Here is a 72,089-nt window from a genome sequence, read left to right as displayed (position 1 = left end):
CACAGCAAACTCAGGTGTAACTGTTGCTTCAGGTCTCTTCATTTCCTCACGAAGGCTCCTGTGTCACATGGAACTTATATTAAATAAATGTGTGTGCTTTTCTCCTGGTAATCTGTCTTTGTCAGTTTAATTTTCAGGCTCAGCCAGGGACCCTAAGAGGTTCGAGTAAAACACTCTCCTCCCCTACGCTCTCATCTAGAAGAGAAGGAAATGGAGGCTCAGAATGCTGACGTGAGGTGCCTGGGAACCCACTGCTAGTAATCACAGTACGGGACTGGAACGCTGGCGCCCTCTGGTCCCAAGTCCAGGCCAGTGTTTTATTTTTTTTTTGGTAAGGAAGATGGGCCATGAGCTAACATCTGTTGCCAATCTTCCTCTTTTTGCTTAACAAAGATGGTCCCTGAGCTAACATCTGTGCTGATCTTTCTCCACTTTGCATATGGGATGCTGCCACACTAGATGAGCAGTGTGCAGGCCCATGCCCGGGACCTGAACCTGTGAACTTGGGGCCACCAAAGAGGAGTGTGAGAACTTAACCACTACCCGACCGGGCTGGCCCCCCAGTGTTTTGTTTTGTTTTGTTTCTCCCCACTCTGGCCGTTTAGATTGAGTCTTTCCTCCAGGTAAAGATTTAAAAATACACTAGGTTGAAACAATATATTAGGATATTAGCCATTTATATTGACGTATAATGTACTTTATATTTTAAGAAGATTTTATGGCATGCTTTGCTAAGGTTTGGAAAAGGATATAGTGATGAGAAGCCCCAAAGATAAAAAACCTCTTTGCAGATTTCCTCGCTGACAGGAAGTCAGTAACTGAACGGTCAGAGACATGCAAGTGCTCATACTTGGAGAATTTCAGGCAGATAGTCAAAAGATAGCTGAAATTCTCTTCAAAATAGATGTTGTCATGGATTAAATTGTTTTAAGATAAAGACAAAGGCTCAGGAACAAAGTGGTGTTGCATTTCCTTAGTAGCTCTGGAAGGCATTGCTTAGATTCCAACTTCGAAATTAAAAAAAAAAAAATCCGGGCATAAATTACAATATGAAACTATTCAGTGCTACTCTATTTCCTGCAAAACAGGATTTCCTAGGGGTATGACTGCTTAATTTGATTGATCTGGAATTACAGATTTAGGTAATCTGGAGATGTTGTCGGTGATGTGGCATCAATTCCAACTCCTAGTGACCCTGTGTACAGCAGAGCTGAGCCTTGCCCAGTCTTTGGTGACACAGCTTTCAGCATTACGTGCAGCCACCACACTGTGACAATGGACAGACGAGTGCTGGGTGGTGTGGTTCCCTGACGCTGAAACAAACCTGGGCCAGCAGTGGTGAGAGCGCCCCGAATCTTAACCACTAGACCACCGGGGTTGACCAATGTAGAGATGAGACCTTAGTATTTCCAAACATGACGCAAATGTTGCTCTTTCTTATTGCACTAGACGGGTCGTCTTAGTTATGTTTACTGGCTTGATCAGAATCATATTGCCTCACAAAATGACAACCACTTAAACTGAAATTAGCTTCAAGAAATCACAAAAGTGTTGATTAACAAAAGGTATAAGGTATCGAGGGTTAAAAAAAAATTCTCTGCTTTTGTTTAATTTATATTGACCATGACTCATCTTCCGAGGCAAATTTTACCTGTGTAATCAACAGTCTTCCAGCTTGGGGTGAGGTGATAGGACAAGGATTTTAGAAGATTTTTTTGTCTTTAAGAAACTTCATAAGTATCCATTGCAGCTCTTTTTAGGCTAGGAACAGAGAGAATCCTGATCGTTTAAAGTATTTGTTTAAATTTTATCTAATGACTGTGGCCTGAGAACAGATCTCCAGCCTGGCTTCAGTTACCCTCCCCAACTCCACCCCAGTGGGGAAAAGAGAGAAAGATGAAAGGAAAGAAGGAAGCATAGGGGTACAAAAAATTCTGTGTTTAATTGTGGCTGTAAATGCCAGCAGGTGACTCAATATTTGATGGAAGTTTTCACTGTGAATCACAGGGAGGAATGTGGAGAAACTATTTTCAAGACTTCCATATCCTTGGAGGATTTTCCTCAGTGGTAGGCATGCCAATGGTGGCCATCAGTCTTAGATCAAGAATATATGCGCTCCGGCACACTGCTCTGTGGCCACTTCCAATCTCTTTAGAGTCTGGTGCTTTTTTGACTGTGTGGGTATCACAGACACATTTCACTGCTGCTCTGTTCTGGAATTGGTCTATCTTCTAGTCATATATTTTGCAAAGAATCCATGGAGGAGACAGAGGAATGGACCTCAAAAATCTGTAAATAAGGGAAGAAAGGTCGTTTTTTGAAAATTAAACTAAGAAATAAGTACATCATAATTTGGAGTAAAGAGAGATATATAAATTCCCATTAGAAACATGGGCAAATCTGTTTTTTTTTTGCCTGAGTTATGCATGTCTAAGCAATGACAAGAAGTGGATTTATCCAGTCTACCTGGCCAGTGTATTTGTATTGTAGAGATGGACGTGGCAGGCTGTCAGAGTCAATGCTGGCTGCGTATCCTGTTCATATAACTAATTCCCCTTGTTCTGTTTGCTTTTCCCCAAAGCAAACTTCTCGTGTATTTTGCACCGGTCAGACTGACTTGTATGTGAGATATCCTTGACAATTACACTTCTCTTTAAAATTTAATAGACTGGCATTCTGTGTTTCTACCTTATGATCTTTTTAGTTTTGCTAGCATTAAGGCACATCTCTAAGTCCAAAGAACTCTGGGTTATTGATGAGTTTCAGAGCCCACAAATCTGAGATCATACCCTAGAAAGTGGTGGATTCACTCCCTGAGATAGTCTCCTTGTGAGGACGTGTCTGGGCAGCTAGGCAGCCCTCTCCAGGCAACACCCCACCAGGCTCTTGAGTGCAGCTGCTTCACTGCCACTCAACCAGCCTCAGGAGAGATGCCATCTCCACCATGTTCTTTTCCTCAGGGAGTCCTTCAAACACTTCATTTGGCAGGCATTTGTCTTCCAGTAAGGGCTTGTGGTGCCCAATTCCACAGATGGATGATGGCCCCACCCTGCAACAGAAGAAGGAATATAACTATGTAAATCAGAGAGAGAGGAAAAAGCAACCACTCAACCCAATGGAAAATCCATTGCTCTGGTGATGTATAGGAATAAATGACTGCAACACTTTTTCCTTAAAGTTTTGTGTGCATGGACAATACGCAGACTTTCCTTCCTTTACAGAAGGCTTTATTTCAAAGAACTCATCAACCTCAAGATTTCTCACTTAACCCTCAGGCTTTCTTGGCTAACCCAATTCCATGGCTGTCACACCAACTTCATCTTTAGTGTTAAGAAATCCAACTATGCGGTGCCCTTTTTCTCAAGAAAAAATTGTGACAGGGACCTTTATGAATTTTCTTTATTTCATTCAATTTGCCATCCAAATTTAACTTTTTGTATGTGACCAGAAAATGTTTCCAAATATAAAATGCTCAAATTAGTGTCAACTTTTCAAAAGTGAAGTCAACATAAGTTTCATACCACTTGGTAACTTGTGTTAATGTCGCCTTAATAATACACAAGACTTAAAAGAGCAATATGTTTATTTAAGGTACAAGTGTATTTTTAAAATAAAGAGGACTAGATGTGTGTGTGTGTCACATGGAGCATAGTTCTCTTGTGGATTACACTCTTCAATTTGAAAATTTCAGACCATCTCCTGATCTATCAATTATTAACTGTTGTCCTTTTAGCTACTGAAAAGTATGTGTTATATAATGGATTATCCCTGACTACTGAAATGATTCATCTGGGGGTGGGAGGTGGGGAAGATATAAAAAACATAAAATTTACTGAATTGAAGTAAAGTTGCTTTGTAACACTTCAAGGTATCGTAAACCAACTAAATCTATGCAAATTCATTTAATAATCAGAGAAAAGAAATAGATGGTAACTAAATCAATGGAACTCAGGCAGCACTTCAGATCATCTGCCACGTGTCCAGCACTGTGGCATATATCAAGGAGCTTCAAGCATTTTATAGAAAGGGGCTCACAGAAGAGATGGGACGACTGGGGGCACTGACAGCTCTAGGTGCAGCAGTAGCCTGCTGCCAATTTCAATTCCAAACGAATTGCCATTGCAATTCATATTTTTGTGCATTTCTTTCCTCTAGAGATGGTAAGTGTCCTGGCAGTAGGAGTTGAATTCATTTATGTTTCTACATTCTCAGCTCCCCTCCACCTAGATTCTCCATTAGCTCTCAGTGCAGTCATGGGTGTGAATAGAGAAATAAGAGATGAAAGGGATGCATAGAGGCTGCAAACTACAGTCCTTCCATTTCCTCCTACAATGTAGATGGCAGAAATAAGTCTTCAGGAATCAGTCTTTTCCTATTTTTTCTTCAAAAAAGTGGCTGAGTAATCGAAGATTTTTAAGTTCTTGGAAGTCACAATTCAGTGGCCTCTCCATAGCTCAGCCTGATACTACTCACCTCCCCTCTCTTCTCCTTGTGCCTGTGGAGTGATCAGGTCCACTTCTATGACTGGATGGGCTGATCAATTCAAACATCTAGTTGATACAGCTTATAAAAATAGCCACACGGGGCTTCTCGGCAAAGTCTATATCTCGAGGAAATGAGTAGTGGTCTGAGTCAGCTGCTCATGAAATTCAAGCTGGCAGGCAGGATAAGAAAAGAGAATCGATGGTGACCAGAATGTCCCCAGATAACACAACACCCCACTGAGGAAATGGAGACAGAGATAAACAAGAGCAGAGAAATGTGTCAGTGGATTTTTAAAGAAAATAATTTCAGCTGATATTCTATTTTAAAAGATTATGTTGACCTGTATGTATTGCAACATAAAGAGAACAATTAATTTAATGACTTTTAAATATGAGAAGTAACATGGTGAATAGAGTAGTATAAATTGTCCTCAAAAATTGTCACTAACCAGAATTAATTAATTTTTTAATAATGAACCCCACAGGCCTTTGGGAGAGTCTGCAGTTGGACCAATGTATGGAATCTATTCTGAAGCCAGAAAAAAAGATTTTATTTTCTGTCAGTGTTTCTGTCTAGGCAGTAGATTTAATCAGAATTCATGTATGATAATTGTTAGTTATCTTCAACTATTTAATGCCTATTTGGCTTAAAGACCAGAATATTGTATCTTTAAGACATTAAAAAGAGTCAATTTTGTTGCATACTGCTGGTTATTTTTTACACAACTGAGTAGGTGTGATCATGCATAGCTGTCGAGTGTGGATACCCCTTGCATATTTTCCTTATTGGTACCCAACCAAAAAGTGTGGGAGGCAGAAGGACAAAGATCACACCAATACTTAGAACAGTGGCTCACATGAAAGTGGACTATTCATTACCAATAGGCGCTACAAACATGTTTGCCTATTCATGCCACAGGTTCTTCAGATTCACTGATTAGCTTCAGTAATTAATTGGTTGATGGGTGATGTTAACGCTTTTTTGTGCTTTTTAAATTAATACTTTAGCATTACATACTTGTAATAAATAATTTTAAAGTTCAAGAGGAGACCCCATCCCTGCTGCGCAGGAAGAAGGAGGAGTGGGGGAAGTTACCTCAACCTCTTATCATCAGAGATAGACCCCACTGCCCCAGGGCGTCCCTTCTTAGAACCCTGGATGATTAACGGAGTGCTTAGTCACCGAGAGATTTCACACACCTCAACACCGGGGTTTTACAGAGGAGGAAACCGAGGCACCCAGATCCAAAGGTCTCTCCCAGGAGAACACAGCAAGGGATTGAAACTGGGTTTAAATTCAAGTTTTCTCCAGACCCCAAGCGCTTTCCAAGGTATCACTTGACAAATTGCAGGCAGATAGCACTCATTTCTCAACAGACAGAAATAAGGCAATATGCAATCTTGGAATATAAATGAAGTCTATCTCCTAAAACTTACAGACATCTTAATTGAGGAGACCTCTTAAGATCCTCCCAAAGTTTCTTAAAACTACCAGTTATTAATCAAATAACATTTAAAAAAAAAACTGTTAGAGTTACAGATTTAAATGGGAAAATAAAATTCATCCTAGAATAACTTAAGAAATTTTCAAAATAATGTATATATATTTTTGAAAACATTCTCAAAGCTGCTTTGGGAACCAGACTGGCGTAAGAAGATTAATGAAATAAAGTATGAAAAGACAAGAGATTCTGGGAGGGAAGAGGTGATTAGATCCTTTGAAATTATACTTAGGCTAAATGACTGGAGAAATATGATGGCAATTATATTGCAGTGACACCCAGTCTGCTCACACCTGAGGACATCAGCCAGGGCCAGAGCTTTGCTCTGCATACCACAGGCTTTCGTTGGAATAGTCTTCTAAATAATTGAAAAACATTTTTATCTTCAGAGAAGCAGAACGCAAACTAATGTCAGGTTTTCATCTAGAGCACACACACACACACACACACACACACACAACCCCCACACCCTCCTACACATAGATCCTATGGGGATAAATTTGATAGACAGACCTCTCCTTCAGGTCATTCTCTTTGAAAGCCAATTCAATGGGTATTTTTTAAAGTGTTTTTTCTCTAAAGATCCCAGTGAGAGTGTTTGAAAGGTTGTAAAAAATATGCCTAGCACATAGTAGATGCTTGTTTCATATTTCTTGGCTAAGTGATTGAAACAGCACAGATTGAAGACGGGAGAGAAAGGAAACAGGGAGGCCAATTAAGTGACTATCGAAACAATCCAGCAAGAGGTGATGAGGACTTATTTGGAGGCAGTGGGAAGAAGAGGACAGACACCAGGGGCACTATACAGGTAGAATTGACTTCCTTGCTGAATATTTGGTATCTTCCCACAAGCTAGAGAAACTATTAAACTTCCTTTATCTACTTCTTTGGCCTTACTCATTCTCTGTGAAAAGGTTTGTTCTCTCCTAATCATCTGGGAAGTAAACAAAGCTAAAACACTTAGCTAAAATCAATTATATTTCAATAACATCGGAGGCAATTGTTATACTCTTCGTGATATATTTTACAGATAAAACATTCATTTAATGCAGTCATAGTCATGTCTGTAATAGTTAAAAACATAGTTTAAAAAGGTGTTGTCTTCAGGAAACAAGAAGAAGAAAAAAATAAAAGAAAATGTCAGACTACCTATCACCCATGTGAATTCTGAAGGTGTGTTTATTTGCCTATTACATTTTGCTACTTTAAGAATTTAGAGAGACTGACTCCTGAGAAGTCTGAGCCCTTTTGTTAAGACTAGTTCTTGGATGAGCCAAACTAGATTTCTCAGAAAGAGAAGTTTCTCCTATAAACAGTGTGTCAGTTTCCTTTGAACTTGGGGACAAATGTGAAACAGAGTCCTTGGTTCCCTCTGTAGACTCACTCCTGTGTACAGGATTCATGAGTGTCTGCTAGGATTTGTCCTCAAAAGTTGCATTGGTTTCATCTGTTGATGCCTATGGACTACTTTTGGTTGGAGATGCAGAAGATAAAAGGAAAAGAGGTGATTGCAATCCTAGTGCAGACTCTAAGGAGTTCAGGGAGAGTTTAAGAAATTGGAACAAATGTTAATTCAATTCAATGATTGTGTATCAAGTGCCTGCTATATGTTTATTGATGGGACTTACAAAAATTCTTACATTAAATTGTTGTCATAAGATTTTTTTAAATTTCTGCTCTGCATTTGACTTGTTTTCAGCATTCCTTCTTTTGATGCATCCTAAGTTGATAAGATACGTTGTCTCCATTCTCACAAGCAGTTAGCACAAAGAACTCTCATCCTTGTTGCTTGTTATCTCTGTCAACAAATAGGAGGCAGAAACTGCAAGAGAAGCAATAAGTTTATTTGGGGTCTCAAGAATTGCAATTAGGGGAGCATAGATTCAGATAGAAACCCAAATAGTGTCCCACTAGGGGGTAAAAGTCAGGGGCAATGAAGGGAGGTTGTATTACAAAGAATTTTAATTGGAGTTGGAGGCAGAGAGCTAGTCTTGGCTAAACATTGATTGACTATTGATTCTATTTTCAGAAAGTCCACAATCCTCAATTTTTTTGATCAGGATGTCCATTCTCTTGCTGATTTCTCAAACAATTGCTTGTAAAACAATTGCCGTTTTGGCCCAGTCCAAAGGTTTCGCCCAGTCCAGGGTTCAAGACAGCAAGGCAGTTTCTCTGGAAAGGCAGCTCTGAGTCCATTTAAAACTGCTCCACTATAGTCAATTTTGACGTCTCTTATGTGTCTTATTAGCAGCTGGTTAGGGCTGCTGAGAAAGTGTGCTATTCTAGAGATAGGATTCAGTATCAGGCAGAAGTATCTGGTAGAGAACTAAGCACGTTTGTTTGGAGTAAAGGGTTGTGGTGTGATGAAAGAAACCAAGGGACAGTTAAGGCTACACAAGGATATTTTTAAATTACGGCTCATGTGCAGCATCTGAAAAAGTATGTCAGTGTTCCTCCCTCTTACATGACCTGATACTTTTGTCATTCGCTTCAAAGTTGAAAATGACTTTATCAGTATTCTGCTTTTATTTTGAGGACTTCAACTTTTTCTTTTCCCATATGCCTACATAAATGACATGGCTGTGGGGGTTGGTGGAGGGCAGTGGAGGGAGAGATGAACTCTCCACCAGTGGAAATAAAGCATTTGAAATATGCTCCACTGTAGTACCTGGATAGGTCACGTGTGATCAAAGATGGCGAGCAATTCCTCTTAAGGGCACTAAGGACAAGCCGGAGTGACTCCCTGGTGCGTTTGAGGTCCACGTGAAATAGAAAGGGTTTCAACAAGTTCTGCCAGATGCCTTGTCTTGGCAGGTTTTCCTCTTATTATTCCCCTTGACTACCAAGGATCAACTCTCCCATTGCCGTGCGCAGGTCAGCAGTTGTGCAATCAATGAATCAATGCAATAGGCGGCAGTTGGCTTTCAGGAACTGGCTCCAGGTCCACAGGGAAGGCTCCTGTAGAAATTATGCTCAGCCAAACCTGCCAAAGGCACATTGAGAAGGACCTATACTAAGACATTTTATTGTTCTTAGCTCCCACACATTTCTCTAGGAAACTTACAGGGGTTGTTTTTGACAAGAAAGTATGAATTTGGGGTATTTGGTATGAACTCATCATGTCTACGTTCCTCAAGGTGGAAATGATTAAGGCCCATATGTAGCAACTTTTTTTCTGGACGGGAAGTCCTTAAAGCAAGGGTGGAGACACTTGGCCCTAGGGCCTCTGATTCCTCAGCTGCATCCATAGTGGCTAGTGCTCATCCACCATGAAGTTCTATCACGGAGTTCCCAGAGTTCCCGCTAAACCCGGCCACAAAGCTTTCTCAATCCAACATTCCAGGAATTCTATTGGCGTTAGTATGTGAAATGCAATTTATTTGCCTAGATTAGGGAGCTCCAGTTCAGAGTTGCCCCAGAGGGCTTATTCCAAGAAACCATTTTTTAGGACAGGGTTCCTTAGCTGACCCCTGGCTTGCCCTGGAGAGGAAACCAAATGTTGGAATGATCCAGAAACTCACCCAGGCTTTCAGGAAGTGTCAAGATAAGCAATGCCAACTGTCTTGGTCTCATCCTAGGTTGTATTAATCGTAAATCTGGATTTATTTCCAGAGTAGAAAAACGCCAATCTTAGGTTTCACTGTCTCATTTTAGACTGTGCTATAATAGAGTCCGTAATTTTTGTTTTAGTGAAAAAAAAAAAAAAAAGATTCGTTGTAACTAGTAAGACTCTTGAGTAATCAGGTGAAAATTGCTCCAGGAAGTTCCCCCTCTTCTCTGGAGGTAATCAGATTCATGCAAGCAGGAGTAGTACAAGGAGAAATTATTGTATAAAGTATTTCTGTTGAGGTAACAACCTTCATTTAACCAATACTTAAGTGCCAGGCACCGTTTCATTTGAAGGTCAACAGAGAACAGCACAAGGGTCCTGCTTTTCAGAGGATGGAGGGTGAACCCTAACCAACAGTCACACCAGTGTGTACCTCTTGTGCAATATGGACTATATGTGCAATAAGGAAGGTATGAACCAGATGCTATGAGAGCACCAAGAAGGAGGTGCTTGACCCCCAGGAGCTCAGGAAAGCTTCTCAGAGAGGGGAAGTCATTGAACATACTTTATTGTTTCACGTTACACCTTCTCTGGGGCGTGGAAAGAACATCAAACAACTCACACTCAAACAACTCAACCTGTGCATAACAAAACTGGTGGCTTTGAACGTTTGCCCTGGGTTCTATAAAAGTTCATGGCTGAAGAGCTCAGAGGAGAGTTACAAGGATTCTGCTTCCCCACTGTCACATTGTGATCCTGGTTTAATGCGACATGGAACTGTCTTGACAAAGTCTGGGTCAGGTTTGATTTTGGCTTTGGCTTTTAGCACACGGTGTATTCTCCTTCAAGTATCGTGTACTCAGGCCACGCCATGACCTGGTCCAAATATGAGGGCACCGCTGGTTTTATAAATGATTGAAGCATTACTCAGAACCTGCAGGGGATAAATCGGAATGCTGTCTGAGTTCCGAGTAAGAGCTTTACTCTCAGGATGGCTTGGCTTCTTTTGATTGCAGGCTATTGCAGCTATTTAGGATAAACCTTGGCAGTCAAATCTGGAAAGCCTCAGGAGCCATTGAGATGATCTTTGCAGAGCCTCCCCTGGTGCAGCTGGGGGAGGATCCTGATTTAGAAGTTTCTACTTTGGGTGAGGACACACCGCCTGGGTCAAGCATCCAGTGTGGCCATGCAGTGAGTTGTATGAGAAAAGTGAGTGCTGGCAGGTGCTCAGCACAAGCCCAGCTACGGCCCGAGGGATGCTACTCAGCAGCCCAGGCCGTGCCACGGCAAAGGGCAGCTGGCAGGGGATAATTTTAGGGCCTTTCACAATGGCAGAACTTTGAACCCCTTATTTTTCTCTCTTAGAACAATGCGCCAAGTTGGGGGGCTTTTTCGTTATTGCCACAGCCTTGAGGAATTTCTGTAGCCTGGCTCTTTTTGTCTGGAGGCTTCTCTTTTCTCAGAATGATCTAGTGCTGCAGTGGATTTGATGATTTTTACTTCAAGGTTGAAAGAAGACTAGTATTTGTGTGTTATCATTTGTCAAAGCCCAGCTAACGTGGGAGCTGGTCAGTAGGCCTGCTTTGTAGTAGATGCTGGAAAAGCTTTGTAATTGGAGTCCACAGACCTAGATTTAAGCCCCTAGCTCTGCCCGGTATTAACTGTGTGCCTTAGGGCAAGTGACAACTTCTGTGAAACTCACTTTCCATTTGTGGGAGTTGTCCCTCACTATAGAAAATAGCAAGATGAGTTTCATTGGTCATTGTCCCAAATTAAAAGTGGTTTCAACACCGAAGTGTTTTGTTATCTAGCTAACTAGGAGCAATTCACGGGCAACTGCTCTAAATCTCAATTGTCGTTTTTCTATGAGAAGGTCTCCAAACTATAATTGATTTTCCAACAGATACACAACAGTTTATCTCCTTTCATTTTTTTTGTGTTTGAGGAAGACCAGCCCTGAGCTAACATCTATTGCCAATCCTCCTCCTTTTTCTCCCCAAAGCCCCAGTAGATAGTTGTATGTCATAGTTGCACATCCTTCTAGTTGCTGTATGTGGGACGCTGCCTCAGCATGGCCGGAGAAGCGGTGCGTCCGTGCACGCCTGAGATCCGAACCCGGGCCACCAGTAGCGGAGCGCGTGCACTCAACCGCTAAGCCACGGGGCCAGCCCACACTCCTTTCATTTTTTAAGGGAACATTTTGCAACATTTTTCCTGGAGGAGTTGATAGAAAACTATGCTAGGTGACATGATGCTAGGAACATTACTGAGAGATTTCTTAAGCCACTGTGCCAGGCATTAAGCTAGGTGCTAAGGACACTGGCTCTGTCCTCAAGGACTTAAGTCCTGAGAGGGAGAGAGCCAAATAAACAGAAACCTGCAGTGGAGTATAATAAGGCTGTGGTAGACTCATCCATAGGGTGCCAAGACAGTGACCAGATAACATGTTCCTCCTGTTGGATGTACACAGCCCCACCTCAGAGGTAGTCTTACGAAAAATTGAACTTGAATTTGATCAAATCCTTACCAATATACAAGAAATATGGGAGACAGAGGAACGAGTTAATGATACCCCAGGAATGCCATCGACAAAATCCAGATGGTGGGAAACTCTACAGGACAAAACACTCTGTTTTTTCAACAACAGCGTTGTTTGCAGGGAGGGGAAAAAAAGATGGACAGGGCACTTATAGATTAAAGAGGTTTAAGAGATTTATTAACAGTTAAAATGTGTGGATTCTTATTTGGACCCAGATTCAAATACTGTTAAAAATAAAAAAGAATATTATAAGAAAATTGGAGAAATATGAGCACTGATGCGATAATCGATACTAACAAATTATTACTGATGCAAGATTATGATGATGATAATGTGAGTCTGTTTATAAAGGGGATCCTTGTTATTTAGAAAGACATCCTAAAATATTTACAGATGAAGTCATATGAATCTGGAATCTGCTTGAAATGATCCTGGGAAAGCGGTGAAAGTGGTTGAGAATATGGAAGAAACAAAACTGACTCTGAGTTGATCATTGTTGAAGCTGGTTGTGGGGTATATGGGGACTTAGATTATTGACCCTATGTTTTCGTATGTTGGAAATGCTGCAAACTGAAAATCTAAAGAGAAAGCAAGGCTAACTGCTTCAAAGACTGCTGAAATATCCAGTAACTTTCTGAAAGCAAGCTTGGCTTTGGTTCTCAGGCAAAGCCTCTGTGTATCAGCCCTGTGAGTTATTCACAGAGACCATAAAGGGAGTGGTTCCTCTGGGAGTCCAAGGGGCGGGTGCCATAACAGGCCCTGGACCAGGGCAGTGTCAGGGCAGTGTTTGGGGAGGAAGCCAGACTACACTGGGTTTAGCATGTGCTGGCCTGGAAGCGAAGACAATGTAGATTTCTTTTTTTAAGGAGCAAGGAGAAGATTCGAGTTGAAGGGAATTTGGATTAAAACAGATTTTCCCCCCAAGATAGAAATGATTGAAGCTGTTGCAAACGTAAACAAGAAAAGAGCCAGCAGACAGGCAGAGGCACCGCAGCAGGAGAAGGAAGGAATGGAGTGACATCCGGAGGAGACAGGAAGAAGCGAGTATGCAAGAGTTGGGAGTTTGAAAATACTGGTAAGTACTTAAAATAGTCATTGCGGGCTTTATACTGCAATAAATTAGAATTTTGTATTATATGTATCTGATTATATCAGAAATGACTTGCAATAACTTATGCAAAAGACAGTTTATTACAGGACTCCAGGACTGTTTTAGAGAAACAGGAGAAATGCACCTGACTTTGGGACCTGCATTGCCCTGTCCCTTGTCTCTATGAGTCTTTGCACACGTGCTTCATTCTCTTTAGAATTGGCATGGAATATGGCCACTCCACAGTTCTCCAGAATATAGGTTATAGCTACTCATGGCAAACTAAACGTGTTCTGATGTGTTACAAATTCCTAGCAGAGTCAATCTAATTGTACTTCCCATCTAATCAACTATAACCAGGAAGCAAGATCATAAAATAGGAAGCAGTGACCGGAGGCCCACAAATTTGAGTAGAGAGGGAAACAGTTGTGAAAGGAGACAGGCTGGGAACAAATTCCAGTAGGTTTCCACTAAAGGTTTAAATGCAAAAATAAACCATGATGACACAGCTTTGAGTTGGAAAGGGAGTAGTATTTTAATAGCCTTTCAGATAATTGTGGGTGTTCTTTGATACTATACGAAAAGCTGACAAGTGACATTTTTTAAGGATTAGTTGTAATGTGGAATATGAAATTATATTAATGAATATTTTATACATTTTAAAATCTATTGGCCTATCTTTAAAACAAAACATGAAAATACTGAAATAATATACCAATAAATACTTCACGAAGTTTAGGGAAGATCTTCCCAAGTATGACACATAAACATGGAAAGCTTTAACCATCAGGAAACACAATAAACAAGAGACAAATGATACTCTGGAAAAAGTATTTTGAGCATACATGGCAAAAGAGTTGATATTCTTAAGGTATAATGAACACAATTAATGAAATAATTATACATTAATACAGAAAAAAATGAACATTCAAATAGAAACAGATAAAGGATATGGCTAGGCAACTGACCAAAGAAGAAATTCAAATGGCAAACATGTAAAAAATTTCAAACTGAATAATATTCTTTAAAATGAAAATTAAAACTATGAGCTACCACTTTTTGCTCATCAGATTTAAAAAGGTGAACAAAGAATAATGCTGTGTTGGTGTGGATGTGGACAAATGGGCACTGTCATATACTCTTTTGGGGCTGCATTCATTTCCTACTGCTGCTGTAACAGTTTATCCCAAACTTGTGGCTTAGAGCAACACATATTTATTCTCTTACAGTTCTGATGATCAGAAGTCTAAATGGGTCGGCAGGGCTGTGTTCCTTCCGGAAGCTCTAAGGAGAATCGGTTTCCTTGCCTTTTCCAGCTTCTAGAGTCTGCCCTGATTCTTAGCTCGCAGACCCTCATCACTCCAACCTCTACTCTCTCCATCACTTCTCTGACTCTGACTATTCTGTCTGTCTCTTATAAGGACACTTATGATTACACTGGCCCACCCAGAGAGTGTAGAATAATCTGCTCGTCTCAAAATCCTTAATCACATCTGCAAAATCCCTTTTTACCAGTAAGGTAACATATTCCCAGGTTCTGGGAATTGGGCTGTGGACATCTTTAAGGGGGAGGGTCATTATTCAGACTACCAGGAGGACTGTTTTGGTATAAACTTTCTGGAGGAAAATTTGGTACTATGTATCCAAATCCTTATAAAGTACATCTCTTTGATCCAGTAATTCTACATCTAGGAATTTATCCTAAATATTAATCAAATAAGTACACAAAGCACAGGATCTGTCTGCAGGATTTTTTTAATAGAAAAACTTGGAAGCAAGATTTTTATTCTGAATAAAAAGCAAGATTTGGATTAAATATATTATACCTCATCCAAATAATAGAAAATCATATGGCCATTACTAATGATAATCTCGTTTATATTTATTGATATGGAAAGATCTCCATTAAGTGAGAACTCCAGGTAAAAAAAGAGTTGACATAGTATATTCCATTCTGCAAATATATATCATGTATATATTTATATATATATATTTAGATAATAAGTTAGCAAGGATAGGCACAAAAATTCTAGCGCAAAATATTGCTGAGTGGAAGTATTTATTTATTTTTCTTTTTGTTGCGGAAAACGGGAAGTGAGACCTGACTGGGGACATGTAAAAGGATGGGCAGGATTTAGCTGAGTTTGGAGGCCATGAGTCTTCAGGAAGGACCAGAGAAAGATCTTTGAGGATATTATCAAGTGGTTGGATCTTAGAATCCAGGTGAGAGAGGGAAACAAGAAAAGTCAGGAGGGGTCTGATCAATAGGAGAAAATGGATGGATTAATGGAATGGAAGTCTCTTTTTAGAGAATATAATCTCAAATTTTATGGGCTCAATTTTCGTAAAAATTAAGAAATAAGGGGCCGGCCCGGTGGCGCAAGCGGTAAAGTTCACGCGCTCCGCTGCAGCGGTCCGGGTTCGCCGGTTCGGATCCCCGGCGCGCACCGACACACCGCTTGTCAAGCCATGCTGTGGCGGCTTCCCATATAAAGTGGAGGAAGATGGGCATGGATGTTAGCCCAGGGCAAGTCTTCCTCAGCGAAAAAAGAGGAGGATTGGCAGATGTTAGCTCAGGGCTGATCTTCCTCACCAAAAAAAAAAAAAAATTAAGTCATAATATTCACTAAGAATTGTCAGAAGAATACAAAGCCCCTCCATTTCTCTTCTAGAAGTTTTCTCTAGATAAAGTCAAACAAGCAGCTAGAACTCTGTACTAAATCTAATTATCTAGGGCCCTTTGGAATCACTTTCATTAAAGGGCCTCAGTGTCAGAGCTTCAGCCTATAGGAGTGATGTGAACAGAGACAGCCTGCAAAATTCATGATTACCTAGGCAGTAGAGCCTACTGCTCTGCTCAGGGTTACCATTCTGGAGCCCCATCCGAGAAATTTTATTTTATTTTTAATTTTTTGTTTATTGCAGTAACATTGGTTTATAACATTGTACAAATTTCAGGTGTACATCATTGTACTTCTATTTCTGCATAGATTACATCATGTTCACCACCAAAATACTAATTACAACCCATCACCACACACATGTACCCAATTATCCCTTTCACCCTCCTCCCTCCCCCCTTCCCCTCTGGTAACCACCAATCCAATCTCTGTCCCTATGTGTTTGTTTATTGTTGTTATTATCTACTACTTAATGAAGGAAATCATACGGTATTTGACCTTCTCCCTCTGACTTATTTCACTTTGCATAATACCCTCAATGTCCATCCATGTTGTCACAAATGGCTGGATTTCATGGTTTCTTATGGCTGAGTAGTATTCCATTGTGTATATATACCACATCTTCTTTATCCGTTCGTCCCTTGATGGGCACTTAGGTTGCTTCCAAGTCTTGGCTACTGTGAATAATGCTGCAATGAACACAGGGGTGCATGTACCTTTACAAATTGGTGTTTTCAAGTTCTTTGGATAAATACCTAACAGTGGAATAGCTGGATCATATGGTAGTTCTATCTTTGATTTTTTGAGGAATGTCCATACTGTTTTCCATAGTGGCTGCACCAGTTTGCACTCTCACCAGCAGTGTATGAGAGTGCCCTTCTCTCCACATCCTCTCCAACACGTGTTGTTTCCTGCCTTGTTAATTATAGCCATTCTGATGGGCGTGAGGTGATATCTCATTGTAGTGTTGATTTGCATTTCCCTGATAGTTAGTGATTTTGAACATCTTTTCATGTGTCTGTTGGCCATCTGTATATCTTCTTTGGAGAAATGTCTGTTCAGGTCTTTTGCCCATTTTTTAATTGGGTTGGTAGTTTTTTTGTTGTTGAGATGCATGAGTTCTTTATATATTTTGGAGATTAAGCCCTTATCAGATGTATGGTTTGCAAATATCTTCTCCCAATTGTTAGGTTGTCTTTTCGTTTTGTTGATGGTTTCCTTTGCTGTGCAGAAGCTTTTTAGTTTGATGTAGTCCCATTTGTTTATTTTTTCTATTGTTTCTTTTGCCTGATCAGACATGGTGTTTGAAAAGATGTTGCTAAGACCGATGTCAAAGAGCGAGCATACTGCCTATGTTTTCTTCTAGAAGTTTCACAGTTTCAGGTCTTACATTCAAGTCTTTAATCCATTTGGAGTTAATTTTTGTGTATGGTGTAAGGTAAGGGTCTACTTGCATTTTTTTGCATGTGGCTATCCAGTTTTCCCAACACCATTTGTTGAAGAGACTTTCTTTTCCCCATTGTATGTTCTTGGCTCCTTTGTCAAAGATTAGCTGTCCATAGATGTGTGGGTTTATTTCTGGGCTTTCGGTTCTATTCCATTGATCTGTGTGTCTGTTTTTGTGCCAGTACCATGCTGTTTTGGTTACTATAGCTGTGTAGTATATTTTGCAATCAGGGAGTGTGATACCTCCAGCTTTGTTCTTTTTTCTCAGGATTCCTTTAGCTATTCGGGGTCTTTTGTTGTTCCATATAAATTTTAGGATTCTTTGTTCTATTTCTGTGAAAAATGTTGTTGGAACTTTGATAGGGATTGCATTGAATCTATAGATGGCTTTAGGAAGTATGGACATCTTAACTATGTTAATTCTTCCAATCCAAGAGCACGGAATATCTTTCCATTTCTTTGTGTCTTCTTCAATTTCTTTCAGAAATGTTTTATAGTTTTCGGTGTACAGATCTTTCACCTCTTTGGTTAAGTTTATTCCTAGGTATTTTATTCTTTTTCTTGCAATTGTAAATGGGATGGTATTCTTAATTTCTCTTTCTGCTACTTCATTGTTAGTGTATAGAAATGCAACTGATTTTTGTATGTTGATTTTGTATCCTGCAACTTTACCATATTCGTTTATTACGTCTAAAAGTTTTCTGGTGGATTCTTTAGGGTTTTCTATATATAAAATCATGTCATCTGCAAATAGTGACAGTTTCACTTCTTCTTTTCCAATTTGGATCCCTTTTATTTCTTTCTCTTGCCTGATTGCTCTGGCTAGGACTTCCAGTACTATGTTAAATAGGAGTGCTGAGAGTGGGCATCCTTGTGTGGTGCCTGTTCTTAGAGGGATAGCTTTCAGTTTTTCACCATTGAGGATGATATTAGCTGTGGGTTTGTCATATATGGTCTTTATTATGTTGAGGTACTTTCCTTCTATACCCATTTCATTCAGTTTTTATCATAAATGGATGCTGTATCTTGTCAAATGCTTTCTCTGCATCTATTGAGATGATCATGTGATTTGTATTCTTCATTTTATTAATGTGATGTATTACGTTGATTGATTTGCGAATGTTAAACCATCCCTGCATACCTGGAATGAATCCCACTTGATCATGGTGTATAATCTTTTTAACATATTGTTGTATGCGATTTGCTAGTATTTTGTTGAGGATTTTTGCATCAATGTTCATCAGTGACATTGGCCTGTCATTTTCTTTTTTTGGGTTGTCCTTGTCTGGTTTTGGTATCAGGGTAATGTCAGCTTTGTAGAATGAGTTAGGGAGCTTCCCCCCTCCTCAATTTTTTGGAAGAGTTTGAGAAGGATAGATATTAAGTCTTCTTTGAATGTTTGGTAGAATTCACCGGGGAAGCCGTCTGGTCCTGGACTTTTATTTTGGGGGAGGTTTGTGATTACTGTTTCGATCTCCTTACTGGTGATTGGTCTATTCAAATTCTCTATTTCTTCTTGATCCAGTTTTGGAAGGTTGTATGATTCTAAGAATTTATCCATTTCTTCCAGATTGTCGAATTGGTTGGCATATAGCTTTTCATAGTATTCTCTTATAATCTTTTGTATTTCTGAGGTGTCTGTTGTAACCTCTCCTCTTTCATTTCTGATTTTACGTATTTGAGCCTTCTCTCTTTTTTTTTTGGTGAGTCTAGCTAAAGGTTTGTCAATTTTGTTGATCTTTTCAAAGAACCAGCTCTTGGTTTTATTAATTTTTCTATTGTTTTTGGTCTCTATTTCATTTATTTCTGCTCTGATTTTTATTATTTCCCTTCTTCTACTGATTTGGGGCTTTGTTTGTTCTTCTTTTTCCAGTTCCTTTAGGTGTATTGTTAGATTGTTTATTTGAGATTTATCTTGTTTGTTGAGATAGGCCAGTATTGCCATAAACTTCCCTCTTAGAACAGCTTTTGCTGTATCCCATAAATTCTGGCATGTCGTATTTCATTTTCATTTCTCTCCGGGTATTTTTTTATTTCTTCTTTGACTTCTTCATTAACCCAGTCGTTGTTCAGTAGCATTTTGTTTAATCTCCACATATTTGTGGCTTTTCTGATTTTCTTCCTATAGCTGATTTCTAGTTTCATACCGTTGTGGTCAGAAAAGATGATTGGTATTATTTCAATCTTCTTAAATTTATGCAGACTTGTTTTGTGGCCTAATATGTGATCAATCCTGGAGAATGTTCCATGTGCATTTGAAAAGAACGTGTATTCTTCGGTTTTTGGATGGAATGCTCTATATATGTCTACTAGGTCCATCTGTTCTAGTGTGTTGTTTAAGGCCAATGTTTCCTTATTGATCTTCTGTTCGGATGATCTATCTGTTGGTGTAAGTGGCGTGTTCAAGTCCCCTACTATTATTGTGTTACTGTCTATTTCTGTTTTTATGTCTGTTAATAATTGCTTTATATATTTAGGTGCACCTACATTGGGTGGGTAGATATTTACAAGTGTTATATCCTCTTGTTGGATTGTTCCCTTGATCATTAGGTAATGTCCTTTGTCTCTTTTTACAGTTTTTGTTTTAAAGTCTATTTTGTCTGATATGAGTACTGCTACCCCAGCTTTCTTTTCATTGCCATTTGCTTGGAGTATCTTTTTCCATCCCTTCACTTTCAGTTTGTGAGTGTCTTTAGGTCTGAAGTGTGTCTCTTGTATGCAGCATATGTATGGGTCTTGTTTTTTTATCCAGTCAGCCACCCTATGCTTTTTAATTGGAGCCTTTAGTCCATTGACGTTTAAAGTAGCTATTGATAAGTACGTACTTACTGCCATTTTTTAACTTTTTTTTTTTCTCAGTGTTTTAGTAGTCCTTCTCTGTTCCTTTCTTCTTCTATACAGAATTGATGGTCACTTTAGTTTGACCTCTGTCTGAAAGCTGTACTCTTTAACTCCTCTCTTCCCTCCTTTTATGTTTTTGATATCATATCTAACCTCTTTTTTGTGCATTTGTAGCCATTACCCTCTTATCATGGAAAGAGATAATTGTTCCTATTTGTGGTCTTTTCTTTTCCCCTTAAATCAGTCCCTTTAACATTTCTTGTAGCACTCGTTTCTTGGTGACAAACTCCTTTAATTTTTGCTTGTCTGGGAAATTTTTGATCTCTCCTTCCATTTTGTATGATAACCTTGCTGGGTAGAGTATTCTTGGCTGTAAGTTTTTTCCTTCTAGCACTTTAAATATATCGTGCCACTCTCTTCTAGCCTGTAAGGTTTCTGCTGAGAAGTCAACTGATAGCCTTATGGGGTTTCCTTTGTATGTAACTTGACATTCTCTTGCGGCTTTTAGGATTCTCTCTTTAATTCTGGACATTTTGATTATGATTTGTCTTGGTGTGGGCCTCTTTGGGTTTATCTTGTTTGGGGCTCTCTGTGCTTCCTGTACCTGGATGTCTGTTTCCTTCCTTAGGTTAGGGAAGTTTTCATCTATTATTTCTTGAAATAGATTCTCTGCCCCCTTGTCTCGCTCTTCTCCTTCCGGGACACCTATAACACGGATGTTAGTGCGCTTGATGTTGTCCCAGAGGTCCCTTAGACTGTCCTCACTCTTTTTAATTCTTTTCTCTTTTACCTGTTCAGCTTGGGTAATTTCTTCTAGTCTTTCGTCCAGCTCACAGATCCGTTCTTCTGTATCCTCTACTCTGCTTTTGAGTCCCTCTAATGAATTTTTCATTTCCGGTATTGTATTCTTCATTTCTGATTGGTTCTTTTTTATATCTTCCATTTCTTTGTTGACATTCTCACTGAGTTCATCTATTCTTCTCCCAGATCAGTGAGCATCCTTAACACTCTTTGTTTGAACTCTCTGTCGGGTAGGTTGCTTATTTCTGTTTCACTTAGTTCCTTTTCTGGGGTTTTGTCCTGTTCCCTTACTTGGAATGTATTCTTTTGCCTCCTCATTTGCCTCTTTCCCTGTGCTTGTGTCTACGTATTAGGTAGGTCAGCTACGTCTCCTGCTCTTGGATAGGTGACCTTATGTAAGTGATGGCTTAGGAGGCCTACAGTGTGCTTCCCTCAGTTCTCAATGTTCCAGGGGTGACCTTTATGTGGGCTACGTGTGTCCTTCTGTTTTGGCCTGTTGTTCTCCCTGTAGGCACCTAGGGAGGCCGAGTTATGCTCCTGGCCAGCTGTTGTAATGCTCAGCTGCTTGTAGTTGTTGTGGGCCCTTCAGTCTCTTTATCAGGTGTGGGGAGCCCCAGCACCGTTGGCTGTAAGTTCTAATACCATATTTGTGTTGCAGTATTTCTTTTAAGTGAGTAGACCCCCAGCATGGCAGGTTGTTAGGCTCAGGGCCTTACAATTGTTGTAAGCTTCTAGCCTATTAGGTCTCTTGTCAGCTCTCTGAGGATTGCAGCTGGGTGGGGCTGGCCTCAGGCACAGGAGCACCCAATTGTTTCAGGCTTTGGAAGGTGGGGCAAACCCCCTATGTGGGTCTTTGAGAAGCACAAGTCTTCTGCATCTGACAAGCCCTGCTGCCCACAGGTCCACACACACAGTCAAGACAGTCCTGCCCCGTGTGCGCGCCCCGACCTCCCCAAGTGGACCCAGTCTCTCCACGGCAGACTGTGGGGTGGGAGCCCCACACACTCCACCACCACCCCACTCTCTCCACCCGAGTGGGGTGTGCACAGCCTGCCCCGCTAAAGTCGACTCAGTTGCCAGGCTTCAGGGAAGCCAGTCACCAATCTATGCAGGCCCACATGTTGCCTGAGGGCTTGTTGTTGGGTGGGGCCAATCTCTAGTGTGGGCTGCCTGCCCTGGCTGAGCTGGATTAAATCGGTGCGCTAGCGGGTGGGGCAGACCCTGGGCTAGCAGGCCTCAGGGAGAACTCCAATTGTGTCTGTGTCAGCCCGCCCACACCAGGCCACAACAATGGCTGCTGCCAATGTCCCAGTCCCTGGAGAGGTCTCACCCCTCACCAAGATGCACTCAGGGCCTATTAGGTGAGTCTCTTTTCACCACAGCACTGTACACCTTTCTTTCTGGTGATTTCAGGATGCTTTCTGAAACAGGTGACTTTGTGCGCGGGCCCTTTAAGAGCCTGTTTTAGTTTCTTTGTGAACTGGGTTTTCTGGGGTCCTCCCTAATGTTTTAGTAGCAGGCAAAGTCGGATATTATGCCACTTGTCTTGATTGTGCTGGGTCCACAAAATGCCCACAGCGGGGGCGCTCCCCGGCTCAGGACCCCGCGCCTCCAGGGAAGCTGCGGACCTGTGAGCTGCTCCCGGCGGCCGTGAAGCTGGCGGCTTGTGAAGGTGGCGTCTTTCCTCTCCAGAAGGGAGTCTCTGCCTCTTCTACCTCAGTTAGGATTGTCCGTTGTTGCAGGAGTTCCTCTTATCCAGTTTTCAGTTCTCTCTCAGGGGTAATTTTTCCACGAGTAGTTGTAAACTGGCTGTGTCCACGGGAGGAGGTGAGTTCCGAGTCTGCTTATGCCGCCATCTTGACTTCCCCCCTCCCATCCGAGAAATTTTAAAACGTGATTTTTACTAAACAACTGCTATCTTGTATCCAATGCGGTGACTCTGGTCACATTTCTGTCTTTAGCGGCTATAAACCTGACAGCAAAAGTTATGGCCACTTTTGTAATTGTGTCTGCCCCAACAACATAACTTCTCATTATCTTCCATGTGCTGTTCTATTTTTATTTTTCCTTCACCCTGATTTCTTTCCCTATAATTATTTTCTAGAAATTGTTTCTCTTTATTTTATTTAGCAAATTTTTATTTTGTTAAAGAAGGTATTATGGGCCTGACTCTGCTTTACAAATATTAACTCATTTAATCCTCCTAACAGCCCTATGAGATAGATAATATTGTCATCTCCATTTTATAAGTGAGGACACTGAGGCACAGGGAAGCTAAAGCTTGTCTAAAGACTCAGTGTGTTTGGTTCCAGATCCCATGCTCTCACCCACTGTTCCCTGATCCCTGCCTCTTTACAAAAGTTCATGTAAGAACAGCACAGAAGTAAAAACTTCCTTGGCTAAAAAATTAATCCAATGTCACTTACATTTTCCTTTCCTAAAAACGCAAATACATAAACTGAGTTTCTTACAGTTGGGTCACTAGATTGAAGGAAAAATAATTTAACATGCTTCTTTCACCTTTCATCTCTCATTTTTTAAAAAAAGTGTATTTGTATATTTTATAATTATAAAAATAATACAAGCTTATTGCAGAAACTCAACAAAGGCCAAATGTTTTAAAAAAAGAACTCATTGGGGCCTGGCCTGGTGGCGTAGTGGTTAAGTTTGCACTTTCCGCTTTGGCAGCCTGGGGTTTGCAGGTTCAGATCCCAGGCGCAGACTGACGCGCCGCTTATCAAGCCATGCTGTGGCGGCGTCCCATATAAAGTAGAGGAAGATGGGCACGGATGTTAGCTGAGGGCCGGTCTTCCTCAGCAAAAAGAGGAGGATTGGCGACAGATGTTAGCTCAGGGCTAATTTTCCTCACAGGAAAAAAAAAAAAAAGAACTCACTTTATTCCATTCAATGACAATTAATGATAATATTTTGGTATATTTAGATAGGTTTTTTAAATATATACAGAGATATTTAGATAATTGAGATAATACGGCGTATTCAGATCAATGCCCCTTTCTTTTTTACTGAATATTATAAGTGCATTTTTCCATAACATTAATATTTTTCAAAAGCATCATTTTAATTTAACTACATAACGTGTTTTAATGAACATGCCACAATTTGTTTACTACAGTACCTTTAAGGTAACACAGTTAATATAAATAACACTAATAAATATCACCATACATATATTTTTCCTACATTTCTCATAATTTCCTTAGAATAAAATCCTATAAATTAAATTCTTAGTGTTCTTATTGAATTGTGCTTAATTTTGTGAGTTGATTTACAATATCTACCAATATAAGATTATGTGAGAATTCAGTGAGATAATGCATCTACCTATTTTCCCGACCTAAGTTGGAATAAAAGCTGTGGTTATACAAGCACATGAAGAATAGTAAACATCTTCTTGACCATTTCTTCTCCACTAAAAATAAAGAAAGTGTTGGAAGAAAAACTGTTCATGTAGGATCCTCCCCCAGATTTAAATTATTGTTCCTTTTCTCTGATCCTCTCTGCATCCTCTGAAGCTTACGCTAATGACCAGACTTTCTCTAAAGTGGGCCTCTGAGACTCTGACCACAGAGGGAAGGTTGTCTTACAGTCTGTACATAGTTATGGAAAAGTCAGAGACCCAGGAGCCCTGATCCAGTAACTTGTGGAGAGAAATTAACTTTTAGCTTTTTTAAGGCAAAGAAGAAAAAGAAGTTTGTTTTTCTTAGAAAATGCCTGATCTTCTTTATAAAGTCTAATTCTATTCTTACATGTCACAGGCAATAATTTTTCAAAGTTCTATCTGACGCAAGGTTGAGTCACTTTACTGAGCTTGAAAAATACTGATTCATTCAATACTCGCCTACTAGTGGACCATACAGTTGTTCGTAATTGAGGAAACTGGATTGGAATGAAGCTTCACAGAATCCATGGAGAATTCATTATTTTTTGGTTGCCTCCATGTCAAATTGTGTGAGGCATAATTCTAAGATGGCCCTCACAATTCCAGACTCCTGGAATAAGGTCCCAGATAATCTATTCCCCTTTCATGTTTGTGGGACTTATGAATATGATGGGATTTCATTCCCATGATTAGGTAAGATTATGTGGCAGAGGTGAAAGGATTGCACAGACACAATTAAGGTCCCTAATCCTTGACTTTGAGTTAATCAAAGGCATAAAAACCAAACAACCCAATTAAAAAATAGGCAAAAGACTTGCATAGATATTTTTTCTAAAAAAGATACAAATGGCCAATAAGCACATGGAAAGATACTCAACCTTATTAATCGTTAGAGAAATGCAAATCAAAACCACAACGAGATACCTCTTCACACCTATTAGGATGGCTGTTATTCTAAAACTAGAAAATAGCAAGTGTTGGTGTAGATGCGTACTGTTGGTGGGGATACAAAATGGTACAGCTGCCATGGAAAACAGATGGTGCCTCAAAAAAGTAAACATTGAATTACTGTTCCATCCAGCAATTCCACTTCTGGGTATATACACAAAAGAATTGAAAGCAGAGACTCGAACAGATATTTTTATACTAATGTTCATAGCAGCATTAGTCACAAGAGCCTAAAGGTGGAAACAACCCAAAGGTCCGTTGATGAATGGATAGACAAAATGTGGCATATACATACAATGGAATATTACTCAAGCTTAAAAAGGAATAAAATTCTAATACATACTACAACATGGATGAACCTTGAAGACATTATACTAAGTGAAATAAACCAGACACAAAAGGACAAATGCCGTATGATTTCACTTATATGAGGTACTTAGAATAGTCAAATTTATAGAGATAGAAAGCAGAACAGTGGTTATCAGGGGCTGGGAAGAGGAAGAAATGGGGAGTTATTGTTTAACAGGAACAGAGTTTCAGTATAGAATGATGAAAAAGTTCTGGAGATCAATAGTGGTGATGGTTGCTCAACAATGTGAAAGTGAGAGAGAGAAGTCAAGATGGCAGTGTAGGCAGACTCTGAACTCACCTCCTCCCGTGGACACAGCCAATTTACAACTACTCATGGAAAAATTACCCCTGAGAGAGAACTGAAAACTGGATAAGAGGAACTCCTACAACAAAGAACAATCCTAATTGAGGTGGAATAGGCAGAAACTCCCTTCTGGAGAGGAAAAACGCCACCTTCACAAGCCGCAGCACTTCACGGCTGCCCGGGAGCAGCCCACAGGTCCGCAGCCCTCCCTGGAGGAGCAGGGCCCTGAGCCAGGGAGCGCCCCCGCTGTAGGCACTTTGTGGACCCAGCACAATCGAGACAAGTGGCATAATATCTGACTTTGTCTGCTACTAAAACATTGGGGAGTACCCTCAGAAAAGCTGGCTCACAAAGAAATTAAAGCCAGCTCTTAAAGGGCCCATGCACAATCTCACCCATTTCAGACAGCAACCTAAAATTACCAGAAAGAAAGGTGCACAGTGCTTTGGTGAAAAGAGACTCAACTGATAGGCTCTGAGTGCATTGCAGTGAGAGGTGAGACCTCTCCAGGGACTGGGACATTGGCAGTGCCCATTGTTGTGTCCTAGTGTGGGCGAGCTGACACAGACGCCATTGGAGTTCTCCCTGGGGCCTTCTAGCCCAGGGTCTGCCCCACCCACTAGAGCACTGATTTAATCCAGCTCAGCCAGGGCAGGCAGCCCAACCTAGAGACTGGCCCCACCCAACAACAAGCACTCAGGCAACTTGTGGGCCTGCATGGATTGGTGACTGGATTCTCTGCAGCCTGGCAACTGAGCCCACTTTGGTGGGGCAGGGTGTGTACAAGGAGCAGGTGGAGAGTGTGGGGCAGTGGTGGAGTGTGTGGGGCTCCCACCGTGGAGAGACTGGGTCCACTTCAGGAGGTTGGGGCACGCACATGGGGCAGGACTGTGTTGATTGTGTGTGTGGACTTGTGGGTGGCAGGGCTTGTCAGCTGCAGAAGACTTGTGCTTCTCAAAGACCCACATAGGGGTTTGCCCCACCTTCCAAAGCCTGAAGCAATAGGGTGCTCCCATGCCTGAGGCCAGCGCCACCCAGCTGCACTCCTCAGAGAGCTGACAAGAGACCTAAAGGCTGGAAGCTTATAGCATTTGTAAGCCCCTGAGCCTAACAACCTGCCACGCTGGGGGCCTACTCACTTAAAAGAAATACTGCAACACAAATGTGGTATTAGAACTTGCAGCCAACTGTGTTGGGGCTCCCCACTCCTGATAAAGAGACTGAAGGGCCCACAACAACTACAAGCAGCTGAGCATTACAATGGCTGGCCAGGAGCATAACTCAGCCTCCCTGGGCACCTACAGGGAGAACCAACAGGCCACAACAGAAGGACACATGTAGCACACATAGGGGTCACCCCTGGAACATTGAGAACTGAGGGAAGCACACACATCCTCCTCCTAAGGCCTCCTAAGGCATCACTTATATAAGGTCACCTATCCAAGAGCAGGAGACGTAGCTGACCTACCTAATACGTAGACACAAGCACAGGGAAAGAGGCAAAATGAGGAGGCAAAAGAATACATTCCAAGTAAGGGAACAGGACAAAACCCCAGAAAAGGAACTAAGTGAAACAGAAATGAGCAACCTACCCGACAGAGAGTTCAAACAAAGAGTGTTAAGGATGCTCACTGATCTGGGAGAAGAATAGATGAACTCAGTGAGAATGTCAACAAAGAAATGGAAGATATAAAAAAGAACCAATCAGAAATGAAGAATACAATAATGGAAATAAAAAAAAATTCACTAGAGGGACTCAAAAGCAGAGTAGAGGATACAGAAGAACGGATCTGTGAGCTGGACAAAAGACTAGAAGAAATTACCCAAGCTGAACAGGTAAAAGAGAAAAGAATTAAAAAGAGTGAGGACAGTCTAAGGCACCTCTGGGACAACATCAAGCGCACTAACATCCATGTTATAGCTGTCCTGGAAGGAGAAGAGCGAGACAAAGGAGCAGAGAATCTATTTCAAGAAATAATAGATGAAAACTTCCCTAACCTAAGGAAGGAAACAGACATCCAGGTACAGGAAGCACAGAGAGCCCCAAACAAGATAAACCCAAAGAGGCCCACACCAAGACACATCATAATCAAAATGTCCAGAATTAAAAATAAAGAGAGAATCCTAAAAGCCACAAGAGAAAGACAAGTTACATACAAAGGAAACCCCATAAGGTTATCAACTGACTTCTCAGCAGAAACCTTACAGGCTAGAAGAGAGTGGCATGATATATTTAAAGTGATAAAAGGATAAAACTTACAGCCAAGAATACTCTACCTGGCAAGATTATCATTCAAAATGGAAGGAGAGATCAAAAATTTTCCAGACAAGCAAAAATTAAAAGAGTTTGTCACCAAGAAACCAGTACTACAAGAAATGTTAAAGGGACTGATTTAAGGGGAAAAGAGAAGACCACAAATAGGAAAAATTATCTATTTCCATGATAAGAGAGTAATGGATACAAATGCACAAAAAAGAGGTTTGATATGATATCAAAAACATAAAAGGAGGGAAGAGGGGAGTTAAAGAGTACAGCTTTCAGACAGAGGTCAAACTAAAGTGACCATCAATTCTGTATAGAAGGAGAAAGGAACAGAGAAGGACTACTAAAACACTGAGAAAAAAAAGTTAAAAAATGGCAGTAAGTACATACTTATCAATAGCTACTTTAAATGTCAATGGACTAAATGCTCCAATTAAAAGGCATAGGGTGGCTGATTGGATAAAAAAACAAACCCATATATATGCTGCATACAAGAGACACACTTCAGACCTAAGAAACTCACAAACCGAAAGTGAACGGATGGAAAAAGATACTCCATGCAAATGGCAATGAAAAGAAAGCTGGGGTAGTAGTACTCATATCAGACAAAATAGACTTTAAAACAAAAACTGTAAAAAGAGACAAAGAAGGACATTACTTAATGATCAAGGGAACAATCCAACAAGAGGATACAACACTTGTAAATATCTACGCACCCAACATAGGAGCACCTAAATATATAAAGCAATTATTAACAGACATAAAAACAGAAATAGACAGTAACACAATAATAGTAGGGGACTTCTTTAACACTCCACTTACGCCAACGGATAGATCATCCAAACAGAAGATCAATAAGGAAACATTGGCCTTAAATGACACACTAGAACAGATGGACCTAGTAGATATATACAGAGCATTCCATCCAAAAACCGAAGAATACACGTTCTTTTGAACTGCACCTGGAACGTTCTCCACGATTGATCATATATTAGGCCACAAAACAAGTCTGCATAAATTGAAGAAGATTGAAATAATACCAAGCATCTTTTCTGACCACAACGGTATGAAACTAGAAATCAATTATAGGAATAAAATCAGAAAAGCCACAAATATGTGGAGATTAAACAAAATGCTACTGAACAATGATTGGGTCAACGAAGAAATCAAAGGAGAAACCAAAAATAACTGGAGACAAATGAAAATGAAAATATGACATGCCAGAATTTATGGGATACAGCAAAAGCTGTTCTAAGGGGGAAGTTTATGGCAATACTGGCCTATCTCAACAAACAAGAAAAATCTCAAATAAACAATCTAACAATGCACCTAAAGGAACTGGAAAAAGAAGAAGAAACAAAGCCCAAAATCAGTAGAAAAAGGAAAATAATAAAAATCAGAGCAGAAATAAATGAAATAGAGACCAAAAAAACAATAGAAAAAATTAATAAAACCAAGAGCTGGTTCTTTGAAAAGATAAATGTAATTGACAAACCTTTAGCTAGACTCACCAAGAAAAAAAGAGAGAAGGCACAAATACGTAAAATCAGAAATGAAAGAGGAGAAATTACAACAGATACCTCAGAAATACAAAAGATTATAAGAGAATACTATGAAAAGCTATATGCCAACCAATTCGACAATCTGGAAGAAATGGATAAATTCTTAGAATCATACAACCTTCCAAAACTGGATCAAGAAGAAATAGAGAATTTGAATAGACCAATCACCAGTAAGGAGATTGAAACAGTAATCAAAACCTCCCCCAAAATAAAAGTCCAGGACCAGACGGCTTCCCCGGTGAATTCTACCAAACATTCAAAGAAGACTTAATACCTATCCTTCTCAAACTCTTCCAAAAAATTGAGGAGGGGGGAAGCTCCCTAACTCATTCTACAAAGCTGACATTACCCTGATACCAAAACCAGACAAGGACAACACATAAAAAGAAAATTACAGGCCAATATCAATGATGAACATCAATGAAAAATCCTCAACAAAATACTAGCAAATCACATACAACAATACATTAAAAAGATTATACACCATGATCAAGTGGGATTTATTCCAGGTATGCAGGGATGGTTCAACATTCGCAAATCAATCAATGTAATACATCACATTAATAAAATGAAGAATAAAAATCACATGATCATCCCAATAGATGCAGAGAAAGCATTTGACAAGATATAGCATCCATTTGTGATAAAAACTCTGAGTAAAATGGGTATAGAAGGAAAGTACCTCAACATAATAAAGGCCATATATGACAAACCCACAGCTAATATCATCCTCAATGGTGAAAAACTGAAAGCTATCCCTCTAAGAACAGGAACCACACAAGGATGCCCACTCTCAGCACTCCTATTTAACATAGTACTGGAAGTCCTAGCCAGAGGAATCAGGCAAGAAAAAGAAATAAAAGGGATCCAAATTGGAAAGGAAGAAGTGCAACTGTCACTATTTGCAGATGACATGATTTTATATATAGAAAACCCTAAAGAATCCACAAAAAAATCTTTTAGATGTAATAAACGAATATGTTCAAGTTGCAGGATACAAAATCAACAAACAAAAATCAGTTGCATTTCTATACACTAACAATAAAGTATCAGAAAGAGAAATTACGAATACAATCCCATTTACAATTGCAACAAAAAGAATAAAATACATAGGAATAAACTTAACCAAAGAGGTGAAAGAGCTGTACACTGAAAACTATAAAACATTGCTGAAAGAAATTGAAGAAGACACAAAGAAATGGAAAGATATTCCATGCTCTTGGATTGGAAGAATTAACATAGTTAAGATGTCCATACTTCCTAAAGCCATCTATAGATTCAATGCAATCTCTATCAAAGTTCCAACAACATTTTTCACAGAAATAGAACAAAGAATCCTAAAATTTATATGGAACAACAAAAGACCCCGAATAGCTAAAGAAATCCTGAGAAAAAAGAGCAAAGGTGGAGGTATCACACTCCCTGATTGCAAAATATACTACACAGCTATAGTAACCAAAACAGCATGGTACTGGCACAAAAACAGACACACAGATCAATGGAATAGAATCGAAAGCCCAGAAATAAACCCACACATCTATGGACAGCTAATCTTTGACAAAGGAGCCAAGAACATACAATGGGGAAAAGAAAGTCTCTTCAACAAATGGTGTTGAGAAAACTGGATAACCACATGCAAAAAAATGCAAGTAGACCCTTACCTTACACCACACACAAAAATTAACTCCAAATGGATTAAAGACTTGAATGTAAGACCTGAAACTATGAAACTTCTAGAAGAAAACATAGGCAGTACGCTCTTCGATCTTAGCAACATATTTTCCAGCACCATGTCTGACGGGGCAAGAGAAACAATAGAAAAAATAAACAAATGGGACTACATCAAACTAAAAAGCTTCTTCACAGCAAAGGAAACCATCAACAAAACGAAAAGACAACCTAACAATTGGGAGAAGATATTTGCAAACCATATATCTGATAAGGGGTTAATCTCCAAAATATATAAAGAAGTGATGCATCTCAACAACAAAAAATCTAACAACCCAATTAAAAAATGGGCAAAAGACCTGAACAGACATTTCTCCAAAGAAGATATACAGACGGCCAACAGACACATGAAAAGATGTTCAACATCATTAACTATCAGGGAAATGTAAATCAACACTACAATGAGATATCACCTCACGCCCATCAGACTGGCTGTAATTAAGAAGACAGGAAACAACACGTGTTGGAGAGGATGTGGAGAGAAGGGAACTCTCATACACTGCTGGTTGGAGTGCAAACTGGTGCAGCCACTATGGAAAACAGTATGGAGATTCCTCAAAAAAATTAAGGATAGAACCACTATTCCACTGCTGGGTATTTATCCAAAGAACTTGAAAACACCAATGGGTAAAGATACATGCACCCCGGTGTTCATTGCAGCGTTATTCACAATAGCCAAGACTTGGAGGCAACCTAAGTGCCCATCAAGGGACGAATGGATAAAGAAGCTGTGGTATATATACACAATGGAATACTACTCAGCCATAAGAAACCATGAAATCCAGCCATTTGTGACAACATGGATGGACACTGAGGGTATTATGCAAAGTGAAATAAGTCAGAGGGAGAAGGTCAAATACCGTATGATTTCCTTCATTAAGTAGTAGATAATAACAACAATAAACAAACACATAGGGACAGAGATTGGATTGGTGGTTACCAGAGGGGAAGGGGGGAGGGAGGAGGGCGAAAGGGATAATTCGGTACATGTGTGTGGTGATGGGTTGTAATTAGTATTTTGGTGGTGAACATGATGTAATCTATGCAGAAATAGAAGTATAATGATGTACACCTGAAATTTTTACAATGTTATAAACCAATGTTACTGCAATAAACAAAAAATTGAAAAAAAAATACACGTGGAGGAGCGGCAAACCCAGAATTCCTAACATGGGCGAGTCCCTGAAGGAAAGGTCCACATCCCGTGGAGAGAGATGTCCCCCTTGCAAGCAGGACTGGCAGGGCTCACTCTGTGATCAGAACATCCACCAGCTCCTGACCCAGAGGGAAGCGTCAGCGCTCACACTCCTGATTGCTCTTTCTCGGACCAAAGGTGACTCTCCAGACCCACACACGGGCACAAGAGAGGAGAGATTTCTCTGGAATCCAGATGGCTTCCTTCAGCAGATGGCCATAGTTTCAAACATTTTCCCTGAGTCTCAGCTGTCTGCTAAAGAGGACTTCCCTGGGTCTTATTTTGTTGCCATTGTTTTTAATTTTTAAAAAAAATTTATGGTGGTAGAATACACATAACATAAAATTTCCATTTTAACCATTTCTAAGTGTACAATTCAAGAGCATTAAGGACATTCACAATGTTGTATAAACATCACCACTATTTATTTCCAGAAATTTTCCATCATTCCAAACAGACACTCTGTTCCCATTAAGCAATAGCTCTCCATTCCTCCATCCCCCAGCAACCTCTATTCTACTTTCTGTCTCTATGAATTTGCCTATTTTAGATACCTCAAGTAAGTGGAATCATACAACATTTGTGCTTTTGTGTCTGGCTTGTTTCCCTTAGTGTAATGTCTTCAAGGTTCATCCATTTATTAGCATGTACCAGAATTTCATTCATTTTTATGAGTGAATAATCTTGCATTATGTGTCCATACCACATATTGTTTATCTATTCATCTGTGATGGACACTTGAGTTCTTTCCACTATGTCCATTGCGAGTAATTCTGCAATAACCATTGGTTACAAGTAAAAAAATAAAATAAAAAACAATGTGAAAGTACTTAATGCCACTTAACTATACACTTAAGAATGGTTAAAATGGTTGGGGAGGGCCGTTACCCTGGTGAGCCGGACCTAACCAGGTGAGCTCTTTATAAGAGTGTTCATGCCTCCCCTGAGAGAGATTTATAGCAGCAGAGATGCTCTCCTGGATTTGGAAGAGTAAACTGCCATGTTGTGGGGAGGGCCATGTGGCAGGAAACAGCAGGTGGCCTCTAAGAATTTAGGGCCTCAGTCCTACAACCATAAGGAATGAATTCTGCCATCAACCAATGAGACTGGAAGAAGACCCCTCGTCTCAGGTGAAATCACAGCCTCAGCCAGCACCTTGATGTCAGCCTTGTGACACTCTGAGCAGAAGATACAGCTAAGCCACACATGGAGTGCTGAGCAAGAGAAACTATGAGATAATAAATATGTATTGTTTGAAGCAGCTAAATTTGTGGTGATTTGTTAGCAGCAATAGAAAACTAATACGCAAACACTGCTGTATTTGTCAGTTTTCCTTGTTAATTAGACAGACTATGTTACTCTCACTTTTGTGCCTGTCAGTAAGGCAAGTTCCTGAGATAAGGACTTGCCTGCATGTCTGTGTGGTTCCTTTCCCTGTCCCAAATCTTAGATGCATATTTTGATTGATGATGATCGTCCTCGATGTAAGAGATCCTCTGATATCCCACCACCCCACCCCCCACTCCCTCATGCACTGGAATCGTCCTGAAATGATCTGTAACATTCCCTCTTTCCTCGGCTCAGGGTGTTCTAAGGTCTTTGGGAGCTGTGGTCCCTAAATCACATGACAACTTTTCCTGTTGTGATAACGGGGTGAGCACAGAGGCAAAGTGGTGGCTGATCTGCTGCAGCAGCTGAGGTCCTGTACTGCTCCTGCCCCCGACACTGACCTGATGCCCATGTAGGCAAGTTTTCCCCTGCTTCCGTACATAGACAGAGTTATCTTTCAGACTCCAGGTGGTCTCGGCATCCACCACTCACAGAACCAGCGCCTTCTCGCTTGCAGGCCAGTGGCTCCTTTTGCAAATTCTCAAATGTAAAATGCTTGATCATCCACCTTTCTCAAGGGCTTGATTGACTATAGGAATACAATGGTGGTGGTGGAGAGGGGTAAGGAGCTGATGTAATCTTTCACACTTCAAAGGTACTCACCAACCTTAGGATGACCCAGGTCACATACACACACAGACACACATTCTCTGGAAGACCATCTCATCACAGATTTACAGCCCGTGGTTACCCTTGAATGAACCCAGTCTCTGGAGGTGTTGGGGGAAGCCAGGAGGGAGGAGGTGGATGGCTCATTCTGTCACATGCATCGCTGGATTGGGGCAATTATTTTAATCCCCATGATAGGAACGTGCACATATTTCCATGTTTGCACAACTCTTTAGTCTACTTAAATGGATATCCAAGGACACTATAAGTCAATATCCAATTTAATCGTTTTATTAAAAAAACAGTAACAAAATAAACTCGAGTCAAATAGATGGCCTCGTATAAATGGTATCTGCAATTCCTTCAGAGACCAGGCACATGATGTACGATGCTATTGTAGTTTTCTTTAAAAAGAGAACCAAAGCACTTCATCTCTAACATCTTCCCTAAGACTGCTAAATACTAGCTGATAAAATTATATCCCCACTGGGAACCCAATAGCTCATTTTTTACCTTAAAAAAACATATTCTTGTTGCACAGATTTTTAGAAAGCCCTTGCTTAAAATTAAAATCATGCAACAAAGCAGGGATAATTCCTGAGTTTCACTGGGGTGTCTTTGGAAAGTTACCCACATATAACCAGTGAAATTCCACTTGAGTATAGGATATATTCACAGAGAAAAAGAAAATGAAAATGAGATTGCAATCAGAAGCACCGTATTTCCTGTTTTTAAAAAATATGTTTTTAGTAGTGCCTTGTTTTTCAAAACAGGCAGCTAAGGCCATGAATACACATACACACTAAAGTGTTGACAAAGTAGACTTCTTTTGTGACCTTTTATTTATTTCTCTCTGGTAGAGCAGACTCCAACCTGTATATTTGAGGACTGGAGCAAGAACCAGGACAGAGAAGAGAATTCTAGGACTTTGTATAGAGAAAGTCCTGCCTCCCGCCCAAGGAGAGGGAGAGACCATGAAGCAAGCAAGGACAGAGCAGCACCTCGAAGCCGTGCCATGCAGGCCCCGCCAGCGATTGGGCTTGGGCCCTATCCCCACATCCTCTTATTTCACCCCCCCCAACCCCCCCACCCCACCCCCAGCCTGCAGCTCTCCCACCTGCCCCTTCCACCATCCCCACTCCAGGCTCTCCCAGCTGCCTGGGATCCCGGGCTCTCCGGGTCCCAGCCCAGTCTGAAAGCAATGCCTAGGCTGGGCCTGGCTGGTGTCTCCTTGCCTTTCAGGCCTTGGCATCCTCCTCCAGGGAGTCCTCCCTGATGCCCTGCCCGGACAGAGCCCATCTGTGCTGCATGACCTCTAGGCCTGTGTCATGTCTATGAAACGTAGAGGACGTATGGCTCCCCAGTGGAGGTGGAGGAGTCTGGGACGGAACTTGAGGGAAGCTGGCAGGGGGGAGGCAAGGAGAACTCAGCAGCACAGATGCCTGAGGAACTGGCTGAAGCCTTGTCCTCTCTGCGTTTGAAAGTCTGACCCTCACTCCATTACCTGCTCCTGAGTCTCAGTTTGCGACTGGAAGCACACAGTCAGCTCAAACAAATGTTTGTTGAATGAATGGGACTCGGGGGGCGGGGCCTGAAAACCCTGGGTCTGTGTAAAATGAGTTTACACATGCACTGCCAGAGATTCCAAGAGGATGGTGAGGGTCTGGCCTGGGGGTCTCCTTCTCCCTCAGGGCTTAGCTGAGGCATTGCCTGCCCCAGGAAGCCTTCCTCAACCCCACAATTCTCCTGGGCGGTGGAGGAGGGGTTGGTCAGAGGTGGGGGAGTTATTGGTGTGTTTTCCTTAAATCAGATAATAACTGTAGAAATGTATAATACTTTTTGTTTTGTAAAAAATATTCTTGATTTTTGCTTCCACTCAATAGAAAAACGACATTTTTATTCTAAAAACCTCTCATAATGGACCAAATTCAGAACGTTCCATTGCAAGATCATAAGAGTCAGGGAAGCAGGGTGGTTTCATGAGCTTTGTCTGGTTTTTTTTTTTTTTTTTGACCTTTTTAAATTAAAAATAATTTTCAAAAAAGTAAAAAAAAAAAAAGTCTCTCCCAATGAAAAGGTCTTTCTGCTGGAGCGGGATCTGTACTTCTAGCACATCAGTCTTTTCTCTGTTCTAAGGTGACAGCTGGAATATATCCTAGGGCAGATCTTCCTTTTGTTCTGGAGGAAACCACTTCTGTGAGCCGGTTTGTTTATAGATCTATAAGACTCTTCATTGTTTTGGGGGAAAGTCCCATGGAAAGCCCCAAACCAATGAAATGATGCTACTGCAGATGTTTCAGAGTGATGTGTTGAGCACTTTTCTTAGTGCTGTACCATGGCATGTATTTGTGACAGGACTAAGCCTTTGCAGAATCAGAGCCACGGTGGAGCAGCATGTAGACTGGGCCCTACTCCAGGACACCTGGCTAGGGGCGGAGAAATCAGCCAGGTCTGCTCACCAGTCCATGATGTGCTAGTCTTTCCAGAGAAAGGGCACTTTTTTCTAATTTTCACAGATGTGCCATAGAGGCTAGGGTTTCTGAGAGACATTGTACACACCCCCAGACCATGCCAAGAAGCACTGAGGGATCTGATCTTCACCTTTTACCAGAGGAAAGACTGTGAAGAGGAAGTAAACTGGGGTTGGTTTAGAAGCGCTGGACTTCTTGATTTTGTTCCACAGACGTGGTGTTAAGCCTGAATCACCCAGCCTTCAGGAAATGTGTTGTCAACTGTTGAGAGTGTCTTGTCTAAACAACAGATGAGGGAGATGGTGTGGGCAGACCACATGCTACATGGAGGGTGGGCGTGCTCCTAAGCCAACGGGTGTTCCTACTGCCAATCAGCCTAGAATAGGAAAGGAAACAGGTCCAGGAATGAGAAAGGGGTCTCTGGAACCAGAGAAATTGAGCCTGGGTTTCAGGTAGGAGGACACAAGCAAAGATCCTTGCAAGATGGCAGCAGTCTGAGGATCAAGGAGAAAGAAGACCAATACAGGATGACCTATAGAAGGGCATGGATCAAAGACTTAAGAGGAGTGATATTTGGATACTTTTCGACCACATTACAGTCCATTCAGTAATCTCCAAGCCTTCAATGGAGTTTCCTAGAAAACCCAACCTTATCGAGCTATGCTTTGGAGAAATAAAGAAGACGCTTGGACCTACGCATGGGGTGCAGGTGTAAGGGAGAAGCCACTACAGCCTGGACAAGCCATTATACAAGACAGGAGCAGCAGTTTGGAGGAAAATGGCTGGCTAAAGGGACAAACGCAGGGGAAACATCTTCGAGGGACAGATAAGCATGCTTGGAGGACTATCAGAAATACTTGGTGAGGGCAACCAGATAACCTGGACTGCATGCAGTTGTTCAGGTCAGGAGCTTGGATTAAGTTAGTTGGTATTAAAGGAAAGGTTGACTCTGGAAGGCTAGAGGTTGTGGGGACATGTGAGATGCCCAGGGAAGGATGAATGGCTAGAAGGGAATGGAACGTGGTATTGCTGACTCTGTAATGCCACACACATTTTTCTTTTAGCCCATAAAGTGAAAAGCTGGCAGTTCCATTCCTATAAAGGGAAAAACATTTGCTAGATGTAATCTCATTTTCGTTTCTTTTCTGTCATGACTGAAATACGGATTAATTATAAATGTTTGTGCAAGAAGAATTCATATTCAGATTCTTTATTTAAGAATTAAATATATTCTTCCAATACACGTTCAAAGACAGAAAAACAAATCAGATTTTGTATTCTTTTCTCTATCATTCTTTTGATATTGATTAGTTACATATCTGTGTTTCTGTCTTCCAGTCATCAACTCAAATGCCTGCAAAAAGCCAATGCTGCCTATTGTTAAAATAAAATAAAAAGCCCACTTCAGAAAATTGCATATTATTTTATTTGATATAAAACTGCATATTACTTCCAGATGGTCAGGTCTAACCCAACCAGAAAAAACCTTATTAAATTAATGCATAAAGTCTTAGGAAAACAAATAAGACATAAAAGCAAGAAGAATTGTTATTAAAATTACTGATAATCATAATTTCTCTGGAATGCTAGTGATCTGACGTAATCTAAGGAAATGTTTACTTTGGTCAACTTGCAACTTAATATGACTAACCATGTTGATTTGAAGTGTTGAAACTGAGTCAGTAAAAGAACCATCTGTGATGAAGTCATGAGTGTAATGTTCCCCTGCAATTGAACAACATGCAGAGAATTTCACTCTAAAATGCCACTGCCGAGCACTATGGGGACCACTCATTTCTATTTGTTTTCAATGAGTGCAATTTAATATAAATTGTAGGTTTTAGCAAACTAATATTTTTAATAAATCATAAGCAAGAAGACAATGAAGGCACCAAAACTGATATGTAAATTAGTCCACAAGTGTGTATTTATTGAGTGCCTTTTATGGGAGGGCACAGAACTAGATGCTGGAGTTGAAGATGTGTGTAAAACATATGTCATTTCTGCCGCATCAAGCTGACTGCCTAACCTGACATGAAGCAAATAAATGTGAAGAGCTACACAAATGTGTATGGGTGGCCCAGATGTGGGTAGCACAGAGGAAGACGCATCAGTGAGGTGTTGGCAACCTCAGTGCCCCAATATATGTGTAATTAGAGTCCTTAAGAGAGAAGGGGAGACATAAAAAATATTTGAAGAAATAATGGCAGACTTATTTTCCAAATTTGATGAAACTATAAAAACACAGATTCATGACATTCAACAAATCACAATCGCAAGAAACATGAAGAAAACTACACAAAAGCACATTATGATCAAAATTTTCAAGGAAGCAATATAAAGGGAAAATTTTAAAAATAACACAAGGAGAGAGCCAGCCCTGATGGTCTAGTGGTTAAAGTTTGGTGCTCACCACTTCAGTGGCCCAGGCTCACTTCCTGGTCATGGAGCTGCACCACTCGTCTGTTGGTAGCCATGCTGTGATGGTGGCTCACATGGAAGAACTAGAAGGACTTACAACTAGGATGTACAACTATGTACTGGGGCTTTGGCAAGGAAAAAAATAAAAAGAGGAAGACCGGCAACAGATGTTAGCTCAGGTCAAATCTTTCCCTGCAAAAAGAAAAAAAAAGAAAGAAAGTTTCCTACCCTAAATACCGATTTCTAAAAAAAAAAAAGGAAAAATATGTAAAGGGAGGAGAGGCATTACACACAGAGATAAGACAGACTACAAATTACTAGTCAGAAACAATGCAAGCGAGCACACAGTGGAGAAACATTGTTAAAATACCGGAGGGGAAAAACCTGCCAACTGTGTGTAATTCTAAATCCAGTGAAAATATATGTCAAAAATGAAGGCAAAAGGCATTTTCAGACATTTAAAAGCTGAAATAATTTATCACTAAGAGACCTGAACTATAAGAAATGTTACACGTCCTTGAGGCAAAGGAAAAATTATACCAACTGGAAGTCTGGATCTACACAAAAGAATGAAGTGTCCTGAAAACAATAAATATGTGGGTAATAATAATGTGTTTCTTATTAATTAAATCTCTTTGAAAGTTAAGTGATTATTTAAAGAAAAATAATAATGTGGAGGATTATAAAATATGTAGAAATAAGATATATGAAAACAATATCACAAAGAAAGGGAGGTGGAGAAATGGAAGCACACAGTTATACTGTTCATCTACTTTACACAAAATCATATATCACTTTAAGGTAGACTGTGATTGGTTAAAATTGTGTACTATAAACCCTAACACAACCACTGAAAACACAATAAGGACTTGTAGCTAATGAGTCAACAAAGGAGATAAAATGGAATCATTAATAAAAAATTAATCTAAAAGAAGATAGAAAAGAAAGAAAAATGGGAAAAAGTAGATGAGACAAACTGTAAAAGCAAAGTGATAGATTTAGACACAACCACATCAACAACCACATTAAATTAAAAGAGTATGTATATCTCAATTAAAAGGCAGTGGGCCAGCCCCATGGCTTAGCGGTTAAATGCGAGCACTCCGCTGCTGGTGGCCCGGGTTCGGATCCCGGGTGCACACCGACGCACCACTTGTCCGGCCATGCTGAGGCCGCATCCCACATACAGCAACTAGAAGGATGTGCAACTATGACATACAACTATCTACTGGGGCTTTGGGGGGAAAAAAATAAATAAATAAAAATCTTTAAAAAAAAAAAAGGCAGAGATTGTCAGATTGGATAAAAAAAAGCAAAACCCAATTATATACTGCCTTCAAGAAACACTTTAAATATAGAGATACAAGTATGTTACTAGTAAAAGGATGGGAAAAGGTATAGCATGCTAACACAAGTCAAAAGAAAGCTGGAATGGCTATGTTAATACCAGACAAAGTAGATTTTAGAGCAAAGAATATTATCTGGGGTAAGAAAGGTCATTTCATAAAGATAAAGGAGTCAATTCATTAAAAGACTATAATAATCGTAAACATTTATATACTAATAACAGAGCTTCAAAATACATGACACACACACACAAATGATAGAATATCAAAGAGAAATAGAGAAATCCACAATTACAAAGATCTAAACAACACTATCAACCAACAAGACCTAGATGACATTTGTATAACACTGTACACGTGATCAGCAGAGTAGACTTTCTTCTCAAGTGCACACAGAACGTTTACCAAGGAATACCATATTTGGGGCCATAAAACAAGCCTCAGTAGATTTTAAATCATTCAAATTACATAAAGTATGTTCTCTGTTAGTGATAGAATTGAATTAGAAATAAGAAGCAACTGGGAAATCCTCAAATATTTGGAAGCTAAATAATACACTTCTACATAACCCATGGGTCAGATAAAAAGTAAAAAAAAAAAATTAGAAAGTATTTTGAACTGAATGAAAATAAAAGCACAACATATGGGCCGGCCCCGTGGCTTAGCGGTTAAGTGCGCGCGTTCTGCTGCTGGCGGCCCGGGTTCGGATCCCGGTCGTGCACTGATGCACTGCTTCTCTGGCCATGCTGAGGCCGCGTCCCACATACAGCAACTAGAAGGATGTGCAACTATGACATACAACTATCGACTGGGGCTTTGGGGGAAAAAATAAATAAATAAAATTATAAAAAAAAAAAAAGCACAACATACAAAATTTGTGGGTGGCAGCTAAAATAATATTTGGAGGGAAGTTAATAACACTAAATACTCCTAAGAGAAAAGAAGAAAGGTGTCAAAAATATGACTGCAGCTTCCACTTAAAAGAAGAAGAAAAACGAGTGTAAATGAAAGTCAAAGTAAGCAGAAGAAAAGAAATAAAGTGCAGAGCAAAAGCCAATAAAATAGAAAACTGTAGGAAAAAATTAATAAAACCAAAATCTAGTTCCTAGAGAAGATCAATAAAATTAATAAACCTCTCACTAGACTAATTAGGAAAACAAAAATGAAGCCACAAATTACCAATATTAGGAAAGAGAGAGAAGACATCCCTATAGGCACTACATATATTAAAAGGATAATAAGAAAATACTATGAACAATATCAATAAATTTGATAACTTAGATGAAATGGAAAGATTCCTTGAAAGACACAAACTATCAAAGCTCACTCAAGAAGAACTATATAACCTGAAAAGTTCTGTATCAATTAAAGAAACTGAATTCTTAGTTAAAAACTTTCATACAAAAAAAATTTCAGGCTTAGATGGCTTCACTGCTGAATTCACCAAATATTTAAAAAAGAAATTACAGAATTCTGTGCAAACTATTCCAGAAAATTGAAGAGGGAGGAATATTTCCAAACTTATTCTATGAGACTAGGTTTACTCTGATACCAAAACCAGACAATGACATTACAAGAAAAGTAAAACTACAGACCAATCGCCCTAAAGTGACCATGACATTAGAGGCTTATTCCAGAAATTCAAGATTGGTCTAACATCCAAAAGTCAATCAATATAATTTTTCCTGTTAACAGATTTAAAAAGAAAAATCATATGACCAACAAATAAACACAGAAAAAGGATTTGACAAAAATCCAACATCTATTCCTGATTGAAACAAACAAACAAACCTGTCAGCAATCTAGGAATAGAAAGCAACTTCTTCAATCTAAAAAAGGACATCTCTACAAAGAAACCTACAGTTAACATTGTACTTAATGATGTATTTTCCTCCTAAGATCAGAAATAAGACAAGGATGTCTGCTTTCACTACTTTTCAGAATTTTAGAACAGAGTCTAGCCAGTGCAATAAGGCAAGAAAAACAAGTAAAAGAGATCCAGTTTGGAAAGGAAGTTTTAAAACTATATTTGCAGACATGACCATGTTTGGAGAAAATTTCAGAGTCAACAAAAATACCACAATAGCTAATATGTGAGTTTAGCAAGCTTTCAGGATACAAAACAAATCTGCAAAAGTCAATTGTATTTCTATATACTAGCGATGAACACTATTAAAATGAAATTTAAAAAGTAATTTCATTCACTTTAGCATAAAAAAGAGTAAAACGTTTAGAGACAAATTTGACGAAAGAAGTGAAAGACTTGTACTCTGAAAACTACAAAACACTACTGATAAAAAACAAAGAAGACCTAAGTAAAAAGAGACATATTCCATGTTCATGGATGGGAAGACTGAATATCGTTAAGACGTCAATTCTTCCAATTAGAACTATAAAATCAATGCGATCCCGATCAAAATCTTAGGAGGATTTTTTGTAGAAATAAACAAGCTGATTCTAAAATTCGTATGGAAACGCAAAAGACTTAGAATGGCCAAAACAACTTTGAAAAGAAGAGCAAAGTTAAAGGACTTCCACTCCCTGATTTCCAGACTTATTATAATAAACCATAGTAATCAAGACATTGGGGTATTGGCATCAAGAAAGGGATAAATAGATCAATGGAACAAAATAAAGAGTCCAGAAATAGACCCACATATATGTGGTCTATTGATTTTTTTGGACAAAGGTGCAAAAGCAATTCAGTGGAGAAAGGATAGTCTTTTCAACAAACAGTGCAGGAACAACTGACTATCCACAGGAAAAAAAAAATTTTAATGAACTTTCATTTATTCCTTGTACCATATACAAAAATTGTTTCAAAATGGACAATAGGCTTATATGTAAACTCTGAAATTATATAACTTCTAGAAGAAAACATTGGAGAAAATCTTTGTGATTTGGGCTATGCAAAGATTTCTCAGGTATGACACTGAAAGCATGATCCATAAAAGAAATTTCTCAATTCTTATTGGTTAGTTGATGATCACTATCTTTACCAGTTTCCATAGATAAACTCCTAGAAGTGGATGAATATTGACAAGTTATCTTCCAGAAATGTACCATCACTAGCCAAGCATGACAGTGTTTATATCTCCTTTTCCTTATTTGATAACATCATTCAACAAAATCTTTGCCAATTTAAAAGACTCTCTCATCAGGTACTTCATTGTTCCTTTAGTTTGTCTCTCTTATAGTAAAGTGTGTGTGTGTGTGTGTGTGTGTATTATCCATTTGTGTTTCTTCTTTTGTCAATTATCAATTCATGTCAAAGATTAAAATGACAATGGTCCTCCCCAACACAATGTTGGCTTTCAGGAGGTGGGAGAGGGAATACCAGAGAGTTTCATGAACTAGGACTAGCAACTTTCCCTATCTATATTTACCCCCTCCAGTAATCTCAGAACAGTTCAGTAATTTTGACAATAAAAAACTTTAACTCAGGGCCGGCCCGGAGTCTTAGTGCTTAAGTGCGCACGCTCCGCTACTGGCGGCCCGGGTTCGGATCCCGGGCGCGCACGGATGCACCGCTTGTCTGGCCATGCTGAGGCTGCGTCCCACATACAGCAACTGGAAGGATGTGCAACTATGACATACAACTATCTACTGGGGCTTTGGGGGAGCAAAAAAAACAAGGAGGAGGATTGGCAATAGATGTTAGCTCAGAGCTGGTCTTCCTCAGCAAAAAGAAGAGGATTAGCATGGATGTTAGCTCAGGGCTGATCTTCCTCACACACACACACAAAAAAAAAACTTTAACTCAGACTCTTTTGAATACATACTCTGGTTTTCTGCCCTCTCTCTGCTACCACTCCAAGGTGGCGTTTGGCCATATAGGGGTGGAAAGCCTTAAGGACTTCAAGCAGAGAGGAATGGTGGAAGTTTGGGCACCCCACAGGCCCTTTTACTGCCTTCTGCCGCCTCGGTCTTCACAACAATGTCCCTCCCCTGCCTGATTACTTCTCACTCCTCCACTGTCTGTAGCTAATGCATCATTGGTTTGGGGCTTGATTTGGGCCTCGGGGTCCTCTCTGTGACTCGGTCCCCCCTTTTAGCTACAGGTGCTTGAATTCTGGTTATGACTCCCATCTGGTCCCTGGTTCAGTAATTCCATCCTGCAGGTGTGGACTTGGTGTCATTTCACTCCACCACCATTACCCGCTCCGGTCAACTTCTGAGTGAGGCTCTCAGCCAGCTTCCATGTCCACTTTCACATTGCATGTCTCGAGGGAATCAAGACAGCTTATAGGAAAGGAGAGTAAAGCCAAGTCAAGTCAAGTAAAAAATCCTGTTTTCTACTAACTATGCTTGTAGATACCATTACTCTGATGAAGCCTGAGAAGCATTCACTTTAAGGACTCCAGATGCACAAGGGGATGTGGGGACGAGGTCTGCCCTCAGCATTTCCCTTAATCTACCTAGCACACTCCCGTGCTGCAGGGCTTCAGCTGCAGTGAGAACTCAGAACATAGGTGTCCAGCCACATGTTTCCCCTTCAAACATCTCCCTTCCTCTTCCCACAATCTCCAAGGCCAGGACAGGGACACCCTTTCAACCTTGTCAAGGTCACAGATCTATGATCCTATTAGACATGATTGCATTTTGATATGTCAAAATAGGGTCTCTATCACATAGAAATTTCTCTTTCTCTTAACAAAGCCCAATTTTTAAGGCCATTATCTAAAGATGCAAGAAAAGTCATCTGGTTAGAGACTCAAAGCTAATCAATGGTTTATTTATTTACTAATTCATTCATTCAATAAATATTTATTGACAAAATTACTTTCCTGGTGTGGAGATACAATGTCATACAAGGAAAAATAAGGCTTTGACCTCATAGAGCTTATATTCTAGTGCAGAAGGCATAGAACATATAGTCAAATAAATATATAATCAAAATCCAATGTTATAAGTTTGATGAAAATAAACAAGCAGGATGGGTGATAGAGAATAATGGATAATGGGGTAAGAGAGGAGATGGGTGCTATTTGGAAAGAGTGACCCAGCAAGGCCTCTGTGAGATAAATTTAACCTGACACCTGAATGAGATGACAGAAGGATCCAAACACAGATATAGAGAAAAAATGTCCAGGCATAGGGAACAGCGAGAGCAAAGGCCCTGAGGTGGGAACTTGCTTGGAGAGTCCAAGGACCAATAGGAGGCTGGTCAGAGGCTGGGATAGCTAGAACAGCGAATGAGAAAGGAGAGATAGTTAGGGAGAAAACTGGAGAGACGGGCAGGGGACAGATCATATTGGACTTTGTAGACCAGCTGTTTTCAAAGTTGGGGGCCCATGGGGGTTCCTGAGATCCTCAGGGGTTCCATGAGGGCCTCTTTTTCCCAAATACTTTTCTTTCTTTTTTTTTTTTTTGTGAGGAAGATCAGCCCTGAGCTAACATCCATGCTAATCCTCCTCTTTTTGCTGAGGAAGACCGGCTCTGAGCTAAAATCTATTGCCAATCCTCCTCCTTTTTTTTCCCCCCAAAGCCCCAGTAGATAGTTGTATGTCATAGTTGCACATCCTTCTAGTTGCTGTATGTGTGACGTGGGCTCAGCATGGCCGGACAAGCGGTGCGTCGGTGTGCGCCCAGGATCCAAACCCGGGCCGCCAGTAGCAGAGCGCGCGCACTTAACCGCTAAGCCTCGGGGCCGGCCCTCCCAAATACTTTTCTGTGTGAGGCTTCTACATATAGTTCAAACAAAACAACATATTATAACAGATTGAATGCAGAGGCAAATATGAGAATTCGGCTGTCTTCTATCAAACCAGATATTAAAGAGATTTGCAAAAATATAAAACAATGACCTTCTCACTATGTTATTTTTATTTCTGAAAATATATCTATTTTTCATAAAATGTTGTTTATGCTAACACGTAATAGGTTTATTATTATTTTAAATTATTTAATTTTTAATTTTTCATGTATTACGTGTTGATAGATACAGGCCACATAAACAAAAGCTCTTTGGAGCCCTCAATGATTTTTTAAGAGTGAAAAGGGGTCCTGAGAACAAAATGTTTGAGAACCATTACTGTAAAACACAGTTAGGGTTTTATTCTAAGGATGATAGGAAACCACTTGGAAGACTTGAGCAGGGAGGTGATAGAATCGGACTAGTGTTTTTAAAATATCCATCTGACTGCTGAGTGGGCAATTGACTGTAGGGAGGGAAGAGGTGAAGCAAGAAATGGCAGAGGTTGTTGCATTAGTCCAGGCAAGAGATGACTGTGGTTTGGCCTGGGATGACATAAGTGGAGATGGGTAGAAGTGTCCAGATTAGGGCTATGTTTTGAAAGTAGAGCCAGTAAAATGTGTTGATTAAACAGCTGTGGAGTATGAGAGGAAAAGAGCCCAGCCTGACTCCAAGGATTCCGGTCTAAGCAACTGGTTGGATGGTGGTACAGTCTACTGAGAAAGGGACAAAAGGTTGGAAGAGTTTCTGGGCACAGCCAAACTCCTCTCTCCCTGGGGCAAGAAGCTCAGGAATCCAATCTTGCACTTTGAAGGGTAAAAGGAAATAAAAGGGAGAAACAAAAAAGCATCTGTTTAATGTTTGCAAAATGTCATCCTCTGTTACCTTATACATAGTCTAATCTTAACTACGTTAAAGAAATGCATAGAAAAAGGCTAGAAGGAAATACCCAAATGTTAAAATGTTAACAGTGGTTATCACTGATTAGAGGTTTACTAGAGGATTTCACTCTCCCGTATAGGTTTCTGTATTTTATAAACCTTGTACAGTGAGTGTTTACTACTCATACACTCAGAAATAAATTACTGTGAGAACTGCCTTAAGCCCAGAAGCACTAAGTGGTGTATATGAACTTGAGCAGGTCTCTATTGCAAGAGCAGGTAGCCTCCTTTGCAAATGTAAGTCAGTGGAAAATGCTTTATATATCAAGCATAATTTCCGTCCTGGTTCATCAGGATATTTATACCTTTACAGAGAATTGTTTTCTACCACAATATTTTCTTCAACTTTTTTTTAACTAAAATTCAATCCAGTTTAGATTTGACTCTTTGGGGTGAGAAAAAAGAATTCTTGAATAGATTCAGAAAGCCTCTGATTAACACAGTCTGCAAAGAAGCATCAGGCTGAGTTCAAAGCTGGTCTCTTGTTTCTTACGTCCGTAAGCTTGTAGAATAAATTTAATGCCAGGTTTTGGAGAATCTGCCTTGGAATGAAAACACATTCATCAGTGAGGCTATACCTGTGACACTTGAATAAACAGGGAGCAGAGAGAAGGAAGTCCCCACTGCTGTTGGTGAACTGATGTCCTAGTGAGCATGTGCATCCCCTGGTTTGATAAGCTACTGACTGAAAACCTTGGTCTGTGTCGCTGCTGTGGTCAGAGGTCTAGGGCGATGGAAGAGGGCAATGCCTTCTTCACACCAAATAACACTCACTATTCTTGTTTCCCTTCACCACCTCAAAAGATGTCAAGGTAGTTTTTTGGTTTGATACTAAAAGGGCATTTTGTCCCAGCCAAAGCAAGCACTCAGCCATTTTAAAATTAATAAGACTTAGTAAAAAAATTTGCCTCTCAAATCTCCATAAGGGTCTTTAGAGTCAGGGAATACTGTCCACAGCTTGATTATAAAAATAGCCTTAGGGGCCAGCCCTGTGGTGCAGCCGTTAAGTGCGTCCACTCTGCTGCTGGCGGCCCGGGTTCGGATCCCTGGTGCGCACCGACACACCTCTTGTCAGGCCATGCTGTGGCGGCATCCCATACCAGGGCCAATCTTCCTCAGCAAAAAGAGGAGGCTTGGCATCAGATGTTAGCTCAGGGCTTATCTTCCTCACAAAATAAAACAATAGCCTTAGTCACTGAGGTCGTCCTGGAGCCTTCTGATGTCCAGAGCATTTATGTATCTTTCTCTTTCACAAACTCTACCTCTGGAATAGAGATTCTTCCGGCACATGTGGGAGGTTGTGAGGGGTGTGACCGTTGCTCCACAGAGCAATAAAGGTAGCCTCACTGTTGTCTGGGCAGCCTGCCTTTTCCAATGAGCCCCACTCCCAGGTCTGCCCTCTCAGGTCTTCTGTTTCTTTCCTGGATATAACAACCAACTGGTTTCCTGTGCTAGCTGACCATTAAGGTGAGATGGAAAATGTATATAACATATGTAGGAAATTCAAGCCCAAACCTCCTTGAATGTCAAGGCCATTCCTCACACCTTATCCCATCACTCCTATCTCTGGTCATGGTTTATCCAGCCATGCCATTGTGGGGTCACCTTTCATTTATCTGCCTGGCTTCTGCCTCAATGCCCATACAGTCATTCCACAAACCTGAAATTCTGCCCTTCTTCTACCCATCTCTCCCAGGAAAAAAAAAATAATGAAGAAGAAATAAAGTTAAATTAAAACATAAGGAATAATCACTACTTTTTTTTAATGTCAGCTGAAGTGAATTTCCAAAGAAATTGTTCTACGTAATTTCTGGATTTAATTAATAGAAGACGAGGTAAGCTCATGGTGTGCATGATGAAGGCATTCATTCACCTACAGGAAGTCTTGGGTAAGATGGTATCCTAAAGTCTCTTCTAGAGCTGTGGTTCCAAGATTAACACAGAGAGAGTGACTTCAATTTATCCCACAATTTGATTACTTTGACACAATAATCCAAGTGGTAAATGCATGGGAGAGATAATGAAAGCACTTGCTAAAATTTTGGAAAGAAAATGTCAAGTTGTTCTCTAGGAGGGAAAAAGTGGTCTAATCTACATATAATGAATGAGATTAGCCATCATGGTGGTAAAGGTAGAGGCTGTAAATGTTTGCTTGAATTGCTTTGACAACAACCAAAACTCCAATCAAGGTTATCATGTAATCTCAGGGAGTCAGGACTATAATATAAGGGAAAATCTAGTCAATTTTACTCTACCCTGTCTGGATAAAGACCATGAGAACCAAAGGAGGTGGCCAATGTAAAGCATAGAAAAGAGAAGCCCAAGAGTCATAAGATAATAATATTTGTCAGTCTACATCCTGTGAGGAATTTGGCCGAACACAGATATGATCAGTTAAATGTGTGTACTCTGGTAGGGTAGGGGTAGTTCACAGAGCCTCATCTCCTCATAAAATATTCCTCCAATTTATCCATAGTTTTTTTTCTTTCATTATAGTATTTACAAAGTGACTTCCTAATTACTAACTCAGGTTCCCGGCTACTTCAATTTTAGTAGGAGGTATCCCAGATAGAAACATAAACAGTCTGGTCATTAGAAATAAAGATCCCTTACTTTTTTTTTTTTTTTTTTTTAACTTTCTGAGATAAATGCATTTAGTCACTTGAGTAGTTGCTCTGCAAAAACTTTAAATTTAAAAATCTCTTACTTTTAATAAAAATAAAATCCTTTACTGGCATTATGTAGAGAACAACACATACTTTTAATAGGTTGTGATGAAGGTCAAAATAGAGAATATATGGAAAGCACCTGGCACAGGCCTGAACTATAATAGATATTTGGTATTTCCCCTCCCCTTTCCCTCTCCTCGCTTCCATTCAAACTATAATAAATAAGAGTTGCAAACTAATATTAGCCCATTGATATGGAGTACCTGCTCTGCTATCTAACCCTAACTACCTGTGTCCTTGGGCATGACACTGATCCTCGAGCCATCAGATTCCTAAGATAAAGTGAGGGTTTTGAGTAGACGATGTCCAATTTCCCTTCTATCTCCAAAAGTCAAAGAGACTAAGTATTCGCGATTGGTCCTTAGAGGATCATAATGATTCCATTCAGTTGAGATCCAATTATTCTGCTCAATTGCTCTTTCTTAATAATAAATAAAATCAAATAATTTAGACAAACTTTCGGGTTAACATGGCAGCAAATTAGCAATCCCTAACAGACCTCCTCTCAATTTCTCATTAAAATACCCATGAGAATATACAAAGAGATAAAAATCTGACAGCAGTATTGTAAACTAAAGATAAGAGAAGAAGATACGTCAAAGTTCAGAGGGACTTTCCACTAACCGCATCATTAATGGGTAGGGATTGAGAAATATATTCTTGGATGACACAACACTACCCTTTGAACCAAAACAGTAAGAACAACCCCAAAGCAAGAGGAAGACTTTGACTCTCCCCCACTGCTTGCCCTTAACTCCAGGATGAGGGGTTACACTGAGCAGAAGAAGTAGAATTGTCATCTGAGCCAACCAAAGTCATAATCTCTCTTTATTCCCTATCGGCAATTCTATTTCTATGTCCATTCGGAGACTACATTTCCCAGTGTGCAGCTCAGCCTGAAGTAGAGGAGGCTGGGTAACAGTGTAATGAATATCAAGTAGGGTTTGGGATAAGAATTGTGCTGAAAACTGTCTGTGGCTAGCGTTGGGGGCAAGGAGAGGAGTGCTGTGTTTCATACACTACACGTTCATTGGAATTGTGTTTTAATCACTGTCACAAATCCCAGCTCCTTTCAGTAGATGTATGCTATGCCTTTAACGTATCACATATAGGACCTATAACCTTCTTTGGCTAGACCTGGGAAGGAGAGCCTGCCAGTGCCAGAGCAAGCAGTAAGGGAGACGAAGACCAACTCACCCACCCTCTCTGTTGGTAACCCAGTACTGAGGCCTATAGAATTATTCAGTAACATCAGAGAAAGAGATATTTATACCAAAGAGTCAAGGGAGAGCTTCTTTTTTAAAATGCTTGCTACAAAAACAAATAGATTCTTTATTTTTAAACAATTACTTCACTGTTTTTACTAGCCAAATATTCTCAGGCTCTTTTAGTGTTTGGGAGCCATTTCCTGGTTCATCTTGCTCATATGGGTTGTTTTGATCATAGTTTTCATGAGATTTATCCAAGATACTGGATTATCCAGCATTAACTATATCATCTTTAATGGTTCTGTCAGCTGGAATAGATCAGATGTAATTCGTCAACTCTATGATTGAATGTATTCTTAATCTGCAAGTAAAAACCAAATGGAAACCCCTGTCATGTTCAATAATGCATTAGACACTGTATGGGCTGTTACCAGAAGGATTTGGTTCTGCTTTTTCTTCATTAGGTCACGTTGAAAGAATGACTGTAATATTCTAAACTGTTATATTATTGCAATCAAACTGGTGCTGGAAAGGTTGAGAGTCTAGATTTTTCCTTATAAAATAACAATTTGAATAAATGAAAGGCAATTCAGAACTTGCCTACGTTTTACTTTACCATCAGGATAGTAGATAGCTATATTTTAGATCCTTCATTTTTCCCCTTAAATTTAGATAATATAGTGTTTTAGGAATATGTTCATGATTAAGAGATTTTCCCCCTTTTCCGCACTTTTAATGCTTTCCCTGTAGGAATCTGGAGGTGGCAGCAGCGGTAGGAGGATCACAGCCAGCACTTGTTGAGTGCACGCTGCTCATGTGACCATGCAGGACACGCGGTGCTCAGCATTTCACATACATTATCTCATATAATCTTGACCATCACTCTAGGAAATAGGTACGCGATTTTCCCCATTCTACGAATAAGGGATACAAATAAACATCCTGGAGAACGTTCTTTGAGAAAGAAAATCTGTAAGATTGGAAAGGTATTTCATAGAATACTATGGTAAATTAAATCTGATGCGTAACCAAGATAATTTCTACCTTAATCAATTAATTAAATTCAACAAATATTTATTGTGTGCCTACTATGAAAATTATTGGCACAGGCCATAAATAAACAGACGAACAAGTTACAGTTTCCATAAAGAAAAATGAAACATGACAAATGATTTGGCAGTGATGGGAAATGGTCAAGGGCTTAGAAGATGTGGAGATGGTGGCTATGGATGGTCTCTCTGAGGAGACAGCTTTTAAATTGAGAACTCAGTGAAGTGAGGGAGTGAGATATGAAAATCTGGGGAATACAGTTATAGACAGAACAAACAGCAGTTGCAAAGACCCTGGGGTAAAAACAGACTTGGTAAGTGTAAGGACCAGAAAGAGGGCCGGTGAGGCTGGATGAAAATCAGCAGGAGGAAGATTGAAGAAAGTTTGGAGATGTAGCCATGGGCCAGACTTTGTAAGGGCTGTAAGTCTGGTAAGGACTTTGGATTTTATTCTGTGTGAGATGAGAAGCTTGCTAGGTGTTCATCCAAATCTCTGTTCTCCTATTCTCCTGGGCACACAGCCAGACCAAATCTCACAGTATATATTGCACTTAGATGTGGTCATATGAATGAGAACTAGCCAATGGAATATGAGTGGAAGTGATGTGCAAGACTGGCCAATAAAAATCATCCACATATGCATTTCTCTGCCATTTTTTTTCTCACTCTGTGGGATGGAAATGTCAATGGCAACCTTCAGATCCATATGTTGAAGATGACAGAGCCTCCTTCACCTGGAACCCTAATGACCACATTGAGAAAAGTGTGACCAACAATCAATTCACTCACCCAAGAGTCTTATGTGAGAAAAAATTAACTTTCATTTCGTTGAGCCATAACGTATTTGAGTCTATCTATTACCACAACCTAGTCTACTATACAAACCCTGAATATCCATTCCCACTGTTTGCTATTGTAATAGAACCACTAATTTCCATCTCAGTGCATGACTATATGGAATAAAAATTATATTTCTAAGCTTCCCTTGTAGTTAAGTGTGATAACACAACTAATATCTGGCCAATAGGATGTGAGTGCAAGTGATATGCACATTTCCAAGGTTGTATCCTTACAGGAAGAGGCAGGCCCCCCTCTTTTCCACTTCCTACTAGCCTGAAAGCAGATGCGGTGGCATTGAGCTATCTTGAATGTGGATGAGGGTTGCACACTATGCACAATAGAACAATGAGATACAGGGAGTCTAGGTCCCTGACCTGTGGAGGCATCCTCAACAGCCTTTCTATCTTGTTAAAGCCACAGTTATTTGGGGTCTCAATTTCAATAGTTATCTATGTGTTAAATAATCCAGAGTTAATTGGAAAGTTTTAAGTAGGGAAGACATAATTAAATATAATCTGGTTTATATTTTAAAACTCTGGTTGCTGGGTAGAGAATAAACTGTAGGGTCCAGAGTAGAAACAGGGAGAGCAATCAAAAGGCTATTGCAGGAATCCAGGAAACAGATGATGGAGCAGGCTGACGGGGAGAGAAGTGGTAGGATTCAGGATGTATTTGGAAGATTGGACCAATGTTATCTGATATAGATGTGATGTCAGGTGGTTGTCAGACAGAAGAAGAGAGAATGACTCCATAGTTTCCAACTTCAGCAATTGGGTGAAAGGTGGTGCCACTAACAGAGATAAGGAACATTGAGGAAGACATAAGATTGGGGGAGGAAATTAAAGTTCTTTCTTTGGCTACTTGTCCAAGTGGAGATGTCAAGAGAGTTGAGGAGTGCCCATCTGGAGTTTAGGGAAGATGTTGAGGCTAGAAATATAAATTGGGGGAAATTAAATTAATACATTTCTAATACAATGTACTAATGTAATCTCAAGAGGTCCTTGTAAAACCAAGAATCCAGGTAAACAGAGGTAATATCATGTTGGATTGTCCCAGCATAACATTGGATATTTTCTTAATTGGCAATAAAATGGGACTTAATACATAGTATTTTTGTTTATTTTTTAACTGACATGTAGAACAATAATTGGTATGCAGCTCTGAATCCTCCAAAAGATGGCATAATACTTTAAAACATTTAGAGAGGGAAAATAATTATTTGCCTGATACCCAAGATCATATTAATCATTTTAACTATTAAAATTATCAAGTAGACGAAAGTGTTTACATGTAAAAACAGATTTAAAAGACTAAGACTATCATTCTGGAAAGAGAAAACTAAAGAGAGGTATAAAGTAAAACATTTTCAACAAATTTCGTACCACATAAGCTTTAATAGACAGGTCCCGGTCCTGATTTTTAAAAATTGGAAATATCAGAAATATGTCAGGGAAAGTGACAATTGGCCTGCCATCCTTAGCATTTGTGTTTGAGGTTACCAGCTTATTATTTGGGGGGAATTTTTCTAACCTAAAATTACAAGATGCCAAAATAAAACCTGTAATAGAAAAGGTTATTATTAGTTATAGGAGCAACTTATGTCATTTATTCAACAAATATTTATTGGATGCCTACTATGTGCCAAGCATTGTTCCGGGTGCTAGGGACACAGCAGTGAATAAAACAAAGTACCCTGTTCTCATGAAATTTACATTTTTGTGTGTGTGTGAGGAAGATCAGCCCTGAGCTAACATCCGATGCCAATCCTCCTCTTTTTTCTGAGGAAGATTTGCCCTGGGCTAACATCTGTGCCCATCTTCTTCTACTTTATATGGGACGCCCCCGCATCATGGCTTGATAAGCGGTGCGTCAGTGTGTGCCTGGGATCCGAACCTGCGAACCCCGGGCCTTCGAAGTGGAGCACGCAAACTTAACCGCTGTGCCACCAGCCGGCCATGAAATTTATGTTTTTGAGGACTGAATTCATTTGGGAACTAAGGGTTGGAACAAGGTGCAGCAGAAGAAAGGCTTATCTAAGATATAATCGGAACTTTTAATTTCAAAGCTTAAGTAATCTGAAATTTGTTGAAAGATGTTTTACTCTATACCTGTCTTTAGTTTTCTCTTTCCAGACTGAATAGTCCTAGTCTTTTAAATCTGTTCTACATATAAACACTTTCATCCACTTGAGAATTTTAAATAACATGTTTCTGGTCATTCTCCAGTTCCCTTGTGTCTTTTTTCCTTTGTCACATTTAAATTAAAAAGAATAAGTAGTACATTCACCCGGTACAATATTTTAAAAATACAAATGGTGGAGTGAAAAGCCTCCCTAATAGTCCTATTCCCAGCCATTAGGCCCTTCCCCTAGGGCTACTAATGTATGTCCATCCAGAAATATCTTCTGCATATGTAGAAAAAGTACATATGCTCTTTTATCCCCGTTTTTACATACTTCAAAGTTACCATGTTTGATTTTTTTAATAACTTAACTTAGATATTAGCAATTAGATAACTTAGGTATTAATATGTAAAGAGCCTACTCACTCATTTAAAGCTTCATAGTATTACAAAGTCTGGATTTATCAGAATTCATTTAACTTCTAATGGACATTTATGTTGTTTGCAAGATTTTGCATTATAAAAATATACTTCAGTGAACAGTCTTGTATATTCCTATATATACATATATATATGTATATATACATATATATATATGTATATATTCTTAGAAGTAGAATTTCTGGATCAAAGATAAGTGTTTTGTAACTGTGACGGATTTTTGTCAAATTGTTCTCCAAAGAGGTTGCAACAATTTACATATTGGTCAGCATTATGAAAGAGTATTTCCCCACATCAAGACTAACATGAAGTATTACCAAATTTTTTGTTTATTGCCAATATAATAGATGAAATATGGTATTTCACAGCTTTAACTTGCATTACTTTTATTATGGGTGAGGTTGAGCATCTTTTCATAGACAGGAGCCATCTGTATTTCATTTTCTGTGAAGAGTCTATTCAAATACTTTGCCCATTTTTCAATTGGGTTGTCAAATTGCTTTTTTAAACTGATTCGTGGGACTTGTTCAAATATTTGGAAAATTAGCCCCTTGTTTGTGAGATAAATTGCCAGATTTCCCCCATTTGTTTGTTTTGACTCTGCTTTTGGTGGTTTTTGCTTTGTAGAAAGTTTTTATTTTTATGTGTTTTCATCAATATTTTTAATAATGCTTTATACCTTATTTAGAAAGGTCCTCTCCACTCTGAGAAACAAAAAAATTCTTTCTAGGTTTCTTTTAGTACTTTTATGGTTGGTTATTAGTTTTTTGGAGGTTTTTTTTGGTGAGGAAGATCAGCCCTGAGCTAACATCTAACAATCCTTCTTTTTTTGCTGAGGAAGACTTGCCCTGGGCTAACATCTGTGCCCACCTTCCTCCACTTTATATGGGATGCCCCCACAGCATGGCTTGACAAACAGTGCATCAGTGCACGCCCGGGATCCGAACCGGCAAACCCCAGGCCGCTGCAGTGGAGCGCGCGCACTTAACCGCTTGCGCCACCGGGCTGGCCCCTGGTTGGTTATTAGTTTTTTTGTTTGTTTTATCTTTAAGTCTTTGATTCACAACTTTTTGTTGTGAGATATAGGTCTGACTTTTTTTTCCACACGGCTACCAAGTTGCCCCACTACTACTTACAAAATAATCTACCTTTTCCCCTACTGATTTGAATGTACCTTCATCATAAATTCTTGTATCATTCAGGTCCATATCTGGACTCTATTATTGTTTATTGATTACATAATGATGAGTCACTTCTCTTCTGTGTTATTTATTGCAGTTTTCTTTTTCTGATTCTGAGTCTGTGTGGTAGTCATCAGTGCTGTTTGCTACTACTTGTCGATGAGATGTGAGCAGAACCGACGTGTGTCATTTCTGTGCTGAGCTTGTCATTGTTGGTCTGAGACCCTCCAGAGTCTCCTTTTTCCTTTGGCGTGGTAACACACGATGTTCAAGATGACAGCTGTTCTGTTAGCTTCTGTCCCTGAGAATATGCAGTGAAGCTCACTTCCTGCCAAGCCATGATGGATTTGTAATATGAGCCACAAGTAAAATTTGTTGTTTTTAGCCACTGAGACTTGGGGATTATTTGTTAAAACAGTAAACCCTAGCTTATCTTCACTAATACAGTTTCCTATGCCAGAATATGTTATACCCTTCTGTTTGTTCAGGTTGTGTGTGTGTGTGTGTGTGTGTGTGTGTGTGTGTGTCCTTCAGGAGCATTACAAAGTTTTCATCTAGCTCTTGCATATTCTTCCATCAGTGTACATCCTGGTAGTTTTTATTTTTGTTGTTGTTGGAACTATTGTAAATGGACTCTCTTCTTCTATGATATCTTCTAACTGGTTGTTATTTGCATAAATGAGGTTAGATTTCTCTATATCACTTTTGTATGCAGCTGTCTTACTGTATTCAAGCATGTGAAAGTTTTTCAGTTGATATTCTTGAGTTTTCCAGGTATATAATCATTATCACTTTCAACTAACAATTTTTTACATCTAGATTTTCCAATTTTTAAACATTTCATTTCTGTCTCTTGACCAGCTGAATTGGTTAGTACTTCCAGAACGATGTTAAAAAATATAGTGGTGATATGGCTACAAGGCCATCTTTGTTCATTTGACTTACCTTGAGTGACAGCAAGGAGTGCCTTTCCATGGCCTCATGTTATTTTTTTTCAAAGAAAAGTTAATCTTCAAGAGTATTTAAAAGAGTCATTTACGTTTATATTCTCTTTTCTGAAAAAGTTGCAAAACATCCTTAACCTCAGTCGATTTCATTTTTTTGTTGTTATTTTCTCCATTCCTGTGTAACTTAGATTGCCAAAATGTAAGTCCTTCTTTCATTGATAATTATTAAAATATAAATAGGGGCTGGCCTGGTGGCATAGTGGTTAAGTTCGTGCATTCCACTTTGGCGGCCCAGGGTTCGAAGGTTCAGATCCTGGGCACGGACCTACACATTGCTCATCAAGCCGTGCTGTGGCAGTATCCCATATACAAAATAGAGGAAGACTGGCACAGATGTTAGCTCAGGGCCACTCTTCCTCACCAGAAAAATAATAATAATAAAATAAAATATAAATATAAATTGGTTAAAAATATAGTGGCAACAGTAGACATCTTTCTAGTATTTGTCCTTAAGAAAAATGCTGGCTTTTGGGTTGAAATACATTTTATCATATTAATGAAGTATATCTGCTCATTTCACTATGTTTTTTTAAATGAAGAATGGAGGTTGAATTTTGTTAAATTTGTTAAATCACATTTTTTTAAATGTAATTTCAGCACTTCATTTTCACGTGTTAAAGAAAATATGACTTTCCCCTCAGATCTATTAATATGATTAATTATATTAAACCATCATTGCATTCCTGGAATAAATTGTATTTGTTTTTGGTGTACCCTTCTTTGAGTGTGTTATGGAATTTGTTTGATAATATTTTATTTAGGATTTTATTTTGCATTGACATTCATTGGTAAGTTTGGCTGGTGGTTTACTCCTTTTGGTGCTATCTTTGTCAAATTTTGGTGTAATTTAAAGCTTGTATCATTTAAAAAATGTGGAACCTTACCTTTTTCTATGCTCTGTAATGGTTTAATAGTAAATTTAGCTGTTCTTTTCAGGTTTGGCAGATTTCACCTATGATATTATCTGGGCTTCGTACTTTTAGGGAGAAGTTCTTTGACAACTTTCTCAATTTTTATATGGCAATTAGTTTGTTTAGATTTATTAGACATTTTGAAGACCTAAGTGACATGACCTGACCTGTTTCATTAAAATCATTTAAAAATTGAAATATATAGGTCAACCTTTCCTAAGAATATTTACCTTATACAATTATAACTTTAATCCCATCAAGGATCAATTCCTTTTTTCAGAAAGTTCTTCTTTAATATTTAATATTATGGTAATCAAATCACCAACAGGTATAACAAGGAATAAAATATTGACAGATTAAAGGTTCCATAACAAGGATGGCTGGGTCAAGAAAATTCTAACATTATATGTGAGAGAAAATAGAAAGTATAATAAACTATTTTTGAATAAAGAAATTTTATAGAATCTCTGTAAGTGAAGATTCCGTTATTTAAATGCTAAAACACAGTTTTAGAGTTGTATTACCACGTGATCAGTATAATACACCTGAGAAGCAATGATGGAGAGGATGTAAAATTAAACCAGATGATGATAATGAAACATTTCATTTTCATACATATTGAAGAAAGTCCTCAAAGGTACTAAATATTGTAGTGACTAGATAGGATTTAATTTATCTTTTAATTCATCAACATTTTTTGAATACCCACTATTTGCCGGGGGGTGGAAGGTGGAAGGATACAAAGACTGATACGCCATATCTCTGCCAGGACACTCAAAGTCTACTTAGAGAGACAGTCACACAAACTATGATAACATAGTGTGATGTGGAAAGAACAGTGATGGTGTGTGTACAAAGTGTACAGAAGAGGACCGAGGAGAGGGGAGAATTAGGTAAAGCTTCTAGGAGTCCAGACCTCTAAGCCATGTCTCAAAGAACTATTAAAAGTCAGTAAAACAGAGAAGGCAGAGAGTCTAGCAGAGCAAAAAGAAAAAGAAGCAAGAAGCAGCAGTGTGTGTGTGTGTGTGTGTGCGTGTGTGTGTGTGTGTGCGTGTGTGTGTGTGTGCGTGTGTCTGGGGAAACCACTTTGTTGCTGGTAGAACAGATGGTTCCTGTGCCACTTTGACATACCCCCATCAATGTGGTTTTTTCTTTTTCTTTTTGTTAGCACTTCCTTACTTTCTCACACTACAAGATGCTTCAAGTTCATCTTGAATATTTCCCGTCCCAGTCCTAGAATGTGCCGTTTCTCCAAGGATTTCTGGTTCCTTTTATTGGAGAATAATATTAAAAACCAAGGGCTGGTTGCTAGGTGTGCTCATTGCTACTGGGGTGTCATTTCCGTCTGGCCCTCTCATCTGACAGAGCAAAAAAATATGTGTGTGTACTCGTGTATGTGTACTAACCCATGAATAGACACGTCTGTAAATATTTATGTATCTAATCATCTGTAACTACATTAAGCTAAACAAGAGTTCTTATTGTTGTCTTTAATCCACTATCACATGGATCATTCTAGCTTCCTCCCCTTGCTTATCTGTAAATTCCCACTCAAACAACAAGAAACCTGCTCCTACTATCTGCCATCTTTTTGCTTACTTGTTCAATTCCAGTATACATGTCTAGTAGTATCAGAATTATTAACCCATACCCCAGTGGGAAAAAACGTATCAACTAGAGTACAGTACTTATGTGCAGTTCCTTTTGCCTTACAGACTCCATTTATTTCCAGTTACTTAGGTCAGCACCTTCGCGCCCCCCATCCCTTTCAGTGATGTTGTGTCATACATTTCTTTTTTTTTGGGGGGGGGGGAAGATCGGCCCTGAGCTAACATCTGCCAATCCTCTTTTTTGCTGAGGAAGACTGGCCCTGGGCTAACATCCACACCCATCTTCCTCTACTTTATATGGGATGCCGCCACAGCATGGCTTGACAAGCAGTGCATCGGTGTGCACCAGGAATCCGAACCGGTGAACCCCGGGCTGCTGCAGTGGAGCACATGCACTTAAACCACTTGTGCCACCAGGCCGGCCCCTCTTTTTTTTTTTATATCAACTTTATTTTATTTTTTTGGTGAGGAAGATTGGCTCTGAGCTAACATCTGTTGCCAATCTTCTTCTTTTGGCTTGAGGAAGATTGTCCCTAAGCTAACATCTGTGCCAATCTTCCTCTATTTTGTATGTGGGATGCCTCCACAGGATGGCTTGATGAGCGGTGTGTAGGTCCATGCCCAGGATCCAAACCCTCAAACCCCTGGCCGCAGAAGTGGAGTGCATGAACTCAACTGCTATGCCCCCTCGATGATTATTTTTAAAAATTTGCATACATTAAGTTTCACTCTTTGTACTGTAGAGTTCTGTGGGGGTTGACAAATGTATATTGTCACGTATCCACCAGTACAGTATCATATGGAATAGTTTCTCCATCCTAAACATGCACTGTGTTTCATTTATTCCTTCCCATGCCTCCCCAATCCCCTGGCAACCACTGATTTTTTAATTTCCCTATATTTTGATTTTTCAAGAATGTCATGTAATTGGAATCATACAGTATGTAGCTTTTTCAGCCTGGTTTCTATCACTTAGCATTATACATTTAAAGTTCTGCCACATCTGTCTGTGCCTTAATAGCGTATTTCTTTCAATTTTTGAATAATATTCCATTGTACAGATGTACCACAGTTTGTTTTTCTCCACCCAGTGAAGGACATCTTGGTTTCTTTCAGGTTTTAGTGATTAAGAATAAAGCTGCTATAAACATTCTGGCACAAGTTTTTTGTGTGGACATAAGTTTTCAAATTAATTGAGTAAATACCTAGGAGCATGATTGCATGATAAGACTACATTACTTCATAAGTAACTTTGTAAGAAACTGCCAAATTGTCTTCTCAAGGAGCTGTACCATTTTTCATTCCCACCAGCACTAAACAAGAGTTCCTTTTGCTCCATATCCTTACCAGCATTTGGTATTATCAGTTTTTTGGATTTTACCTATTTTAATAGGTGTGTAACAGCATCTCATTGATGTAATGTTATGGAAGGGTGTGGGAGATCAAGATTTGGCCACCCTGAAATCTATCTCTTTACCTTGGTTGTTTTCTCTGAGGACATTTGACCTCCCCCACTAACTGCCTAAAGAATTTGACACGGTAGCTCCTTCCTGGAACAGATCTATCATGATGGCTGTAAAGATAACGTAGGGTAAATGTTACAATAGGAAAGGCACCAACAAGCCCCTCTTATCAGAAGTTCTGTCTCTCTGGCCACATTGTCTGGATGACCCTGCGAAGAGTTGCCAGACAATCATTTACATTTATAAGGGGAATCTCCATTTGTAAAGGTATCTCCCTCTCTGTTTGGAGAAGAGAGGAGGATGAGCTCATTTCTAGTGACTTATCAATGTGGAAGGTGAGGCCTTGAGCTACATAATAAACCTTACTCTTGTTTACTGTGCTTTAGTGGTAATCTCCTGTAACTGACTCCCCCCACCCCCAAAATCCTCCTTTGTCATTGGCTGAAAATGATATTTAAGACGAGAATTTCTGCTATTGTGTTGAGAAACGCAGTGTCCCTGCTTTCTCCCATGTATACATGTTATTAAACTTGGTATTATTTTCTCCTGCTAACCTGTCTTGTTGATTATTTGGCCAGCCAGAAGAACCTTAAGGGAAAGGGCAGAGGGAGATTCTCCCTCTTCCCCCGACAAGAGTCACAGGGAATGGATGTGATAGACATTCTGTAATGCATTTAGAGAAGTGTTTAAAAACACATGCATTAAGGATGCTTATGAGAGTTGTACGTGCATGCTACTTTGGGGAAAGTGTTATTTCAGGGAATGGATGTCTTACCTTTATTTTTTGAAGAATAGTTTTGCTGAATACAGAATTCTTGCTTAGCAATATTATTCTTTCAGTACTTTCAATATGTCATCCCACTGCATTCTGGCCTCCAGTCTTTCTGATAAGAAGTGAGCTGTTAAATTTACTGTGGTTCCCCTGTACCTGATGAGCCTCCTTTGATTGTGATGAGTCATTTTTCTTTTCGGTTTGAAGATTTTTTGTCTGGCTTTCAACAGTTTGACTATGATGTGTCTAGGTATGGATCTTATTATGTTTATCCTACTTAGAGTTCTCTGAGCTTCTTGAATGTGTAGATTAATATTTTTCATCATATTTGAGATGATTTGGCCACTATTTCTTCAAATATTTTTAATGCCCCTCTTTCTCTCCTCTTCTTCCAGGAGTTCTGTTACTTGTACATTGGGATGTTGGATGGTGTCCCACAAGTCTCTGAGGTGTTGTTCATTTTTCTTTATTCTTTTTCCTCCCTGTTCTTCAGATTAGACAATTTCTACTAATCTAGTGTCAAGTTTTCCGGTTATTTTCTTTTGTCAGTTCAAATCTGCTATTGAGCCCTTTCGGTGAATTTTTCTTTTCAGTTATACTTTTCAAGTTCAAATTTTCCACTTGCTTTTTCTACTTTCCATCTCTTTATTGATATGCTCTATCTGATGAGTAATCATCATCATATTTTCCTTTTATTTTAAAATACGGTTTCCTTTAGTTCTTTGAATGTGTTTATAATGGCTTCTTTTGAGATCTTTTTTCTTATAAATCCAATATCTGGCCTCCCCTAACACTGAGCCCCGAGACAATTTCTAGTGACTGCTTTTTTCCCTTGTGTATGGGTCACACTTTTCTGTTTCTTTGCATGCTTCTTTTATGTTGAAAACTGGACATTTTAGATAATATATTGTAGCAACTCTGGATTCTGATTCCCCCTAAAACCTCCAGGGTTTGTTTTTGTTCCTTTTTTGGTTTGTTTTTTAGTGACTTGCCTGGACTAATTCAGCGGAGTCTGTCTCCCCTGCAGTGTGCAGCCACTATTATCTCTGACCAGTTATTTTTTTTCTTTTTTCATTTTTGTTTTGATTTTTAAGCCTGAATTCCTAGAGGTCACCTTTGGGTCAACACAGCTTAATGGTCAGTCAATGATTGACCAATCCTTAACTGATCCATATTGATGCTGTAAGGCTTCTACTCTTTGCTAATAGATCTGTGTATGGGTTAAGGATGTATTGTTTTAGACAATGCCCTTAGGCATGGATTTTTCCATGATTTGCTCCAGATCAAATCAGCCTCCTCAGGCAGTAGAGCTGTGAATCTTCGCAGCCTACCCCACTCTGGTAGAACTATCAGGCCATGGGGCTGGGGAGTAGGTGATGGAAGCAGCTCCAGACTTCCACTGTTCCACATCACAGACTTCCACTGTTCTTACTTACTCAGTATTTTTCTTGAATAAATGCTTCTCAATTTGTTGTATGACTTTGATCAATTTCCAAAGTCCTAAAATGGGTGTTTTTGGCAGTTTTGTCAAGTTTTATCAATTTTTTTGGGGGGAAAATAATTGCTGAGTTTCTCATGCAGCCATTCTGGAAGTTCCTTCCAGTGTTTGACTTTTGTATGTTCTTTTATGACCCTTTTGAAAGAACCAAGCTTAGCTTTGATTCAGAAAAGGAAGAAGAGAAAGACAGGAACCCAAGAAAGAAAACAGAAAGCACCAAGCATAATCAAAGCCAAAGGAAAGTTTTGGCTTACGTTATGTCTAATCCCAAATTGTAACTGAAGGTAAGTTGAGGTCCCAGCTGAGTTCTCCTAAACTCTAGAAACAGAAGTTCTAGGTGATTATGGGAAAAGAGTCATTCTTTTATAAATAATACTATGTATTTTGGAGCCCGGGTTTTCTAATGAATCTTTGTCTTATAGTTATCTGTTAATTTAGGCTAAATTCCTTAGGCTAAAGCATAGATAGAGCACAACACAAAAGAAGAAATGCAATCTCATTATTTTATGGGCTTTTTTCTTCTTGCATCTAGAAGTACTCTATGGAAATCTTGGAAAGAAAGAGTTATAACGCGACTTGCAACAGCCCATGCTTTAAGACCAGATCAGATGATTAGTGATGAATTTGCAACAAATACAAAGGTTTCAGAAATCCAAGATATGCTACAGGAACTCGTAGGCACTGCAATGTTCAATAAATTGGAAAACAATGCTATTAAATATATATTATCAACAATAGTAAACTTTTCTAAAGCTTTGAGTACACTAAATATGAAGTAAAAGTTTTTAACCTCCAAAGTGCTAATATGTATATAAACGAGACAAGTGAAAGAGAAAAAGAGCTCTCTCTGAAGATAACACAAGATCTCAGTGAAAAAAATGAAATGCTTCAGCAGAAACTTCAAGATGCAGAAGAAAAACGTGAACAAATTATTCGATCCAAAGATGTGGTAGAACGCCAAACATGTACAGCGTTGCCCACATCAACCTTGAAAGTGCTACCTGAGCTTTCTCCACAATCATCCATGGTCATTAACAAAGCTGACGTAGAAGACAGTATGCACAGCATTTTGGCCAAAGAATTTGAAAATATTGTAGATGAGGCCCAAAGAAAAGGGACCAAAGCCTCGGGGATCAAGTGGGACTCAACTATTTCATACACAGCCCAAGTTGAGATGACTCCAGATTTAACTGAACAGCAATACCCTTTACCTGAAAAAAACCAGAAGAAGTCTTCTAGAGATATTACTGAAGATATTACTGAAGATAAGATATCACTGAAGGAAGGTGATGTCTATCAGAAAGATGGGACTGACCTGTATCAATTACAGAAAAGAAAGCACACAAAAGCCCCAGACATGCAAGAGACCTCTGGACCAAATCTGAGTGATGACAAAGGTGAACACAAAGTCTCAGAAACCAAACTTGATCACCACTCTGAGCTACAAGCACTAGAAAAGAAGAAAAAAGAAAGAAAATCCTCTTCTGAAGCCAAATCAAAATCATCCATGGAATCAAAAAGTCAACATGTCCCTGCTGATTTCCTTTCTATGAACATAAATAGCCAAAGTGGCAAAAGTGGAACAAGTAGTGTGTGGGATCAACTCAGGAAGGTCAGACCTGAACATTCACTTGACAAAAGCCAGATTTCTTCAGAGAAGAAAGAGGAGCTCACCACTGAGTCAATGGCCAAAGAGAGCAAAAGTGAGATGAGTAGTCAAGCAGAGCCATTCAGGTTGATCCAACTTGATTATTCCTCTGAGAAAGTGAAAACAACGGGAAAGAAACATCCAATTTCTCTAGGAACAACAACAAGCAAAGAAGGAAAAACTGAAAAGAAGGACGTGTTAGTCTTCGACAAGAAAGGCAAGTTTCATGAGCTTGTTAAATCACAGTCTAGGATAACTAAAGAGACTTCAGAATCTACCAGAGCTCTAGGAAGTCTAGATGGCAAAAGTGAACAGAGTAACCTAGAAAGCCATAATGGCTTTCCTTAAAGAGAAAATTGATAACATAGGAAAGCCTTTGAATAAAAAAAACTGTACCAAAAGAGAAGTTATTATTAAAAAGAGCAGAGGCTGAAAAATTAGGAATCATAAGGGCAAAAATGGAGGAATATTTCCAAAATGTGGCAGAAACTGTGACAAAAATCTTGAGAAAAAACAAAGATATAAAAAATGCAGGACAAGTTGGAGAGAAACCTCTGAAAAGAAAAAAGATAGTCTCATTTATGCCAGGATTGTATTTTCAGTAGCCAATTAGTGCAAAGTCTGAAATTAGCACCTTACTCTCACATAGGAGCATGGGCCCAGTAATTGACAATTTAATACAAATGATCTTGACTTAGATAGATAGAAAGTGAAAGAGATGTTCCAGTAGACTCAACAGGAGGAAGAGATCACAAGGAGAAGGAAAAACAAAGGCAGGAGGAATACTTGCAAGAGGATCAAAAAAAAATTTTTGGTATGAATCTCAAAAACCAGTTGGAAGAAGAAAGGAATCTCTGGAAGAAGAGCTATGAAATGACAAACAAGAATTTGGAGAAGGAAGAGGCACGGCTCCAGAGGAGGGAGGGAAAGCAAGCGCAACAGAGGCAGAAACAGCGGCAGGAAGAAGAGGGGTGGCAGGAAGAAGAGGGGTGGCAGGAACAGCAAAAACAAAGGAGCCAGAAGCGGATTGAGCGAGATGAGACCCAAAAGCAAAGGGGAGAGGAGGGAGAGGAGCAGCAGAAGCCACGGCAGCAGCAGCTGGAAGCGCGGAAGCAAACAGTGCAAGAGCAAGGGGTGCCCTTGGGGAAGGAGAAGGGGCGGCAGACGAGGCAGGTTCCGAAGGAAGTGAGGCACGGGGAGCTGGAAAGCAGCTGGGAGAAAGAGGAGGAGAAGCAGAGGCCAAGGAGAAAGCTAGAGGCAGAGGCAGAAAGGCAGAGGCAGAGAGAAGCACAGGGTCAGATGAAGACTAAGCCGAAAAACTCCGAGGAGCTAGAAGAGATGTTCAGCCAAACTTCAGTGACATTGTCTCCCAGGTGGACGAGCATACCCAAAGACACCTCCCAGTCTCATCACAGAGAAGAGTTCCAGCGGAATCTCAAGACATTAGATGTTCTTGCTGACGGGAAGCACCCCGTACCAATCACTCCTCCCACCTCCACACAATCTTCCTCACCAGGGCCCTTTCCTATTTCTGGACAGTCTCCCACAAAGTCCATCACCCTCACACCCAAGGGTACAAAGGGGCTTGTAGATAGGGAGATTGCTCATGGGCGGCCGGGAGCTGGAATGCCTGGGGCTGCTCAGAAGTGAGAGGAGGTCCTAATGCCTGAACTTGCTCAGGGATGAGGGTGACTCCTAAATCCTGGGATTTCTCAGGGGTGAGAGTGCCCACCAATGCCTTAAACTGCTCAGAGGTAAGAGGGATGCCTTGTGCCTGGGCCTGCTCAGGGGAGAGAGAGATCCCCTCGGTATGATCTTCCACCTGAGAGACAATGTCACTCCACCCCTCAGCAGGCCCAGGCACTGGGGATCACTGGCACACCTCAGCAGACACAGACAGAGGGCATCCCTCTTACCTCTGAGCAGTTCAAGACATTGGTGGGCACCTGCACCCCTGAGAAATCCCAGGGTTTGGGAGTCACCCTCATCCCTGAGCAAGTTCAGGAATTGGGACCTCCTCTCACTTCTGAGCAGCCCCAGGCATTCCAGCCCGCTGCCACCCATGAGCACTCTCCCTATCTACAAGCCCCTTCTACCCTTGGGAAGCTTCTGGCACCATGGACCCTTCCTCGGTGAGCTTCCCCACTATGCATCCCTCCTACCCCTGGGCATCCCCCAACACTATGGTCCCCTCAACCCCTAGAAAGCCCCAGAAAGATCTGTCCTCTTCTGCCTCTAAGAAAAGTAAGAAAAGATTGGCAATTATTTCTTCTCTGGAATCTACATCAGCATTGGCCCTTCCCAGTGCTCCAAATGTCAAGATAACTCAAGCCCCTTTCACCGCTGAGAAGTTCCAAATATCAGAGGTCTCTCACACTTCTGAAGAAATCCAGATGCTCCATGATTCTTTTCCATGGAACAATTTAGAACATTTTAGTTCTATCTCACCAATTATAGGACACCAATATCACAAACCTCTTACATTGATGAGGGGGCCCTTCCCACCTTCATGAAGCCTGTAACATCACTACCTTCTCTTACTACTCAGCTACCCAAAACACCACAGATCTCACCTGAATGGGACCAGAAATCCAGATTTCCTCCTATAGACAAGCCCTAGATGCTGCCTTCAGTTTCAGGTACCAAGTAACCCAAGATGAGGGTGCCCCCTTCCTCTCCCCAAGAACTCAAAGAGCAGAGGTATTTTGTTGACCTGGAGGCTCAGAGGAAGAACTTGATACTCTTAAGTCAGGCCACAAAAGCTTCTGGACTCCATTCAGAGCTACACACAACAGCCAGGAATCTCATAGTTGAAACACTTTATATGGACACAGTTCGGCTGGGATACCTGTTTCGCAAGTACATCGCCTATAGGCTCATCCAGCGTGCAAGGTAGATGTAACTATTGTATGTCCAGTTTTCTGGTTTAGTCCTGATTTCAAATATCCTCCTCATTGCCCTATAAGTATATACTTATTTGTCAGATCAGATGTTCTAAAGGATTCTCATATATATATATATATATAGATGGTCTATAGGATAGCCTATTTAAGATAGCAAAAGGAGATACATTTTTTAGGAAATAAGAAATGTCATATAACATGATCCATTTCATCCATTTATCTTTCTAACAGAGACGCTAAGATGTATTTTGTGGATCATGGTTGATCTCTAAAACATCCACTTCAAAAGTTTAGAGATGCTTCCAGTTATTCTGTATTTCTTTCATCTTCTTGGGTTCACCAGAAGATATATGAACTTAAAATAGGAGATGGCAGGTTATGTACAAGGTGTTACCATGGCAACTTTGCTGCTGGAGAAGTGTTCCTGTCTGTCTTGCATCGTCTCCCAAAGGAGTGGGAAAGCCTTCATCACTGGGAGCTCTACTTGCTGAAGAATAGAAGGAAATGGCATTTACATCTCCAGAGGCACAAAGTAAAAGAGGTACCTCTCACTGTTTCCCCTCCCCTTCATCTCCCACCCTCTTAGTGGATGTATATTCTCTGGGTAGTTATTGTCTGTTTCCTGTTTTATACTAACATCAATACTAGCTGCCTAGGAAGGCATTGAATTATAATTTCTTAAGGCTCGAGGACTCCCAAAGCATACATGCACAATGGGCTTCACTACACAGACTTGAATGGCCTTTCCCAGCTAACGTAAATACAGTTTATAAGAGTCTGCTCAACACTTTTGAAGTGGTTAAAGATGTATAGATGGAGCTTTGAATGGTGGAAGACCAAAATCAAATAGCTTATTAAACTGTGAGCATTCCTGAGTGGCAAAAGGATGTCCTATATTTTTTCCAATTATTTTGTCTCACTCCCACATTCAATCCTGCCTTAATAAGTTTTGTTACTTTATGTCTCATAAATGAGTAGGCGTATTAGTTTCCTGAGGATGCTGTAACAAATTAACGCAAACTTGGTGGCTTAAACAACAGAAATGTATTCTCTTATAGTTCTAGAGGCCAGAAGTCAGAAATCAAAGTGTTGGCAAGTCTCCAGGGCCTCTTCCAGCACCTGGTGGCCCAGGCATTCCTTGACTTGTAGCTATGTAACTTTAATCTCTGCCTCCATCTTCATATAGCCTTCTCTTCTTCTCTGTGCCTCTTATAAAGACACTTGTCATTGGCTTTAAGGGCCTCCTAGATGATCCAGGATGATCTCACCTAGAGATCCTTAACTTAATTACATTTGCAAAGACTCTTTCCGAATAAGGTCGTGTTCACAGTTTCTGGAGATTAGGACATGGGCATATCATTTGGGAGGCCACCATTCAACCCACTACAATCCCAAGTCTAGCCAATCACTAGAATCACCAAGGTAACTTTATAAAATACAGACCCCTAAGCCCCATCCTTAGAGATTCTGATTCTGTGTACCTGGTTTTTACGCACGTTTGTGTTTTATGATGAGAGCTATATGGGGTTTAAAAAAAAAGAAACAACTCTGGGTAACTCTGATGGTTGTTATCTCCTGTCCTTTCAAGATCTTGATTTTTGAAAATGTCGTTTTCATCTGTTATATCATCAGTGCAGTGAAAGACAATATAATATCAAGAATGGCAAGATGGTACAGGGGAATTTCCGGGCTTAGGAATCATTCAAGCCTGAGTGTGACATTTGACTCTGTGTTTTCATTTACTCAGGATTCGAGAAACTACGTGGAAGTTGCAAAATCATTATTGTGGCAGGTAAGAAGGTAATATGGAGAACCTAAATTCTCCAAGCTTCAATTTTCTCATTGGTAGAATGGAGATCTTTACACCAGAGTGTTATTGTGAAGATTAATGAGATAACATACGTAAAACCCCAGCATATGCCTAGTGATCAATTAAATGAAAACTATTATTAACAGAAGGTGGATCGGGCAGCCCACTTTATTCAATATAGTTATAATACAGTTATCTGAAAATAACTCATTAATCATGTGTCATGATTTGGATAACTTTATTATATAAAATGAATAGTCTTTATCAGTTTTAGGATTATGGGAAAGTTCTACAAAATAATGAGAGAATGCAGTAGAAAATATTACCTTCTTACCTGCCACAATAATGATTTTGCAACTTCCACGTAGTTTCTCAAATCCTGGGTAAATGAAAAATTTCCAATATTCAATCGATTCAGTGGTTGCACCTAACTCTCTGCTATGGACTGAATTGTGTTCCCTCACACACACACACACACACACGCATGCACACACACACACACACACACACACACACTCTATATGTTGAAGCCCTAACCCCCAAAGTGACCAGTATATCTGGAGAGAGAGTCTTTAGGAGGTAAATAAGGTTAAATGAAGTCATAATAATGAGACTCTAATCTAATAGGACTGTGGCCTTATAAGAAGAGGAAGAGAGGTTTCTCTCTCTCTCTTTCTCTCTCATACACACTTACTCTCTCACTCTCTGTGTGAGGACCCATCAAGAAGGCAGCCTACATGCTAGAAAGAGACCTCACGAGAAACTGAATTGGCTAGCACCTTGATCTTGGACTTCCCAGCCTCCAGAACGGGAAGAAATAAATTTCTGTTGTTTAAGCCATCCTGTCTACGGTATTTTGTTATGGCAGCCCAAGCAGACTGATACAACCCACCTTCTAGCCTACACTCTTTTTTAGCACTATCCTGAAAGGATGTGTCCTCAGAGTTTTGACAAACATTCCCCAGACTTGCTATTTCTTCTTATTTCTGATAGGCAGCAGTGATAAAGGGCTAAGTGGCAAGCAACAGGGCATGTTTCCTAGAAATGAGTTTATAAGAAGCCCAGCTCATTAAGCATAAACTGAAGTCATCGTTATAGATTTCTTTAACAGAAGTATCAGACCCATAATTTCTCTTCTCGATCTTTTTTCTTGAGTAAATTTGTTTCTTCTAGTTTTCCATGAGTGAATTCCTTGATTGCTGGGTGGGTTTACTGTTCAAGCCCTGCTCTACAAGCTTTGGTATTCATCATTGCTTTCCGAATACAGTCATGCACCGCATAACGATGTTTCAGTCAATGACGGACGGAATACACTATGGTGGTCCCATAAGATTAGTACCA

At 39.8% G+C, this 72,089-nt stretch overlaps 2 pseudogenes; both read left to right on the top strand.

The window, feature by feature from the left end:
• Positions 1-32,660: 32,660 nt before the first annotated feature.
• On the top strand, positions 32,661-67,685 carry LOC101400350 (protein FAM186A pseudogene; annotated as a pseudogene).
• Positions 67,686-67,717: 32 nt separating this feature from the next.
• LOC147914750 (uncharacterized) lies at positions 67,718-68,931 on the top strand (annotated as a pseudogene).
• The last annotated feature ends 3,158 nt before the right edge of the window (positions 68,932-72,089 follow it).

This window comes from Ceratotherium simum, chromosome 17 (assembly GCF_057802395.1).
Source record: "Ceratotherium simum simum isolate JZ-2026a chromosome 17, ASM5780239v1, whole genome shotgun sequence".
Lineage (NCBI taxonomy): Eukaryota > Metazoa > Chordata > Mammalia > Perissodactyla > Rhinocerotidae > Ceratotherium > Ceratotherium simum.
The sequence above is the reverse complement of the archived record's forward strand: the minus strand, read 5'-3'. Positions and strand labels throughout refer to the sequence as shown.